General features: G+C 40.0%; 1 protein-coding gene across 1 annotated transcript; it reads right to left on the bottom strand.

Moving 5' to 3' along the window:
- Nucleotides 1–16253: 16253 nt before the first annotated feature.
- LOC111889271 (uncharacterized) lies at nt 16254–39893 on the bottom strand. The gene is made up of 35 exons (XM_023885407.3): nt 39526–39893; nt 38373–38469; nt 37118–37215; nt 36422–36870; nt 36137–36335; nt 35382–35693; nt 35121–35274; nt 34405–34542; nt 33928–34009; nt 33420–33685; nt 32703–32816; nt 32211–32455; nt 31242–31478; nt 30736–30900; nt 30170–30304; nt 29618–29866; nt 28528–28655; nt 28154–28298; nt 27488–27649; nt 26013–26160; nt 25192–25292; nt 24592–24753; nt 23788–23835; nt 23056–23163; nt 21796–21870; nt 21642–21692; nt 21268–21405; nt 21004–21131; nt 20563–20650; nt 20418–20477; nt 19958–20192; nt 18939–19090; nt 18470–18540; nt 17760–17916; nt 16254–16612 (listed from the first exon to the last, which is right to left on the bottom strand). The coding sequence occupies exons 1-35, from the start codon at nt 39676–39678 to the stop codon at nt 16433–16435; spliced, it is 5430 nt and encodes a 1809-aa protein (XP_023741175.1). The 5' UTR covers nt 39679–39893; the 3' UTR covers nt 16254–16432.
- Between the last annotated feature and the right edge of the window lie 32196 nt (nt 39894–72089).

The following is a 72089-nucleotide window of genomic DNA, read 5'->3' as shown; positions in this document are numbered from 1 at the left end:
ATACTTCATATTTATGTGTTAGAAGAAAGTAATCACACACTCTCCCAGACATGTACTTAATACATTCAAACAATACTTGTATTATACCCGTGTTTATGAAAGGGACTATACACCCACACATATAAACAACTTTATGTTATACACATAGCATGTATTTTATAGCAAATACTTAATATTTATGTGTTAGAAGAAAGTAACTACACACTCACACGTATAAACAGCAAAACGATGCAAAACGGGAAAGATATCGGGGCTTCGGGGTACTTCTGGCACGCAAAACGATGCAAAATGGGAGAGAGAATAGAGAAAAAGAGCAATTGAGTCGGCTGCCCTCGCATCCTATTTATAGGAGGCTGGAGCCTCGGAGTACGCGGGGCGTACGGCCTTACGCGGGGCGTACTGCCTCGGTCGTCATGGCTTACGTATCCGAAGTCACTTGAGTGCGAGGCGATGCATGCATCGGGGTACGCTGGGCGTACATGAGTACGCTGGGCATACCTCGGATCAGATCGGTGACTCCTCTTTGGATAATGTCGGCTTTTATAATTAAATTTAAATATTAATTATTTAATAAACTTCGGAAATTCATATCTTCTTCATACGAACTCCGTTTTCGACGTTCTTTATATCCACGCGTATGTGAGACTACGCTCTACAACTTTCATTTAGACTTCGTCGGCTAATTTTGACTTTATTTTTATTATTTAGTTTTAGTAGGCCCGGACAGGAAAACTTCGTTATAAATTCATAACTTCTTCGTTTGATGTCCGTTCTCGCCTAACTTTTCATCGCTTCGATACCAACAACGAGATCTTCGATTCTCGTTTAGATTTTTTCGGCTAAAAACCGCTCGATCTCAAATCGAGTATTTCAGGTTGCATACCGCTAAGTCGAAACTTCGAAAAATCATAACTTCCTCATACGAAGTCAGATTTGGGCGTTCTTTTTATGCACGCTCATGGTTTAACGTATTATACGACTTTCATTTAGATTGATAAGGCTAAATATCACTCTAACGTAAATTCACTTTTTACGTCGCGTTGTGTCGTGCCGGTTCTGTCACGAAACTTTGACAGGTCATAACTTCTTCGTTATAACTCGGATTTCGGCGTTCTTTATATGTACGGAATCCTTGTAACATATACTAAAACTTAGTTAAGATTATTCATTCTAAATAATCTTTCATCAAAAATTCACTTTTTGACGCCTATCGTCTCTAAATTGACTAGCCCTGATCTACGGGCGTTACAATTATCTCCCCCTTAGGATGATTACGTCCCGGAATCATCAACGAAAATAGAACTTGTACAATGATTCCATACGCTATCTATTCATCCTAGGTAATAACCTTAAATTTTATGTTTCCTCGAAGGAGTATTTAACTCTATGGCTTTCTTGACCGCAGACGATGCCCAATCTTGCATCTGCTTATCGTACTATGTTGTACTTTCAATCGTAACCCTCGAGTTACCAAATAAGTCGTTATTATGGACTCCTTCTTCTTCTCATGATAAATACTTTCCTTTATTTATTGTAACAAACTGATGGGTCGTGCTCTACTGACCTCTCATCGAATGATGCAATGCTTAGACTCAGGTCTCTTAGAGTTAAATTCCAAAATGGGATATACCTTCCTTCATATTCTAATGTGATATAATCACATTTCAGCATGTAGCATTTCTACCTACAAACTTCTTTTAACAACGAGCGCGACACTATCAATCGCATTAACTTCAACCTTCTGACTTAAGTCAGATGTTACATCTAACTTGGTCCTCTAGACCACGTAACATACTCCTCGTAGTCGAACTCAAATTTAAACATGACCACTAGGGTCGGAACAAGAACCATCTTACTAGTCATTACCGAAACAATGGTAATGACATACCAGAATAAAATGGAATCAATCACTAACTTCTTGGTAACCTTGTGACTTTCCCTGATCCAAGTGCGAGTCCTGTGCTTCCAGTAGTATATGCATCTACTACCTTTCACACCTACTCATACTCATCCCAAGTATTGTCCCGTAGTCGACCAAGTCACCATACAAGAAAATCACAAAACAATTTAACACATACGAATGTGTCCACGTATTCATAAACAATTTCCCTAGACTCTACTAGGACTTCTTCATTGCTCAATCTTCAATCATCAACTCTACTTCAACTCGATTGGTGATGAAAATATCAGACGATGAGACAACTTCAAAAATTTCACCAATCATTCCATCATCCTGCCAATCGAAGGTGTACTTTAGACGTACCGTACTCCTCTAAACGTACTTTTATTTCATAAGACATACTCTAAAGGCAAGATACCACTCTTACGATATCTTCCGATAGGTGTCATTCACTATCATAAGCCTTCTTTATTTCCTCCATTTACTCAATTCTCTACAAGTCTTCACCATGACCTTTTGTACATCCAAGCAGACATTCGGTGTACCAACGAGAATTTAAGATAAGAAAGCTTCATTTACGATAAACGTATAAATCTCCTTATCCCTCCGAAACGTTTACATGCTAGTTCTAATATCGTAGTCGTACGCTTAGAATCCTAAACACATAAGGTTTCCAGATCCGGTCGGCAACAGACCATAGACCCGAACAAATAATAGCATCAATTTAGCTATCACACAAAACAATTAGCACATAAAAGCATTTTAGGCATCATTCCTAAAATAAACTAGTGTTTGTGTCAATTTAGGTGTACTACCTAACATATTTTAGACACACTCCTCACAATCATTACTTAGCATTCTAAGTTTAACTCTAGAAATTTCCTACAAATTCCTAGTTCGCTTAAACTAATGCTATGATACCAACTGTGACATCCCCAATTTCTCGGCCAGAAAAGACCGATTTGTTTATGCTTGGTTTTTAAAATCAGAGTAATCTTTTAAAGAAAACAGTTGCAGAATTTGTTCCCAAAATATGATAAAGATTTATCAAAGCATTTCTTTAAAGAAATGTATTTTTATTATATAACAAAATCTTGGGATGTCATGTTCCGATACAGACACATAAGCATAAACAGAACTTACATTATTTACACTAAAGATTTTACATCTCCTTTAATCTCTCCGTGAAATATATCTTCGTATCGATACCTGTGATACAAAGAAAACTGAGTGGGTCAGGCTTGGGAGCCTGGTGAGCATATAGGGTTTTCAACCCATAATAATATAGTTATTATATTCAACCATCAAACAATCAACTCAATTTCCCATCCTTATCATCTTTCTTAGGATTTTACCCTAGGAATTCAACTACCCGTCATTCATTCATTCCTAAGGATTGACCCAAGGAATTAGCACAAAATCTATTGCTACATAAGGCGCATCTACCAACATCATCCTTTAAGCGCCTCTGTTAGGATTACGTCATACACTATGAGGCGCGACTGCCAGGTTTATGACATTCTCTTTTAGGCGCATCTGCCGACATTATCTTATAAGCGTATCTGCCAAGATTATCCTATAAGCGCATCTGCCAAGATTATCCTATAAGCGCATCTGATATTGTTATGACAATCTCTATTTGGCGCATCTGCCAAGATCACGACATTCACTACTTGGTGCATCTACCGATATTATTCTCAAGCGCATCTGCTAGTTTTATGACATTCTTTAATTGGTGCATCTTCCAATATCATTCTTAATCATCTTTCATACCTCATCATTTTATCACATACCAACTATCTCATCTACCCATGTTCTACCCAACACATTTGTAGATATAGAATACATATATTGTTTAACTCATTTAAAAACTATATAAAACATTCATTTCATACTCATCTCAAATAAACAACAATATATAAACACATAGCACGTATTTTATAACGAATACTTCATATTTATGTGTTAGAAGAAAGTAACCACACACTCTCCCAAACATGTACTTAATACATTCAAATAATACTTGTATTATACCCGTGTTTATGAAAGGGACTATACACCCACACATATAAACAACTTTATATTATACACATAGCAAGTATTTTATAGCAAATACTTAATATTTATGTGTTAGAAGAAAGTAACTACACACTCACACGTATAAACAGCAATATACTTAATACACTCAAACCATACTTGTATTATTATCGTGTTTGTGAAAGGTAGTATACACTCACTTGATCAGAAGATGATCGGACAGCACTACGGCTTGTAGAAGTAGTATTCTTCGGCAGATCTGGAAGATCTTCACAAAAACCGGACTCCTCGCGGGCAGAGCTTCGGCTCGGGAATCTTACTTCTCGGGATCTTCGGGACCTCGAGACTTGCTTCGGGGCTCGGGAAAGATACCGGGGCTTCGGGGTACTTCTGGCATGCAAAACGATGCAAAACGGAAGAGGGAAGAGAGAAAAAGAGCAATTGAGTCGGCTGCCCTCGCATCCTATTTATAGGAGGCTGGAGCCTCAGAGTACGCGGGGCGTACTGCCTCGGTCGTCATGGCTTACGTATCCGAAGTCACTTGAGTGCGAGGCGGTGCATGCATCGGGGTACGCTGGGCATACACGAGTACGCGGGGCGTACCTCGGATCAGATCGGTGACTCCTCTTCGGATAATGCCGGCTTTTATAATTAAATTTAAATATTAATTATTTAATAAACTTTGGAAATTCATATCTTCTTCATACGAACTCCGTTTTCGACGTTCTTTATATCCACGTGTAGGTGAGACTACGCTCTACAACTTTCATTCAGACTTCGTCGGCTAATTTTGACTGTATTTTTATTATTTATTTTTAGTAGGCCCGGACAGGAAAACTTCGTTATAAATTCATAACTTCTTCGTTTGACGTCCGTTCTCGCCTAACTTTTCATCGCTTCGATACCAACAACGAGATCTTCGATTCTCGGTTAGATTGTTTTGGCTAAAAACCGCTCGATCTCAAATCGAGTATTTCAGGCTGCATACCGCTAAGTCAAAACTTCGAAAAATCATAACTTCCTCATACGAAGTCAGATTTGGGCGTTCTTTTTATGCACGCTCATGGTTTAACGTATTATACGACTTTCATTTAGATTGCTAAGGCTAAATATCACTCTAACGTAAATTCACTTTTTACGTCGCGCTATGTCGTGTCGATTCTGTCACGAAACTTCGACAGGTCATAACTTCTTCGTTATAACTCGGATTTCGGCATTCTTTATATGTACGGAATCCTTGTAACATATACTACAACTTAGTTAAGATTATTCATTCTAAATAATCTTTCATCAAAAATTCACTTTTTGACGCCTATCGTCTCTAAATTGACTAGCCCTGATCTACGGGCGTTACACTCTGTCAGGAGATGCAGTGTGCTAACTGCAACAGGAAAGGGCACACTACCCGTTTCTATAAGGCATCGGCAAGACTAATCACCCAGGTCCCTGGTATGGGAGTAGGCCAGGCCTGCTACGGGTGCAGTGAAGTTGGGCAATACAAACGGAATTGTCCAAAGGTGGGGAATACTGGTGGAGTTGGGAGAGTTTTGGTGATAGGCGATGAGGAAGTTGTGGCAGACCCTACTGTGGTCACGGGTACGTTTCTCCTCAATAAATCATATGCATGTATACTGTTTGATAGTGGAGCGGAGAGGAGTTTCGTGAATTAAAAATTTAAACACTTAATTAAACAACAACCACAAGCACTAAAAGAAACGTTCACCGTAGAAATGGATAACGGGAAGACTGAGAGCACTAACGATATATACATAGGATGCACCCTAACTCTAGATAACTATTCATTTTAAATCGACCTCATGCATGTCTCAATAAAATTTTAGACATCATTATCGGCACGGATTGGTTGAGTCTTCATCGTGCTGACATCATGTGTTTTGAGAAAGTCGTTCATCGTAATCTACTGAATAGCGAAACCCTAGTTACTTATGGCGATAAACCAGGCACGAACCTTTGAATCATCTCGAGTATTCAAGCCCGAAAGTACTTACGAAAGGAGTATCATGCGTGCCTTGCTCACGTCGTTGATGTGAGCCAAAAGGTGAAAGACATAAAGAACATCCCAGAAGTCCTCGACTTTCCCGACATCTTTCCCAAAGCTCTTCTATGATTACCACCACAACGTCAAGTCGAGTTCAGAATCGACTTAATTCCAGGAGCTACCCGTGTAGCCAAATCTCCTTATCGACTAGCACCAACTGAGATGCAGGAACTATCCAGTCAACTAAACGAACTGCTAAGCAAGGGATTCATTAGACCAAGCTTCTCACCAGGGGAGCACCGGTCTTATTCGTGAAGAAGAAGGATGGACCGTTCCGTATGTGCATCGATATCACGAGCTAAACAAACTTACTGTTAAGAACCGATACCCTCTACCACAGATAGACGACTTGTTCGACCTACTTCAAGGAGCAAGTTACTTTTCAAAGATTGACTTAAGATCTGAGTATCACCAATTACGAGTTTTAGAGGAAGATGTTCCCAAAACAGCCTTCCGAACTCGTTATGGTCACTACGAGTTTGTAGTGATGCCTTTCGGATTAACCAATGCATCTGCGGTGTTCATGGACTTAATGACATATTTATCTACTCACGTAGTAAGGAAGAACATAGTCAACACTTACGACAGATCTTAGAAACACTACGAGCAGAGAAGCTTAATGTGAAGTTCTCTAAAAGCGAATTTTGGATTATAAGAGTCGAACTCTTGGGTCACGTCATTAGCAAAGAAGGAATACACGCAGACCCTTCTAAAATCAAGGCCATCGAGAACTAGTCGGCACCAAAGACGCCTACGGAAATTCATCAGAACCAATACTCTTTTGTTGGTTTGTTTGTGATGGGGACGTAGTTGTGTGTTTGTGTAACAGCCCGGAATTTCAGATATTGATATAATTATGTTTTTAGGGGTGATTTAAGAGGGGACTCGGCGAGTTGGAGCCTAGACTCGCCGAGTAGGATCGCAGACTTGGTCGCGGGTTCGCGACTGGACTCGACGAGTCCATATATGGACTCGGCGAGTCGACGCTGTTCAGCAGAAACCCTAACCGTTCGGTTTTGGATCGTATATAACGCCCTTAGGCCGTCATTGTCCGTCTTTTTGGTCGATTGAGAAGAACCCTAATCGTTGTGGACGTCTAGAGCAAGGGAGAAAGCTATTGGAACTTGGAAGAATTTGTTAGGCAAGAAGAAGAAGAATTTAGCCAAAGGAATATCAAGGAGGATCGAGTCCTGAGGTTTGGGGGACACAGAGAGTGCGTTTTCAGGTAACACTCGGACCGTTTCTGTTATTTTGATGTGTATACGAATCTAGGGTTTATGAAACCCACTTAGTGATTAGATGGGTTATTATGTTATTACCCAGACGTTTATACCCTAGTAATAAGATGTTTAGAAGTCCAGAAAGTCCCATTATTGTATATCTCGGGACCATACGTAATTCAGGAAGCAGTTGCTCGTCTGCATGGCAGGGACTCGCCGAGTTGTTCTTCAGACTCGGCGAGTAGCTTGAAGATTAACTGGGACTCGTCGAGTCGTTCTTCAGACTCGGCGAGTTGAGTCGGGGTGGCCCCACGATTCTTCCAGGAGGAACTCGTCGAGTAAAAAGGGGATACTCGACGTGTAGAAAGGGAATCTTAAGGAATCGGTGAGTCAAGGGCGAGTGGACTCAGAGTCGTTGAACTCGGCGAGTCTTGGGGTGACTCGGCGAGTTAGGTCGCGGGTTAAGCGAAGTTCTGAGTATGGGGACTCGGCGAGTCATAGGGTTGACTCGGCGAGTAGGGTCAGTCAGGGGTTGACTTTGACCTTGTCTTTGACCAAGGATTTGACCAGTTGTCTTCCAGGGGTATTTTGGTAATCATGGGAGTTTATTGGGTTATTGTTTGATGTTCAGTGGAGGGTTGTGTCAGAGTTCGGAGCAGCGGGATCTTATCTTTTCAGCCGTCAGTTCGAGGTGAGTTATCCTCACTATATCATCAGGGTCTAAGGCACCAAGGCCGGCCCTTTATTGTATTGAGAGTTAGTTACGTTTATCATGTTAGTGCTGGTTGTGTCTGCATCCTGGTAGTTAGGATGGTACATGCTAGGTGACCTTGTAAAGGTCAGTTCTCGATATGCTGAGTAATGCTATGCTAGTGATCGAATAGGGCGGTAGCCGGTTATAGTAATGATATGCTATGTGATCTGTTTACTCGGTTTGTTGAATATGACTGTTATATGACTGTATGTTTTGTGCACATGGTTGTTTGGACTAGAGATGGGTTGAGGCGGGTCCTGCTTCGTGCTGTAGGCCAAGATACCCAGGGCGGACCGGTTGTTCCGAAGGCCCAGCGAGCGGTCCGGATAGGCTGTAGGCCCCACGAGGGCGGACCAGACGTGCCGAGGCTCGGAGAGTGGACCAGGATGACTGAAGGCCCGATGCGGGCGGACCAGTCACACTGTAGACTCGGAGAGTGGACCAGGTGGGTTGAAGGCCCAATGCGGGCGGACCAATCCCACTGTAGACTCGGAGGACATGACTAGACCCGGAGGATGGATCCGACGGACTGAAGGCCTGATAAGGCGGACCAGTCACGATAGACCCGATATGCATGATTGTTCTATGATCCGTTTTGTTATGTATGATTTATATGTTTTGGACCGGAAGGTCACGGCCTGGAAAGGCGTATGCGTGGTTGGTATTTTGGGGGTATCTCACTAAGCTTTCGGGCTTACAGTTATGGTTTAATGTTTTTCAGGTTCTTCAGGAGACTGTGGCAAGGCGAAGGCGCGATCGTACCGTTCCTCATGATTTTGTAACAACGTGATTCTGGGAATACTTAAATGAATTATATTGAAAACCTTTTTGTGAACATTTTAATGAAAATAGGGTTGCTTTGAAAATTTTAAATTGGTTGTGTTTTTCGGATGTTACAAGTTGGTATCAGAGCCTTGGTTTGAGTGAATTGGAGGAACACTTGTGTGACTCCAGTCTCAAATCGAGGAGAGTTTTCAAAAAGAGAAATTAAAATGGTTTTCAAAACAAGTAAAGGAGGACGCGGAGGTACGATCAGCCGGAGCCAGTAAGTAACCCCAAAATATCATACATGGCAATTGTTTTATTGAGCTTTGATAGAACAGCATGCTAGAGTTAGGCTAGGGATCTCCAGGATTTATTGATGAGTGGCCTGATTTATGATGCCTGCTAGCCTAGAGTTCCTTGCGAGAGATTTCTAGTGTTCCTCTAGTGGTGAGGATAGAGCGTTGTTATATGTGTCGCTAGGGTGTTGTGGGAGTACTTCATACAAATATGGGTTGGTGCGGAAGGTAGTATGGGCCCGTACTACTGAAAGCACGGACTCATACGCGTATCAGGGAAATCATGACCTCTAGGGTTGGGATGAGAGCTGGTTCCCGATTAGTGGAATATGTCTGAGATTGGTGTTTTATTTTTCAGTATGGAGATTCCAGGGCACGCTGGGGGTGGATCCGGGCCAGGATCAGGAGCAGGAGAGGGAGCTCCAAATGGGTCTGCACAACCAGAGGTTGTCAGTCAGATGAGTACGCACGAGTTGGATGCGAGGATTCGCGAGATTCTGCATGATGAGGTTGCCGCATTGATTCGGGCTGAGCTGCCAGAGTTGTTTGGGTCGATCAAGACCGCCATGGTGGAGTATTTTGATGAGCGTTATGCGGCTCTCACGGAGACGGCTGCCGCGGCGGCTACCGCAGCAGTAGCGGCGGCAGGAGGAGGAGCCAGTAGAGGTTTTCAGTATCGGGACTTCGATAATACGAAGCCTCCCACTTTTGATGGAATTCAGGATCCGATCGTTGCTATGAGGTGGTTATCAGATGTGGAAGGATGTTTCTTCACTTGTTCATGCCCTGCTGATCAGAGGGTGAGGTGTGCTTTGAACCTGTTGAGGCTCGGAGCAAAGGATTGGTGGAGATTGACCACGGGATCGTATTCGGATGCACAGAGGGCTGCGATTTCATGGGATCGGTTCAGGGAGATGTTCAGTACTCGCTATGTTCCACAGGTCGAGAGGGAGAGGTTGGCTCAGGAGTTCTTGGAGCTAAAGCAGGATTCGGAATCGGTGACGGAAATCACCAGGATGTTTACTGAGAGGGCGATGTTTTGTCCTGAGTTCGCTTCGGAGCAGGCTCAGATGTCCCGATATCTGAGTATGCTAAAGAGGGATATCAGACAGTTTGTGTCTGTGCAGAGGTGCGGGACTTTGCTGGAGTTGCAGGAGGCCGCCAGGCGGCGTGAGTTAGAGATTGAGTTACAGATGCGTGAGCTGAGGCAAGCTCCGGTTCAGTCGCAGCCGGCGACGAAACGGTCTAAGACCGTTGATTTCAGGATGGGAGATCAGGGTGGCCACGTCTGTGGTAAGTGTGGAAGGGGTCATGCCGGGGTTTGTCAGTCCGGTGGAGCATGCTGCAAGTGCGGGAAGGAGGGACACTATGCGAGGGATTGTCGGCAGTCGGTGCCGGTTCGGGATTTGAGGATATGCTATCATTGTCATCAGGTTGGACATTTGAAGGTCAACTGTCCACAGATTGCTGCAGGATCGGTGCAGGCTCCAGCACCGGCTACGCTGAGGATCACAGGTGGAGGTCAGGGTGGAGCGGAGCCCCCAAGGGCTTAGGGTCGTGTTTTTCAGCTTGCTGTTGCGGGTATGTTTCTTTCTGATGTTTTAATTATTTATGCTTGTTGTGGAGTATTGTATCTGCTAGTTTCGTTGGTTGGCTATGGAAATTGCGTTTCGGGTTTCTTGTGGTATTCGTGGTCCCTTGAGGGATCGTTATGGTTTTGGGATTGTACTTCAAGCCATCATTGATTATCTTTGAGAAGATTGGTGGCGGATGCGGTGTTAGTTTGGAGGCTAGTTGGATTCTGCAATCTGAGGAATGGAAAGATGAAGATTGAGTCGCTTTCGAGCGGGTTGTACGGCGTAGGAGCATGATTTGTATGAAAGTTGTCGGTACTGGTGAAACGCACTTGGAGTGCATGTGCTGATTCCTACGAGGTGCTTTGGGAGATCGGTGATGGCGACCGGTGATTTTCTGTCAGCGTCTTAAGTGGGGGAGAATTGGAAATTTCCTGGATGGTCGTTGGGCATGGGAGGTTGTTTAGCCGCTTGGGAATTCAGCGGTATTTCTATCAGATGAGAGCAGGCTCGGATGGGGGAGCAGTAGGCGTGCGGGGCGAAATACAGACCTAGAGCAGTTGATTGAGGAAGGCATGGGTGCAGGCCGGGATCGAGTATGTATGATGGAGGTAGAGTTCGGAACCCCTAGAGGGCTAGAACGGTATGCACGGGAGGATTTCCCGAAGAGATAATTGGAATGATGAGTGATTGTGGAGCGGTCCGGATAGACTGAAGGCCGGTAGGCGTACCAGTCAGGCCGAAGGCTCGGAGGACGGTCCAGTCAGATTGGCTGAAGGTTCTGAGAGTGGTCCAGATTGGCTGAAGGCCCGGGGGAGGCGGTCCAGTCATGCTGAAGACTCTGCGGGTAATATCGAATCGGTTAGAGGCTATGGGTTGCGTATGTCGCGATGGGATTACATTGGGAGGTCTGGCCCCGGCTAGCGATCTTGAGCAGTGAAGGTAGTGCATGGGCTTGAGAGTCCTTGTGCTAAGAGCCAGAGTAGCGGTAATGCATGGGTATTGGGTACGCCCTAAAGTGGTAATGTGGCGTAGGATGAGCACCATGGTGCCTGTCATGGGGGCTGGGCAGACAAGTGGGGTTTCACGGAGGTGAAAGCGGCAGTGCAGAGTTGCGATCGCAGTGGTCCGTCGAGGATCTTGAGTAGTGTGTTGCGGCGGCGGAATATGAGTTATTCGACTCGATATGTTGCTTTGGGCGCAGAGGGAATATCGCGACGTGGAGTCAGGGAGAGGAGTTAGGAAGGGATGCAGAGCAAGAGTTTTGGACTCTCAGTGAGATCATGATCAGTGGTTTATCCTGGAAGGATGTTGAGGATATCGTCTATATATCAGGATATCCGCACCTGAGGGTGCTAGAGCTAGAACGGCATGTAGGTGTGATTGCGATAAGAGAACTCGGGGGAGTTGCTCCGAAATGGAAGAATGCGTCCTTCGGTCGTTATGGTAAGGGTAGGGTGGAATTTGGATCAGGAATCCGAGGGTGCGTGGCTTTATAGCCATGTGAGTCAAATGGAAGATGAGAATAGGAACAGTAAGGCATCATGGGTAATTCTCGGTTGTTGAGTGTGGTTATCGGAGGGTACAGTGGGTGCCGGTTTGAGTAGGTGGTGGGAACACCGTATGGGATGAGAAAGTGAGCTTCTGGTTCTATGGTTGTACTTTGAGGGGCTTGGTTCGGTCAAGGTCAAGTGGCGCAGAGTGGGAAGTAGATTGAAGATGAGATGCCGAAGGCTTCGAGGGCGAAGCCTAATTTAAGTGGGGGAGAGTTGTAACAGCCCGGAATTTCAGATATTGATATAATTATGTTTTTAGGGGTGATTTAAGAGGGGACTCGGCGAGTTGGAGCCTAGACTCGCCGAGTAGGATCGCAGACTTGGTCGCGGGTTCGCGACTGGACTCGACGAGTCCATATATGGACTCGGCGAGTCGACGCTGTTCAGCAGAAACCCTAACCGTTCGGTTTTGGATCGTATATAACGCCCTTAGGCCGTCATTGTCCGTCTTTTTGGTCGATTGAGAAGAACCCTAATCGTTGTGGACGTCTAGAGCAAGGGAGAAAGCTATTGGAACTTGGAAGAATTTGTTAGGCAAGAAGAAGAAGAATTTAGCCAAAGGAATATCAAGGAGGATCGAGTCCTGAGGTTTGGGGGACACAGAGAGTGCGTTTTCAGGTAACACTCGGACCGTTTCTGTTATTTTGATGTGTATACGAATCTAGGGTTTATGAAACCCACTTAGTGATTAGATGGGTTATTATGTTATTACCCAGACGTTTATACCCCAGTAATAAGATGTTTAGAAGTCCAGAAAGTCCCATTATTGTATATCTCGGGACCATACGTAATTCAGGAAGCAGTTGCTCGTCTGCATGGCAGGGACTCGCCGAGTTGTTCTTCAGACTCGGCGAGTAGCTTGAAGATTAACTGGGACTCGTCGAGTCGTTCTTCAGACTCGGCGAGTTGAGTCGGGGTGGCCCCACGATTCTTCCAGGAGGAACTCGTCGAGTAAAAAGGGGATACTCGACGTGTAGAAAGGGAATCTTAAGGAATCGGTGAGTCAAGGGCGAGTGGACTCAGAGTCGTTGAACTCGGCGAGTCTTGGGGTGACTCGGCGAGTTAGGTCGCGGGTTAAGCGAAGTTCTGAGTATGGGGACTCGGCGAGTCATAGGGTTGACTCGGCGAGTAGGGTCAGTCAGGGGTTGACTTTGACCTTGTCTTTGACCAAGGATTTGACCAGTTGTCTTCCAGGGGTATTTTGGTAATCATGGGAGTTTATTGGGTTATTGTTTGATGTTCAGTGGAGGGTTGTGTCAGAGTTCGGAGCAGCGGGATCTTATCTTTTCAGCCGTCAGTTCGAGGTGAGTTATCCTCACTATATCATCAGGGTCTAAGGCACCAAGGCCGGCCCTTTATTGTATTGAGAGTTAGTTACGTTTATCATGTTAGTGCTGGTTGTGTCTGCATCCTGGTAGTTAGGATGGTACATGCTAGGTGACCTTGTAAAGGTCAGTTCTCGATATGCTGAGTAATGCTATGCTAGTGATCGAATAGGGCGGTAGCCGGTTATAGTAATGATATGCTATGTGATCTGTTTACTCGGTTTGTTGAATATGACTGTTATATGACTGTATGTTTTGTGCACATGGTTGTTTGGACTAGAGATGGGTTGAGGCGGGTCCTGCTTCGTGCTGTAGGCCAAGATACCCAGGGCGGACCGGTTGTTCCGAAGGCCCAGCGAGCGGTCCGGATAGGCTGTAGGCCCCACGAGGGCGGACCAGACGTGCCGAGGCTCGGAGAGTGGACCAGGATGACTGAAGGCCCGATGCGGGCGGACCAGTCACACTGTAGACTCGGAGAGTGGACCAGGTGGGTTGAAGGCCCAATGCGGGCGGACCAATCCCACTGTAGACTCGGAGGACATGACTAGACCCGGAGGATGGATCCGACGGACTGAAGGCCTGATAAGGCGGACCAGTCACGATAGACCCGATATGCATGATTGTTCTATGATCCGTTTTGTTATGTATGATTTATATGTTTTGGACCGGAAGGTCACGGCCTGGAAAGGCGTATGCGTGGTTGGTATTTTGGGGGTATCTCACTAAGCTTTCGGGCTTACAGTTGTGGTTTAATGTTTTTCAGGTTATTCAGGAGACTGTGGCAAGGCGAAGGCGCGATCGTACCGTTCCTCATGATTTTGTAACAACGTGATTCTGGGAATACTTAAATGAATTATATTGAAAACCTTTTTGTGAACATTTTAATGAAAATAGGGTTGCTTTGAAAATTTTAAATTGGTTGTGTTTTTCGGATGTTACAGTTTGAGCAAGTGTGTTTCTCCGATAGTTTAACCACTTAAAATGTATGAGTAGTATTATGTTTTGTTGCCCGTATCCAACAATCATAATTATCCATAAAGCAAACAGCTTCAAACCTTTCTTTTGTAGATTTTTTCACTTTATATTGGAACCCTTCACTAACACTTTTGAATCCTAAATTTAGCTTAAGTGCTTCTTTGCTTTTGAAGAGTTTGTATAACTTCAAATGGGAAGTATAGTTGTGCGTTGTGTCCCCTTTACATTTTTGTTGAGCTGATTCGAGCAATAATAAAGGTTCATGTATACCCCAATGGGTGGTTTGTGTTTCTTCGAATCGAAAAAATAAAAAAGGAAACTTTACCTCTTGTGTTTTTCGAGGTTGTAAGGGATCAGTTTCCTCCTCTCCACCTTCAGGATCATCCCCATCATATTCAATGCAACTCTGAAAATGATCAACTGGCTCTCCATCTGGAATTATATTACCATCATCAACCAACATCATTAGTTTTGCCTCATCATTCGCAAACGACATCAACAGTAGGGTCACCATAAACAACAATCACCCCCATCTATAATGCCATTATAAGAAGGAACATGGTTGGTTATCATAGGTAGGAAATTACAAATTTAGTTACTTCCAACACCTGAAGACCCATTTCCACCAGAACGATTTTCCCCGAGAAATCGATTAGTACCAATTTTCATAACATTATTAACAACAAACAATTATATTATGGTAGGAAGCATACTGCTAACAAAACTAAGAATATATGTGACATCTTATCGTCAAGAATCTACATAAATATATTTGATTCAGGACATTGAAAAGATAGACAAATTTGATTAGTGTGTAACCTGGACTTGTAAGCAACCAGCATAACTATCCCAACGAAGTTGATATCATTGTTTATATCTACACCAAAGTATGTGAAGTCTGTAGCAAGATACTACATACATCCATCGATACATTGCCTTTGTCATCCACTAGAAACTGGTACTTGAAAAAATTTCGTATACATACTCATTTTGAAAAGTATCAAACACACAAATATATTGCATATATAGAACAAAACCATACAAATACCGTAATTCTGACTCTCATGAACATCACTCTGTAATGTACGGTCATTCCGGACTGTAGTCCAGAACGTACGAGATGTCAGATTCCGGACCAAAGTTCCCACCAACCAGCACCTAACTCCGGAACATCATAAATATTCTGGAATATCGTATTCCAGATCCCAAGTCTTGAACGAAATTATACGCTTCGAAATACGATATTCTAGAGAATGTGGTCATTTCTTAAAAAAAAAAAAAAAAAAAAAAAAAAAAAAAAAAAAAAAAAAATAGGCTAGTTATTTTTATTAACAAGAACATATATAAGGGTTTTACTCAATTTCCTTATTTTTTTGACTTGCCAAATATGACAACTAAAATACCTCGAAAAATAAGCTAATTGTAGCGCACTTTGCCTAAATTGTTTTTCCAAAAGCTAGTTTATAAGTTATTTTAGGCTTACCAAAAAACAACTTAAAAAAGTTCTCAGAAAAGTAGAATTAAACTATTATGTTGCACCAAACACAACCTTACTAACATGCATAAAAAAAATTACTAGTTGAGAAGCTTATGCACTCTGCATTAGATTTTACATGGTTTTTGACTTTTGATAATCATAGTTTAGAAAAACTAATTTATCATAATCATATTTCAATTTTAGTTTATATCCATATCCCTTATCTAATTTTACATATTTTAAAAACTTCCAGCTTCCATAGAAAAAAAAAATGATATTTTATAATTTAATATCCCATATCAACAATCGGCCACGTCAACAAAGAATACATGATGGTATAAGAAACAGAAAAAGAAATGCAGTGTTTGATAAACAACAAGAGTAGAGATCCTGAAATGAAAAGATGATGACAAGAAAGTTTGGAAAATTGTCTTTTTTCCATTTTGTTTATAAATAATAAATAAGAATAATAAAATTACAGAAAATGTATGCATCTATGTATGACGGATGGATGATGTTCTTTTCTGTCTGGTATACTCCCAGAGAGCAATGGCGCCGCTGACATGAACATTGAGTGATCTTACAACTCCTAATTGAGGGATTTCAATGCAGCCATCCAGTATATGAATCAATTCCACCGGGATCCCCTCCTTTTCTCGACCAAGTACTAAAACCTGTATGATGCATCACATTTAATTTTAATTTATTTATAACAACAACAAAGTTAGCCAAACAAACAGCTGAGTTGCAAGGAAGGATAGAAAAAAATGACTAAATCAACCTTCAATTCAATAATTTTACTTACTTTTAAAGGTTGCAAAGGAATACAAATCCATCTTAATCAATGCATTAAGAGTAATTCTGAATTTTTATGTATGTTTACTCCTGCTTTATCTTTATGGTTGGGTTGGTGTTAAGTAGATAGGGAGGGGGGAGTTGTTGAACTAAACTCAAAATCCCATGGATTAGTACTCATCATTGACCAAAAATACCTTTCTTTGATTATTATTAGAAAATATGATGTGGACCAAAATTCTGACACAATCAATATAATTCTTTATTCTTGATTCCCAATCCCCTCAATTTAGCAACTAATATGGGAGTGGGACATCCACACCCATCCCAAAATGAAATTCGATATTTGGTATTTGGTATTTGGTATTCCAATCAGAGCTGTTAAGTCATAGATAGATAGATAGATAAATAGATAGATAGATAGATGGTTTACTAATTACAAAATAGACAAATTACAAATATCTGACCCAAAGAAAATATAAATAAACTATCCTCCTTCCTAATATATCTACGGCTTAACCTCTTTGTGTCGTAGCCTTGTCTTTGTGTTTAGGGTAAAATGAAAAAAAAAAAAAAAAAAAAAAAAAAAAAAAAAAAACCAACAATGTAATGTACTTCCATTATAGCAGCAAATGTGATAAAAATACTTAGTGTTATAATTTGGTAGATTTTCAAAGCTTAGCATTGTATTGTAGTTTGAAAAATGTAGCCGACCCAACTAGAGTCTAGAGCATTGAATTGAATTGAAGGGGGTAGTTTGTCATCATTGGGCATCAAATTTTTTCTTATCAAGTAGAATTGAAAGGTCAAAGCTTTGTAGGGCTATTTTCCAGGATGAGAATTGAGAAAACAACTACAAGAGATGGAAAGTGAATTGGCCCATTGACTAATATTAGTCTAATGCATGCCAAACGCATTAAAAGACCCGACAGTCTGTTGTGCCGTGTAACAAACAAACAAACAAAGAGAAGAAAAGTAGTAATGAAATGAGCAAAAGTAGACAAGTGGGGTGGGGTGGTTGTTTACCGTTTTTGTAGGGAAGAGATATTGGTCAAGAGAAAGGCTGTTGGCGGTTTGCTCTAGACCAAGGATAGAGAAGCCCTCTCCTTTCTTCTTCTCCAAGAAACCCTTAACATTGCTTACAGGTACCTCTATTATGGGAACCCACTTCTCTGCAGTCACACTGCCAACAAACAAAATAACCTTCCTTACTTTAATTCCAAACCTTGTTTTAGCTTTTTCACTTAAAATGAGGAATACATAACATAAATAACAACACATTCTCATTGCCTTGCTCATACCAATATACATGAGAAACCATGCCATGGACAACATATTTGTTTAATTTGCAAAAAACTTTCTATATCTAACAACTACAGTGCAATGGAAACCGGAAACAACTAAACTTTAACTTACTTATCAAGTCAACTTATATGAGTTATAAGATACGGTTCCATTTAAGATAATAATAGTAATAATAATTTAATGGAGACGACTGTAGTGTAGTAATAGAAAAATGTATGCAACACACCCACCCTTGTCTCATGGCCTGGGTTATGCAACACACTACTTTTTTTCTTTTTTTGGTTTGGATAAAGTACCGACTGAAAAAATTATGTTTAAAAGATATTTAGGAAAAACACAGCTTGGGGAAATTGAAGGAAGCCTCTTTTCCCTGACTTTCTCTATCAAGTTGTATTTGATTCAGAAACAACACCTAAGTTTGAATAACAAACCTGATAAGTTGAAACTGCTTGTCATGCAAAATGTTTGCATTATCAATCACTAAACTCGCTGCTTTAAAAACCTGCACATCATCACACGAATTTGTGAGAGCATGTGGATTGTATATAGAATCTGCAAACAACCTCGGTGACTGCTATTTCTGAATAAATTGGTTGTACTGCATGCACGTGTGTGTTTGTACTACACTTGTTAACTGTTCTTTTGTTTTTTTGTTTTTTTTTTTGCATCAAGGGTTAAATGCAAGAAATAACAACATACTTCCATTGATTCAGTTATTATAGGATCTTACTTTCATTTCTTCCTATTACAACAATCAACTTTGAAAAATCCAGAAACTATAGCAAACTGGTTTTAGATTTTAAAAAGTACAATGTCCTAATAGGGATTAAAAAAAATGGTAGATTTTTCAGGAAAAGTGAAAGTAGAAGGATGTTATAGAAAGAAAGAAAGTGAAAGTACCTCACAGGTGCGTGCCAATCCAGCAAGGTTAGGCACACGATCAAGTAGAGAAGCTACAAGAATGATTTGTTGTCTTCCAGCTTTAAGTTTATCCATACCAACATGTCTTGCTCTTACTGCCTCATCAACAAGCTCATCCTCCTTTTCCACATCTACATACACATACACTCAAATCAAAACTAATTTACCCAATTAAAACATCACTTTATTTTTGCATTTTCGTTTACTATATATCCTATTCTAATAAAAGAATAGTTTTATTCTTCTTTTGCCAAGTGTCACCCTATTAGCCCTCCTATTTAATGTCATGACACTTGTCCACCTATTGATTCTCAATTTCAAATTTCAAATTCTCACTCAAATTAAATTAAATTAATAACATTAAAATAAAAATTAAAATAACATTAATACATACAATATGATAATATAATTTCACGTATTTATTTATATCAACGATTATAATTTTATATAACTAGATAAATATCTCTTAATTAACAATTTATTTAAAATAATTGATTAATAATTTTCAGTTTTTACTATGAAAGTTTAATTAACTTTGTAACCGTGGTTCCCACGAGTTATAAACTAGTGTGTATATATATATATATATATATATATATATATATATATATATATATATATATATATTTCACCGGTGGTAATTTTTCTTAATAGGACATACTATTCTGGAAAATCAAACTAATTTTAGCAGTGCAAAATGATTCGTATTTATTATACTTTCATTTTTTTCCTATCACGGCATTGTACTTCGAAAAATCTACGCTATTATAGCAACGTTGTCCAAATACAAAGCAATTTTCACTGCTATAAGTGGGTAGATTTTTCCAAAGTACAATGTCCTAATATGAAAAAGATTTTTTAAGGTAGACAACAATGTTATTGTTAGGTAGAGTTTTTAAAGTACAACAATGTTTTATTAAGAAAATCTTTTATGTATAATCCTGTAAGTTGATATTCCTTGCATTTTATTTAACCCTTATGCAAATGTTAAAACATACCCAAAAGCGAATTAAAAGTGGCGTTTCTGTTTATAGAGGTGGAATGTGAATCCTGGAACTCATGTTTGGAGACAGTAACTTTTTTCTGGAAATCCAATGACACATCATTCTGCAATTTTGAAGTTGTTTCATCTATGACTTGACCAATTGACTCAGAATCTTGCACATGTATTTGCTCATTTTTCAGTTGTGTTGCATCCTTAGCCATTGAACATCTGAGGTCTTTTCTGACATCCTGCAATTGTATGGAATGATGAAGAAATAGAATGGACAGGATAATGGAATGAATTTTCTTATGGATTTTTCCATATTATATGTAGATACAACGATTAGTTCTAAATTTGAACTCTAATCCATAAATTATTTAATTAAATCTCATGAACTTTCATTTACAAAATTAACAGAAGATTATAGAAACAAACAGTTATTTTTAATTCCATCATGCGAAACAGTATCTTACATTTAGAAAGTCGATGACGCGCTCTAAGAGGGATACATGAGCACATTCAAATTGGATGTCCTGTAAATGAGAGAAATAATTCAAAATGAAGAGAAATTGGTGGTAATCAACAGTCGTTGCTAATTTGTACAAGTGTCTTTCTTACGTCAACTCGATTACTGAAAATTCCAGCTGGCATTATGGATTTGTTTGGATCAAAAGCATCAAGATGAACTTCCATCGATACTCTCAACCTGCCACACAGGTCAAGCCAAACTACCATTAAAGAAAGCACTTTTAGAAGATGCAGTAAGTGAAGCCAATGTCTAGGGGTAAAAAAGAAATGCAATATGCATGCATATTGGGGTATCTGAGCATGGGAATGAAATGAGTCATTACATTCCACTATCATGTTTGGTTGGCTTGTAAGAATAGAATGAATTTTCAATGTTGTATGTAGATATAGTATACTCTAATTTCTATACATTATATAGTTGAAAATACAACAGCAGCAACAAACACCCAGAATCCCATTAGATTCCTTTTCATATTCCAACAAACGAAATGATAAAATAGCATAATAAAGGTAAAAACATGTGATACATACCGTGCACAGTCAGAGTTATCCTCCAAATAAGATTTTAATTCCATGAAGCACCTTTTCTCCAAGGCGGGCATTTCATCATCAAGTGCAGCCGCAGGCAACAATTTGGAAAGAACTTGGTATACTAATAACTGCATAACAACAAATCCATATTCAGACTTGAATGGGTTCTATTCCCTCCTCCTTGTCCTAGAAAGTTTGTCAAGTCCTGTCCAATCCCGTTTTGAAAAAGGAAATATTGCACCAGTTATAGAGAAATACCAATACCTGGGTAAAACCACGTAAACTGTGGTGATGTGACGTGAGCAGAGGAACAATGGGAGGAAGCAATTCATCTAAATGTCTAGTTGATTCAGGAGCATGAAGAATCACATTTGCTGCTATGAATACATATGATGACAGAGCCTGCACATACATCACCACAAATATGATTAATCAATCGCAACTTACTATCATAAAGGTCTCGTACTGTGTTTTTTTTTATCCAAAAGGCGTTAGTGAATGCCCTTGCCCCTCCCCTCCTCCAAGTCATTTTCCCAAATATTTTTTAAACATCATTTATCAGGATAACACTTATTGTGGAAAACACGACCTGAATCAGATTAATTAGTTTATAATATCAGGTAATGAATGATACTTGCCTGGGTTCTCATATCGTATTTCCGGACCATTGGGACTAACTGCTCACCAACCTGCAAGTCGATGCATACATACAATACAGTTATTATTGTAACAAACAAGCAAATTGTTTTTTCGGGGTTAAATAATATACAAATCAAACATTCCCTTCCTCACCAGCGATGGAAACTTCAAATATACATAGATCGCAAATGTTTCCAAGTACTGTCGAACACCAGGCATGTTGTTTCTCTACATCAACATTCAACAGTAAAAACTAAAAACATTATGATTGAATCAATGGATACTACCAAACGAATGTTCACATAACATCTTAATATCACCATACTTAATACCAACACCTCTTAATGGACTTAACAACCAACACCCTAACTTCAGTTTAAATTATTTATCATGTTGTGATTACACATATTATTATGATCAATTTATGTTATTAATAATCATGTTGTGACTAGATATAAAATTTTAGTATTTCATCTTTTTTGAGTTTGGTCAATTAAAACTTCAAGTTTTTCATCACTTTTTAGACAGGGGTAAATTGGTCATTTACTCTGGTTCAGACATCCTGACCAAAATAAACAAGAAAACATACACAACTTTCTCCGAACACACACCATTTATCCACTGAGCACCTAATGGGAAAAAAGAAGCAAACCCTAAGTCTGATGACTAAGGGCATTGAGAAGAAAGTTTGTTAAATTCTTGATTGACTACTGCCACATTCTAAGTCCATTGTTGGTCAACCATCAGATTTTTTAGACTTTAGAGTAAGATGTGTACAAAATTATAATTATTCAAATGAACTGAGTTTTGCAGATTAATGACAGTATGAGGGTTTAGAAGTTGCTCAACCTAGATCACGTACTAACCCCTGTTTCTTGGAGTTTCTAATGAGAAGATGAGTGAAGCAATGAAGAAATGCAATTATGCAAGTAACAGCATTGTACTTTCATTTACACCCTGCTTCCTTTCTTTTTCTATTACAACATTGTACTTCCATTTTTATTCTTACTAAGGCATCACCTAATATTATAACATTGTATCATCAATCGTTTTTTTTTTCTTGTTGGGCATTATACTTGAAAAAAATCTACCCAGCTATAGCAGTGAAATTGCTTTGTACTATGATGGAATTGATATAATTGGATAGACTTTTCAGAGTACAATGCTAGAACAGGAAGAAATGAAAGTAGGATGCTATATTAAGCAAATAAAGAAAAGGATGCTTCTATTTTTAATCCAAAAAGGTAATATATATATATATATATATATATATATATATATATATATATATTCTTTCCTAATCATAAGGACTTTCTTCCTAAGCATAGGTCAAATGGCTAGAACATCAAGAAATAGAATCGTCTTTTTACAAACAAGTTATTTGATGATACTAGTGAAGCATCATCTACTTACATAAAGGGCCGTATGCAAGCAATCCATTACTTGAGATACTATTTCTTCATCAACAAATCGCGATAATATACAGATCATTTGCCAGGCACGAACTTTCCGCCTATGAGTCTGCCACAGAAAGAAATCAAGACAACACAAGTTGAATTACAAGGAAAAAGACGTATTTTCAGCATCTTACTTTCCATTACAGCATTGTACTTTCAATTGTTTTTTCTTTAAGACGTATTTTCAAAAATACACTCAATTATAGAATTGTAACTTTAAAAAAAAAAAAAAAAAAAAAAAAAAAAAAAAAAAAAATCTTTCTAGGACATTTTACTTCAAAATTATATCTGTGAAATCCGTTTTGTATTCAGATGACATTGCTATAATTGGGTATATTTTTCCAAGTACAATGTTGTAACAGAAAGTAATGAAAGCAGGATGCTATAATAGATATATCAATGAATGGCTAAATGTAAGAAATAGCAACATACTTTCATTTAGGTAGCAGCATCCTAATTTTATATATTTCTATCAGAGCATGGCAATTTCTTTTTCTTTTTTTATCAAAGCATTGTATTTTTATCAAAGCATTGCAGTGAAAATTTCTTGTATTCGGATGACATTGCTATAACCGGATGGATGATTATTGAGAGTATAATGTTGTAAGAGAGAAATGAAAGCATGATGTTATGATAAATAAATCAATTGCTATAGCCTATAGTGATAAGTAAATGGCTCGAAACTAACCGCACTGTACTTCTTATATAACTCCTTGGCAAGGTCGGTGTCGCTCACCTGCATTTCAAAACATCACAAATCACAATGACACAATCAGCCAGACAACACATGAAATGATAATCGGAGGAAAGTAGTCATTCTAGTCCTTATAATATGATGTCTAAAATAAAAACTTCCTAATTTGCAGAATGTTTTGGAAGGAATTGGGATCTAACATAGGAAATGGAAATACAAAAATCTTGCAGAAATTGAATTCTACCATGTGTTTGGTTAGCAGGATCAGGAAATGAGATGGAATTATCGAGCCTTCATGAGTGAGAGTGAGAAGATAGAAAACTAAAACAAATAGAGAGGTATTTACAAACGAGGAAATACTGTTTCATCGGTCAAAAGGATTTTGTAAATTCAACTCCAATGGAAATCATCTACAACCAAATGCAAGATAGGTGGCGAACCAAATGCTCATACAAGTATTTCCAGTTTCAGACTCATCCCTCACATGTCTATAACACATTAACAGAAAAAGTCAACAGACTCATCCCTTACATGCTTCCGCTTATTTATGTATACCATAGCATCTAACTTTCATTTCTTTCTAATTCTATTACAGCATTGTACTTCCATTTTTTACTTATTAAGGAAAAATAACCTTATACTTTTAAATTGCTTTCCGTATTAGGATGTTAAACTTAGAAATTATAGTATTTTATCTTTTTGTATTTAATTTGCATCACTACAATTGGGTAATATTTTCAAAGTACAATGCTAAATGTAATACGAAAAAACTAATTCAACAGCTGTAGTGAAAATTACCACAGAATTTAAGAGCTCAAGCAAAAACAGTTTGCCAGATTGCAGGGAAGCATGGCTGCTTTCAGTTTCATCATTTGAGCCCACCGTATCCGCCAAGTCTGCTAGCTTGTTGAGCATAACAGCAACAGACACCCTTGCATAAAGCTCCGTGTTCAAGAATACCTAAATAATATCAAAACATTTTAACCACAAACTTACGCCCAGTTTGGATTTTTGTTTAGAACAGTACCGTTTCTCCTTACTTGACTAACTATTTAAGATTTCATTAGTTAGTCGTGTTGTCGTATATATACATACTTGTATAACGCTTTTTTTTTCTATTACATAGATATTGTAAAATACAACAAATATGAGTTTGTTTTTTTACTATTCATCAACCACTTTTATTGCTTTATGGAAATGAAACTGAAGCTTATGCTCAATTGTAGAAAGTACAACTCCCGTGAGACTTGTTATCAACTGGATTCGGTAGCTGAATCGCTCTAGGTATAATAAGATCAGTTTATCAAAAATCTTAATGAACCCATTTACTATTTAATGTTATAGTTTTTTTAGGTAAAAGCAAAACACATCATGCCTCATGAGATTTTAACCTCCCACCTCAGTTAACTCCAGATCGCTACTTGGTGACAAAATTGATACTTCAGTCTTTGCATCATGATTTTCAGTCACTTCAGCTTCAAAATCCTCATCGAATGCCACTGGTATTATAACATAATTATAACAGATATACCAAAGACTAAACGCAAATACAGAAACATACTTTCATTTATTTGTGTATTATAGCATCCTGCTTTTTATTTCTTTCCATTACCACATTACATGTCCTCTTTTTCCTTATCAAGGCATTATAAAGCTCTACGCAACTATAACATCCTACTTTCGATTGTTCTTTTCTTATTTGGCATTATGATTTGAAATATATATCCAGTTATGGCGTATAATTCAGTAGATTTTCAAACTGCGGTGTTGTAATAACCAAATCAATGTAGTATCATTTATTTGTGTATTATAACATCCTACTATTATTTCTTTTTTTTTACAGCACTTTGCACTATCAGTTTTTACCTATGAAGGCATTGTACTTTAAACAGTGTACCCAATGAAAATTGCTTTGTCTTTGGATTATATTGCTATATTTGATAGATTTTCTAGGTACAATGTTGTAGTAGAAAGAAATGAAAGTAGGATGCCATAATAATGGAAGTGCATTGCTATTTTATATATATATATATATATATATATATATATATATATATATATATATATATATATATGTATGTATGTATATATATATATGTATGTATGTATATATATATGTATGTATGTATATATATATATATATATGTATGTATGTATATATATATATATATGTATGTATGTATGTATATATATATATATATATGTATGTATGTATGTACCAGAACCGTAGAGAGTTAAGAGCTTCAACTCCTTCATGTAGTACTTTATGGCCGTTGGATATGATAGCCAAAGCCCTGTTAAATGTAATGCTGCAAGACGGATAGTTCGCGGACTTCTTGTTCCTTCTTCAAGAATTTTCTCGACAAACTGCAGAAAGATATGCTAAATTTATTATGCCCATATTCTCTTTAACTTGACAGAAACAAGCAGATTAGAGCTGCACTTTTTTCGCCAAGAAAGATTCTACTCCAATAACTACTTCTTTTAAAAGTGAAGTTTGCATCATTACCGGTACAAATAACCAAAACGTTTATGTAATAATACCATAAAAACTCGTATTGTGGAAAAAACACAAAAAAATGAAAGAGCAATAAAAAGATGAAAACTCAAAAAAAACAAGAGGCCATTCCCGTTGAACCCATAATCAAAATTACATAACTGAAAAAGAACCGAACGAAATTGGATCAGTTCTTTTGGGGCTAGAAACCAACTTTTTCAGTACAATTTTGGTTTTAAGCAAAAAAAAATTCATGGTTCGATATTCCGGTGTCCTAGGCGTAGTGGAACCACACCGGTCCATACCTAACTTGATGGTTAGACTCCACTATGGTGACGATATTGTAGGGGAGGTCCTATGGAAAAATAGACCGATGCCAGGATGATAAAAAAAAAACTTGACACCTCCCGTTCTACTTCTTTAGCATGAAAAAAAAAATCAAAAGGTCTTCTTATTCGAAACCCCAATCATGACATCCCCTGTGTCCCACTTCACACCTCGTTCTTGTAGAAATGAAGGCGCTTTGACATCTTAACCCGATTACCTGAAATGGTTGGGAGAGCAAAGGGTACTGCTGGGAACAGATGGAGTGGGGACTGTAGCTCATAAGATTACAACAACCAGTCCATAAGGGAACTTGGGGTAGCAAAATCATGATCGGGATAGCCGACCAAAAGCTATGGAACTTGGATGTGGGTGGGTCTTTTGTCGACATGGAATGGCCCTTTTACTTATTATTTCTATCATACATATAAGTTCTCTAGTCTTCATATTGTTATCATCATCAAACCCAAAATCCCATATGAATGGGGTAAGCGGAAGGTAGATGTTGCCAATCTAAGCTCCCTCTACCTGAGGGTAGACGACCGTTTCATGTTCTTGATTTTAGAAGACCAGGAAGAAAAACGTGTTATGGAAAAACACAATTTTGAAGAAAAAAATATGATAACCGTTAAAACCATGGGAAAAAAATGATACTCTTGAACCCAAAAACCGAACAAAATATATTTTTTTCGAGGCTAGAAACCAACTCTTTTCATTTCAGTTTTAGGCAAAAATCGAGCCAACGCTCGCCCCTATACCCACCGCAAATGCTTGGCAAATATTTATCTGTGTTGTGTATACATGTAATGTAAACATACATAATTAAGTTATATATGTATAGAAGGGGGAAGTCGGGCAGAAGTTATTACGTACCCACTTCAAAGGCCCGGGGGTGTTGTCAAATTCATGCATGTCCATATTACCAAACACTGAATCATGTAAAACGGAAGATAAAAGTGCAGCAATAGGTGCAACCCTTCGCTTGTTACAACTGACATGCAATAACCACGAAGATCGTACCAAATGCCACATCATCTGCAACACACAAGAAAGATGTAAATTTTCAGCCATCTGATTTAGAAACCTGATACTGATACATATAACAACGATCTTAAATTTAAAGTACGGCTTAGATAGCAATGTATTTCCAATGATTTGATTGGTCAACTTTCATTTCTCATTATTATAGCATTGTACTTTGAAATTTCTACCCAATTATAGCAATGTCATCTGAATACAAATCAACTTTCATTGCTACGGTTGAGTAGATCTTTTAAAATATAATGTCTTTATAAGAAGAAAAATTAAAACTACAAGGGGAGAGTTATCAAAGTAAAAAGTCTCAAGAAGAATAAAACTTGAAAGTATAATGTTGTAGACAAGACTAGGATGCTATAATTCACAAATAAAAGAAAGTACATTGCTATGAAATGAATTAATCAACTCCTTGGTTTAACCAATAGCATCGGTAAGAGTAAGACACAACACGGGTGGGGTGGGTTTATTCAACAGAAACAAACTTGAGAAGTTTGGGAGAACCTGAACATCAATGGCATCGACATGGTATGAAGAAACAGCTGAACCTTTGCATCCTCCTCCTCCTCCTCCTAAAGCAAAATGATCCAGTACCAATCTGGCAGATCTTAGCATGGGCAGAACAGAACCTTCACTAGCATTTTCAAGGCTGTCAATTAATTGCATAACTAGAAAATGTTAGGTTCCACAAAGGAAGTCATATCTGCCACAATCAGTTATGACACATCACAAAAATTATATACATATTGTTTCTTTTTTACTTCATGGACATAATAACCCGGTAAGCTAATTTCTTTTTTACTTGATGGGGAAAAAAAGAGCCACAAAGATATGCAATAGAAATGATTCATGGAGGAGTCTTCTTGTGGCTGCTTTACCTGTCAACTAGATCATTGAAGATCCTTCTGACTACACCATCTGAGATGACGTAATCACAATTTTCTATGTAAACTCCTCTTTCAAGAGCATGCTTTGATACTGACAACAGGGATTCCAAGCACATCCACTGAATCAATCACAAGCAGATCCACAGGATTAAGCATAAAATATGACAAATTAGCAATACATTCTCCATGCCCAATTAAAAAAAAAAAAAAAAAAGCATAATATATGTTATTTCGATATAATTTAGGAAGGAGAAAAAAATAAAGCGTTAATAGAATCGCAAAGGAATGGAAAGGTAATGGAAGAAGCAAGGTAGTCGAATGAATGATTACATTCCATGAATTTTCATATGAACTATAATATTATATGGTAGAACGCAAATACAAGTTATAGTTTCAACACTGTTCTAATATTATTTCAGTCTAATTAAAGAATTTATTATTTACAAAGCTATAAAATTACCAATGGACCTATGGACCAACGATATCTGGAGTTGTTGGAAAGGTGCCCCTCAACCAAAGGTTGAGAGTCAAGTCTCGTTTGGGAAGAAAGGTGTAGATTTAGGAGTAGAGTAGTGGGTACGAGTTAATAGTACAAATAAAATAAAATAAAATAAAAAGAGTAGAGTAAATAAAGGCTCATTAAAACCAAATAAGATTATATGATAGAGAATATTTACAAGTTACTTTTAGAAGATAAAATTATAATTTAATTCCATGAACTTTTAAAAAATATATCAAAAAGGATAGTGTCATAATTCATAAAATTAGGTTTCATTCCATGATTAACGGAAAAAACAACCCCTCCCTAACGAATGATTTTTTTTTAAATGGAAGCCAAAGGATCAGACAATTCCTTTCCATCAGGCAAAACAGAGAATTATTTTTTCATTCATTATAGGTGACATGACACGACACGAATACATCTCAAAAAGGGAGATGAAGCTTATTTCTCTATGTGTATTCGTGTAATGTCAAATTCGTGTCTGACACGTGAAAACGACATGAATACACGAACTGCCAAGTCCAACACTAATAAAAGATCACATGAACTGAACAAACTCTTAATACTGTAGATGCTCACCTTCCAGTCAATTAATATTGCTCTTCGCGCCCGTGCCAAATATCCAGCCTCAATGAGATTATTGATGTTCTCCAGATATATCTCAACAAAGTAATCTATATGGGGTTTGACTTTGACTTGAGCTTCCGGATCCAAAAGATTATATGATCGGGTTAATAGACCCAATGCTGAAGGGGAAGGCATAAACACTAGTGACTTGAGAATATGATGTAACGCTTCATATGCTCCGAGGTAGATTTCTGCTTTACTCTGCATACAGGACCAAATTTACTATACAACAAACTCAAACTTCATGACACCTTTAACCCCCATTTGTTCTTTCTTGTACTGTGTGTGGTGATCCTTGATGTTAATGGAACAAATATTCTTATTTTTGTCCACCCAAAAGGTGTGTTCAAGGCCCACAGCTTAGCCCTCAATCTCTCATTTTTTTTTGCAAAAGACGTGAATGCCCTTAACATTGGAAATGACCCTAGAAGTCTAGTCCTATCCCAGGTAACAAACACAGCCTTACAGAGCTAAAGTATTATAATATAAGATGAAAGTACATACCTCTGAGTTACATGTTGTGGAAGAAATTATCTTCCAAGAGAGTTGCCAGAGAACACTCAAAGTAGAATTCAAAGACTCTTCTTCAAATTGAGCACAATATGAGTAGATTGATGCAAGAGTCTTAACTGACGTTATCTGTATGCATGCGGAAAAAAAGCTCTCGTATATATTTTAAGGTCTACATGCAAGAAAAAGCAATGTGCTTTCCTTTATTTGTGTACTAATGTACTATAGCATGCTACTTTCATTTCTTTCTAGTACATCAAAAGAAAATTCATTAGTATATCTCAATAAGGCATTGTACTTTGAAAAATCTACCAAACTATGGCATTGTATTTCCGATTTTTTGTTTATATATATATATATATATATATATATATATATATATATATATATATATATATATATATATATATATATATATATATAGCCCATCATAGTATTTAAAGTATCTTTGTATGTGGATGATATTGCTATAAATGATAGAAGATGACAAGTATGGTTGCTATTTCTTGCACTTAACTCTAAGATCATGAAAGAGATATGGAGCATACTAGAAATCATACAGCTTGCAATACAGCAGTAGTGTTAGAAGATGACAAGCGCCGTTGACTAAGCCCTCCTAGCCTTCCTTTAATGGATGAAGGTAGAGTTGTGCCCCCACCATCACCCTCACCCTCCCTTGACCAGAAAACTAAACATGACTGCAGGGTATATGATTCCAGCTCCTTCTGCATGCAACTCATGTTAACAACTGCCACTAATCATTTCTATCTAATTCAATACAACATAGGGCTAAACACAGGAAATAGCATCTTTTTCTTATCAAGCGGAGCCATTTTATTTTGAAAAAAGCTAGCCAATATTTTTAATTCATTTCTTATTAGGACATAAATACTTTGAAATTCCACTTGATTATATAGCAGTGAAAATTGTTTCATATTTGGGAGACACTGCTATTACAGGGTAGAATTTTCAAAGCATGATGTTGTAACTGAAAAAAAAAAATGAAAGTAGGATGTTAGTAGGTTGCTATTTCTTGCAATTAACCCTGGAATATAACTTTCTATACCAATATGAAGGTGAAGAGTTTAGTGAACTTGTTAATAATCATGGAAGCAGCCATAGACCCTGCATCATCCACCATATCAAGCAAACCATTGGTTCTTTTTCCATGCCTATCAAGTGTTAAGGTTTTCTTTTCATGGAGTTGTTGAACAACACTCAAGATTAGAATCATATATTTTACTGGCAACCACTCCCAGTGACCATTCTTATTGCAGATATCATTGCCATGTGATTCAATAAACTGCACCAACAAGTACAAGATATGTAAGCCTACTAAAAACCTAATGAACAGGGTAAGGTACTAGTGGAAATCAATCATGTCTCCAACGAGGGGAAAATATCAAAACGACCTTAAACAGGAAATTATTGTCTTAAAAATGTGACTCTGACAACCTTGCATAGAATTAGAAACCTCTTTTCACATAACTCAAACTAATAGCACATTGGAATGGATCACTCATTTACTACTTTGAGAAACCTTGAATCAAAATTCAAATACAGTTCAGGTAAAAAGCAGAAACACATTTTGTGCTTAACCTCTTGTTTGTAGCCTTCTATACCGCAAAACAAAAAGATTATGCATTTGTACTGATTCCATGACAATTAATAATCTCACTCATCCAAAAGTAATGATTTCATGCTTGAATCAACCAATCCAAAAGAGAGCAATATAATGAGTAAGGGCCTTGAGATTTCAAGGGAAGAAGGAATCTGAACTAAACCATTTACTGCTGGAAGTATGCCCATGGTCACGCCAAACTGGGGTTGAGTGTACCATATGTCGAGTCGAACAACCCCAATTTTGCAAAGGATTTAGAAGGGTCCTCATTTTGCAAAAAAAAAAAAAAAAAAAAAAAAAAAAAAAAACCCCTCTTGTAAACTGCACAATTTATAAAAAGGTCCCCTACATCATGATTCTTTTTCTCAATCTTATGAAATATAATTTATCAACCATGAAGCCACAAAAAAATACCTGAAATAAAGAATCTAACTGATGTTCCTCCTCTAGTATAAGAAACAGTGTGTGTGCCCATCTTTTTGCTTTAAGCTCCCACATTTCCATGTCTTCATCGTCATAATTGACAATATCATTCTTTGAGTGATTATGATTTATAAAACTTGCGGGGAATTCATTAAGCTTTTTCATGAGCTTGAATGATGTAGAAGCTTGCTTTTTATAACCTCGAAGCCATTCCTGCCCTTTTTCTCTTAATGAACCTAGAAAATAATGGTGGTACAATAAGTAGTGTGATGCATACATATAAATGGTCCTGAAATAGGCCCAAAAAATCCAGTAATTCGGTCTGGTCGATGGCCTGGTCAACTTGGTCTAAATAAAGCCAATGATTTATATATATATATATATATATATATATATATATATATATATATATATATATATATATATATAAAGGTAAAGAGATTAGAAATGATAACTGTAACCATGAGTTACATGTAAGCTTACCTCCATAGTTAAGAAAGTCCTGAGGGAAAGATGAAATAAAGTGAAGAAGGGTCTCAAGAGGCACATCAGATGATGACATTACTGAGATAGTAGCATCCAGAATCTTTCTGCACACTGCCAGTATTAATCGTCAGAAGAACTTACATAATGATGCAAAACACAATACACATACTCAAAAAAAAAAAAAAAAAAAAGGTATCCAGTTCAGGGTTGTAAGCGAGCCAAGCTACCTGGGCTCATTAAAAGCTCCACTAGAGCCCGAGCTTAAGACATTGAGCTCGTTTAGGCCTGATATTTTAAATGACCTTATATATATATATATATATATATATATATATATATATATATATATATATATATATATATATATATATATATTATCAGGGCTAAATACATGAAATGGCAACATACTTTCAGTTATTTGTTTATTATTATTGCATCCTATTTTCCTTTCTTTGTATTACAGCACGGTACTTTGAAATTCTACCCAATTATATATAACTGAGAAGATTTTTCAAAGTACAATCAATGTCTTGATAAGAGAAAAGTTGAAAGTAAAAAGCTGTATATGGGTAGATTTTTCAAATTAGAAAGCATTAAATAAGAAAATAATTAGAAGTAAACTGAAAGTAAGACACTATATGAAAGTACATTACTATTTCTTGCTTATGATATACGATATATTTATATATGTATATTTAAGTAGCAATCTTGAACCTTTAAGACGATAATTAGGATTGAAATGTTGTTTGCTGGTGTCAAGGATAAATCTGAAAACATCAAGTAATGCTGCCTTATCATTGTAACTAGTATCTGTATCTGCAGCTTCCAATTCCAAATCAACTTCTTTCTTGTTGAGTCTCCTAACCCCAACCCCATCAGCAGCAGCCGCAACACATTCAGCAAGGCCCATCAATCCCGCCCGACTAAAAGACTGGTTTTTTACAAGTAATGCTACATCCATCAACAATCTCATCTGCTCCCTGAGACATTACCAAGTCAATGGATAGATAGATGGTCTACAAAGTATTTGGATGAATGATAAAATAGAAAAAATGCAAATCACAAAGCTCCTTTCCCTCCCGGCCTCTATTAGGTCCTTTTAAATGATCCATTACATCAGAAAGGACCAAACACTTGACTAAGAAGAAATTGAAAATGCACCACTGTATCTCTATTAAAAAAAAAAAAATACTTTATTTGGTTTCCGGGTAGAAAAACTTACCCTTCACTTAGACACACGGTATATTGCTGTAAAAATGTGCTAGCACCATCAATTGTCCTCGAAGAGTAGACTCCTTTTAGTCCTAGAGAAAAATTAAATAACAAATTGAGGAAATCAACAGTCAGTAAATATCAGTAGACACCTAAAATATAGGAGTATTTGTTAACCAATAAATATCGATTTTTAAATGGCTTCTAATACAGTTACCATTTCAAGAAAAATACAATGATTATATTTAATAGCCACTTCTCCGAACAAAATCAAGGTGAGAGTTTCAACTTTCAATCCCCATGTGGATTTGGGTCTTATTCCAGCCACCTCCTGGCACAATGTGGGCTACAGGTGTTGCTGGAAGAATAACCCTTTTGCAGAAACAATATATGAAAACTAGCTATGAAAAAGCAATTTATTTGGATGGTTTTGATGATATAAACCAATAAAAGACATGAATGAGAAAGAAAAAAATATGGAGCAAACCGAATTCTTTGTGGTGCACAGGATCATTCAGCCCTTGTATGAAAGAGCCAAGTACAAAATCTCTAGGCACAAATTTCGCATAATTTCCATGCTTCTTCCATTCTATCCCAAAAACCGACTGCATGATCAAACACCGGACTGCACAATAAGAAGAAACATTTTAGAAACCTTTGTGGTTGTTGCCTGCCTGGATCATTCATTGATCTCTAAAACAAATGATGGCAAACTTGGCAAAATGTAAGGAAAAGCTAAACGAGGCCCAAGTTGTAATAAGTAAAGTCTCATGTCACTGACTTCCTCTATTAAGCTGTTTTCTATGCATCAAGTCAAATTCGTTCGTTGATGCAGCAGATATAAGAAGAAACACTAAGGCCCTGTTTTTTTCTTTTCCCACTAAGTGTTGTATAGATTAAAAAATAAAAATAAATAAGTGTTTTAAATTTTGAAAAAATGACTGGTGCACTTGGATAAGTCTAAGGAAAATATAAATGAGGACAACTTTGTAAAAATTTATCACTTAATGGGGAAAGCCTCATTTACTTGACAATCTGTATTAAGTCGTTTTTTCTGCATTAAGTCAAACACCATACTACCTACATATACAAGAAAAAACCATAAGTCATGTCCCCATTAAGTCAAAAAGAAAGCACACTAATGACCCTTATAATTTACAGAAAACCAATTTTGTGATGAGTATATATGAATAGACTGCTTGCCTTGAGGATTATCATGGCAAAGCCCTCGTTCCCACAACACAGCTACCCAATCAAACATATCTTGTACTGTTTCCATAGGATCAAGTTGAAGCCTTTCACCAACAGCCTTCAAATGATTATCACAAGATTCAGATGTCTGGAGCAACAGGTTCATCTGCACAAAACTCAAAGTCTTAAGTTGAACGCTGAAAGAAAAAAGATGGAACTTTCAGTATCAGAGACGAAAAATCTACATATGTATAAACAAAAAGGTGAATGTACCTGGTAATTCCATGCAGCCTCAACAAGATGAGTACCATACTCTTCAAGCATTTCATAGAGCAAGAAAAATGCACCCCATTTCAACTCACTGCTTGAATCAGAATCAACTGAATTATTGCATAAGCTCTCTATACCAAGAGATTTCGCTTCCTTATTAGCCCAACGCTCTTTTTTTGTTAAACCATGAGAGTTTGAACTAGTCTCATTGGATATTGTCTCCAAAAGACTTGTGTGTTGCTTTCCTTTAGTCCTTGTAGCTGTACTCTTCAATATATGTAATGACTGTTTCCTCACTATGCTTTCTTTGTCAACCTAGTATTAAAAAATAAAAAAATAAAAAAAACTTTATAAATTGCAGAATGTTTTTAATAGAAATGGAGCAAGGTCAAAGGAATTGGAATCCCGACGAATTATGCTCGTGAAATTGCAGCCTGTCACTAGTTTGGTTGGCAGGAAATGAAAAAGAATTCAATGATTAAAATTGAACAATTTTTAGAAATTTAAAGTTATAACTAGATATATTCTATATGGTGGGTGTGTGTGTGTGTGATGGGGGTATGTTGATCTTTTCATAAAAAATGAAGACCGGAATTGACATATCCATCAAACATGGAATTTAAAGAATTTTGATGGAAGGGAACTCCGTCGATTTGGCAACCAACATGCGCCATGGAATGGAATCTCAATTCCAATTCCATCAGATTCCGTCAAACCAACTATGCCCCTAGTGTAAAGAAACAGATAGCGATATATACCAAGCCATTCTTCATCTCGTCCCAGAACTCCTTCTGGGCCCTCATATCAAAATCAAATGTTCCATTATCCTCACATCCATCGGTCTTGGAGAAATAAGATATATACAAAGAGAGTACAGTATATGCATCTCTTCTCTCAGAAGACCCCAGCTGAAACAAATTCTTGCAGCATTTCCAAATCTTAGCACAGAAATCCTTCCTGGAGAGTAAAAGAGACAATGTAACATCCATCATCTTGACATAGTAGCAAAAACAATACGAGGAGACTTGAATGTGTATGTGTACCTGGATAACATAAATTTCCGGGTCTGAAACACATTTGCAGATACAAATGCTTTGAAAATGTGTGGAAGGAAAACAGTGATGGCACAAGACCGATGTTCAGGGCTGTGTGAAAGCATTTGCAAAGTCATGCTACAAATATCCCAAACCAGCTTTCCCGTAAATATATCCACAATGCATCCATTTGCCAAAACTGATCCTGATCCAGACCTACTTTCTGAAACAGATTTACCTTTTACACCTAAAGTAGATGCCAACATATGGCATGCCGTCAACAATGGGAAATACTTGAAGCTGGTCAATGTGGAGTCTTCAACAGTCAACCTATATTCTTCATTTTCATGCATTCCCATGCTGAAACCAATCACTTTGATAAGATACCGAACCATAGTTTCTTCTAATACCCCCCATGCATTTCTTTCTTTCACGGCATCCAAGAAACAGCCCATGACCTAAATCAAAACCATATCAGCAAATTACCTACTTCATAAGATTCAACAAAGTAGACATTTCTTTCCAATTGTAGCACTCAAGTTTCAATCTTTTTCTTATATGTTTTGAAATTTTACCCAGGTGTGATGGCATTGCTATAATTGGTAGATTTTTCAAAAAGAAAAACGCTATAATAAATAGAAATGAAAGTGAATTGCTATTTCTTGCATTTAACCCTATTTATTACTTCCCTAACTTGGGCCTAACCTTGTCAACTATCGCACGATTATAACTCTGTGTCAACCTCATCAACGGAACTAACACCCTCCAAACAAAATTCCGTAAAGCTTCAACATTATTAAGCCCTGCAGAAAAATAACTTTTACTTTTAACTTGCAGGAACAAGAAAGTAAGAGTGTACATGGAATATTATCTTATCAAATTCGACTTCAGAAAAGGAAAAGTCTATCTACAACAATATGAACGATTTGCTTTGCTGTCAGCTAACCGTTATTTTGGGGGTTTCTCTAATGTGCTTTTTCAATAACATATTGTTAAATATATTAAACTCAGTTAAGTCTTTTTATAGCTACAACAACTTGATTGGTTTGCTTTTGGTGTGCTTATCAGTTGTTTTTGGCCATTAAGTTGTAGTATACTTCCATAACATGATTTTATATACAAATCTATTGATATATGAAATGATGCCTAAGTGGTTTGTTTAGAATATCCCTCCGTCCATGGAAGTAGACAGTTGTGTTGTTTCTGGAACTAGGTGCTCAAGTCATGTACAAAGCATGTCATCAAAAACACTTGGCAGCCAATTGATATATAGACTTTACGTATGCTGAATTAAAGGGGGGTTAGCATTTCATATCATTGTATTTGCCATTTGTGTCGTAAACGCCCAGCATACTTTCACATATGCCAAAATAAAAATAAAAAACTCAGGTTGGCAAAAATTAAAGTATATTTGTTTTTCCCACAAAAGGTTCTTTGGAGATGTTTAAGATATTTCGGAAAATGATGGCACAATTGGGTTAATGGAAGGAAAATAATGATAGCAAAACCATATAAAATAAATAAATAAAGAGTTGATGGAAAAAAGCCTCATTTCCTTGATTTTCTCTTTTAAGTCGGTTTTTTTTCTGAAATAAGTCAAAAAGAAAACCATATATAGCTTTAACTAACTAATCATGACCGCATTTAGTCCAGTAAATTAGGAAGAAAAAAATCAGCACCTTGAAGATATGCTGAGAATACCATAATAAATCACTTTTTCTGTTTTGTTTTCCAAGTGTTGGTTGTTTGAAAAAGAAGTGGATACAGTGATGTGAATCATGAAATGCTAATCACTCATGGACTTTGTATACACTCCAATCCCAGACTGAAAAGTTCACAAGACTCATTTCTAAAAACGTCACTCCAAGTCCATATAAATAAGCAACTTTGAAATGTGACCTTGCAGGAAAACCAATTCAAAAGTATAATTTGGATATTTATAGAGCAACATGTTGTTTACCTGGTTTCTTCAAAAGGTGACAGAGCGCACCCACATATGATGCAATATAATTACAACACTCATCATCCAAGCTTTCTTCATTCTCAGGTGTAACGTCCTATTACAGAAAACGAATAGCCATGATTAATATATTTGATTAAAATCATGAAAATCTTTTAAGACTAGAAATTTCACAAATTAAAAATAGATTATATTGCAAGTTGTTATTCCATTCCGATTCGAAGGATAATTAACAAAGCGTAATGAATCAAGTTCCTTCAAGAATGGTCCATTTCATTCCATCATGCAAAATCAACAGTGACTCGATCATACCAATCATATTAATCATAGAAAACACTACTTTGGTTATAGTTTTTTCAGTTTTCACTTTTACTTGATAGTTGTATGCAGTGGGCGTTAGTATAAATTGGATTGACGACAAACACTTTCAGGAATTACTTATATATTTCAAATTGAAGGGTTCGATGTTATCTGAATTCTCATGTTGACCAGACTAAAGCTTTAAGAGTTAGCATTTACTAGCCTGATATGTACCTGCTGAAGCAGTTTCAGATTACAGAATATCAATGGTTTAAAGTTCATCCACCAAAGATGGCATTCTGAAGATCGAATATCAGTTGCAGCAGCTAAAAAATACAAGAATTGTTCAAGGGCCAACTAATGAATATTTGGTCAAAAGCAGTGATCAGGATTTAACATCAGTTCAGCTGTGCACACTAAAGGACTCGTCCAAAGTGGCACACACAGTTGTTGCTGATGCTAAAGATGTGCTGTCATAGATGTATGACTCAACACTTGAAAGGTTTATAAAGACCTATCGAATCTCTGAAAAGTTGTCTAAATCTTTTGACAGCCTGTTTGTCTTATTAGTTTTGCCAAACGCATGATGTTATTTAACGGCTTCATAAACAAGGTTTGAATGAGCAAGCTTTTAACCAAGACATTATTCTTCTATTATTTTTGTAACATATTTAGCTTCAAATTTGAATCAATTTAGTAGTTGGCAGGGGTTTTAGCTGTGACTGGAGCGTTTCTGTAACGCTTACACAAACAGCTAAAATTTGAAACTTACCATTGAAAAAAAAGAAGAAGAAGAAAGAATAGGCAATTCACAATATTAGTTGCGACATCATCTCAATATAGACCAAATTACCTGTAAGAGGATTGGAAGTGCATCAAGGAGCAACGAGAAAAGCAATGGTGGAGAGGAGGTTGTTGACACTAAGATGCAATCTAACGTAGCTGGTATGGCAGACGGAGGGATACGCCGGAAACTGGACATGAGTGATGTTGCGTAATTCGTCATTATGTGTATGGCTTTGCGATTAGGTTACGACGAGGGTTTATATGAGCAATAAACTATGGAGAGAAATCCAAAAAGGGGTCTTGCCGGGTGGAAGTGAAGCAAGAGCAGGTTGATCGATAGAAACGGCTGCTAAGGGTTTAGCAGGGGCTTTACCCTGTCTCCTTTGTTTCTAGACAAAACTGTGGTATTTTTTTTTTCCGAGAAAATTGCAAAAATAGTCTCTTGACGTATATTTATTTTGTTAGGTTTAGTTCAACTTTACATTTTTTTTTGTTTCACGGTCCTTTTGAAGTATGTTTGATCGGTAAACTAAAATGGTTGTAATGCCTGGTATATTTTTTATGTTTTTTCTCTTTAACTTAAATGAAAAAAAATAATTAATTAATTTGGGATTGCATATCTATCTCTCTCTCAAACACATCCATGAGAACGAATTTTGACTAACTTGAGTCAAATAACACATACACACATGGAACTCTAATTTTTACTATTCTTAAGATTCCCGATCACCATCATCAGAATTCTTTCCAATTTTTTACTACCCATATGTGTTAATCGGAACATTAACATCGACTACCTTTATAAGCTTGAAACCATTAAGAACAAGCCACCAATTTTGACATTCAAATCGCTAATTCTTCAAACCAAAAGGATCATCAAAACAATTCCTTAGTTGTTTCCTGAACCACATCACAAGTTGGGACTTCGTCGATAAAATTGATATACGTTAGTCATAGCCACATCCTAATTTATCCAAGCATTCTCATTCCTTATTCAGCCAACAATATTAATCGTGACTATAAGAACTAGCTTCAATCCACAATCATTAGAACACCAAATTTAACCGTTTTCTTTGTTTGAGTCAACCAATTTGATAATCAAATCTACATGTCAGTCACTTTGACGAGATCATTTGTGACGTCCCAAAATTCAAGGCTAAAAATTTCTTTTAATAAAGTATCACTTAAAGTAAAATCATCATTTCAAAACATAAACAGAGTATTAGTTTTCAAACACATGTTCATTATCAGAGTAAAACATTTCCAGGCTGACTAATCTATGGTGTGTGCCATGCGATCATCCCGAGCTCCATCATCCGCTACCGGAAGTACCTGAAAACAAAACTGAAAATCGTAAGCACGAAGCTTAGTGAGTTCCCCACCTTACCACATACCATGCAAACATATAACAACCAATGTTCAGCTAGGAGTTACGGGCCTTGCCCACACTCGTGAAGATACGGGCCCTGCCCACACTTCGCTATCTGGGAGATACAGGCCTAGCCCACACTCCAACCTCGGAGAGATACGGTCCCTGCCCACACTCAACCGCTAACCCATAACATACAAGTATCACGCAGACGACAAGTATAAGCAACTCTATCATATTAACACATAGATCATACTTGACTAAACCCAGAGATACGGGCTTGGCCCACACTCTAGTACTAGCATCTCGTCTACACGGGTCGGCCTTGGTGCCTTAGACCCGTTCCTACTGGAAAGGAAACTCACCTGATACTGCCGAACTGCTGCTGCTAACCCCTTTGACCGCTACCTGACCACTGTCTCCGAACTGCTGCTCCGCTAGCTCCCCGAGCTACCAATATCAACATAACACTTAGTCCAACTGACCTTCAAAGGTCAACCAAGCCAACTCTGGTCAAAGTCAACGTCCTGGTCAAAGTCAATCTTCCAGGTCAACCCTACTCGTCGAGTCACCCTACTGACTCGCCGAGTTCATAAGTCCAGAGTCCTTCCACTCGCGACTCTACTCGCCGAGTCAGCCCCTGACTCGCCGAGTCTACTGATTCCCGATTCCTGTCCTGTCCAAGTCACTGAGTCCTGGCTCGACTCACTGACTCGAGACTTAACTCGAAGGGTTTGGGACTCCGCGACCTGACTCGCCGAGTCTAAGAACAGACTCGCCGAGCACAAGGAAATCTTCATCCAACTCGCCGAGTTGTTCATCCAACTCGTCGAGTTCATGCCCATCTTCATCCGACTCGACGAGCTGTTCATCCCACTCGTCGAGTTCCTCCTCATCTTCATGGTACTCGCCGAGTCCACTCAAAGGACTCGTCGAGTCCATTCAGATCTCCCAACATGAAGAGGGCTTTTGAGTCATGCAGGGACTCCAATCCATAGATCCATACTTCCAGAACTCCATCCCTACGTAAAGTTGCAAACTTTACGTATAACTAAAGAGATCTAGGCTCAAAACACATTAGGGTTTGGTTTAAGGACACAAGGGTTTCACCAACTACTCATCTCCTGATACTTTATGACATAATGGACTCACCCAACCATAGATCTGAAGTGGCAACAACATATCTAAGCCCCTAACCCGATTTGGGTCTCGAACAACCATAAAACCCCCAAATCTCATGACAAAATAGATCTAGATGCAAAGAAGAGAAAATGGCAGCTTAATACCTCCAAGATGAACACAAACTGAAGTAGATCTCGAGCACACACCCCTCCCTTGAAGCAACCTTCTTGATCTTCAAGTTTCCTCTCCAAAGTCTCCTTCCTCCAAAGCTATTTCTCTCAATAATTGAAGCTCCCACGAATTATAGGGTTTACAAGTCTTCTGGAGTGATATGGGGGCTGAGGGAGGGACATAACACCCTTTATATAGGATACAACTCCCGGAATTAGGGTTTTCCTCGCACAGACCAGACTCGCCGAGTCACCTTGGCCGACTCGCCGAGTCGGTCACTTACTCCTCGGCCCGGATCCCGCTCGGACTCGCCGAGTCCCTCCATGGACTCGCCGAGTCCCCCCCTTAAAATTGAGGTCTTCTTTCTTTTCTTGACTTTCCAAACTTTGGGGTGTTACATCATTACATGTGAAACATCAATTTTAACTATCCAAAAACTTCTTTGACTAATTAATATTCAATTTTGACTATCGCGTCATCACATCGTCAACTTTTACCATCGCTTCATCACTACACCATCTTCATATAACCTTCTGTCACACCCCCGAACCAGACGGCGGAAACGTCCAAGGGCTCGCGTCACTTTAACTGAATATCATCACAATGAATATACATGAATCATAACATAAATGTCACCCTGCATCAATATATTACATCTGGAATTGTTCACATCAAGTACATTGTTTTAACATTACACATTCATAACATAAATTGTTTGAGTGCTTTTAACAACATAACATCCTAACATTACTTCATATTACCCTTCCGCTTACATGTTACCTGAGAATACAAGTTATTTTGGAAAAACGTCAACATATGAAATGTTAGTGAGTTCATAAGCAATGTTGTGATAAAATGATTTGTGTAGTTTGAAAAACCCAGAAAATCCGATATTTTCTTAAAATACTTTTGTTTATCAAAGTGTACATGAAGATCCATAAGTTGATGCATGAATGTTTTCAAAACATATATACGAAGGGTAATTTTGTATTAAGTTATAAACATTTCGAGCGAGTGGTATTGAATTTCCCGGAAAACCCGATGTTTTCCGATACTGATAGGGATCCGTGATTATTGATTTTTGTATTGTCTTAACGAACGAACATTGATTACTCCACATTGTATATCGTCCTAATTTCGTCTACTTTAATTTCTCATAAGCCATAGCAAACGAAGAGAAGAGGGACACTATGTCCCACCACTATCGTAAGTACCTAAGGTTGTCGGGGATGCGAAAGACACGATGGTCCAACTCGCATTTGATTACTTTGACCTTACTAGCCTTACTAATGGGTCACTAGGGCCCATTAGTACATCAGAGCTATTGGAAGTCCTTTTACACGTAATTGGGTCATAGGAGGCCCAGTAACACATAAGCGTTATCCCTTTGGGCCCAAAGATCATTTTGATGGACTTGCAAGATCCATCAAGCATGATTTGAAACTCTCAATCCCAAAGTTTGTAGATTTACTCATCGTAGTTATCGCGTTTCTATTGAAGTGTATGATTTAACGATTGTTGTTTTGTATTGATTCAAGACCGAATCAATTCGTTTATAGCGATATTTGGTGTTGAATGTGTATTTGTTTTCCATTTTGTCAGTAGTCGTGGATTTTGTATTTTGACTTAATGAATTAATTTATTTAAAAGTAGAAGTTTGACCTTTTCACTACCTTTCTTTTTTATAAAAATAACATTTTTAGTCCTTTATATAAAAGAATTTCATTTTTAGTCCTTAAAACATTTTCTTGACACTTTTGCATCATAAACTTGTTGAAAAGACAGTTTTAACCCAAAATTTATTTTATTAATAGATTCAGCCCTTCCAGAATGGTGATTCTCGGTTAAAACCCCATTTTTCGCAACTTTTACAGTTTTGGCCCAAAATCTAAAAACTTTACATTTTTGGTCTTTTTTGATAGTGAAAAGCATTTTTGACCCTTAAAATAGTTTTATTATGCTATTTATCCCCTATTTTACAGAAAGTTTCATTTCAGCCCCTTAAATTGTCATTTTTCGCAATTTGAGGCTTATTGGGCCAAAAAGCCCAAAATTAACCCATTAAGCTAAAAATTTACATTTTAAGTCCTTTGAAAATTTTATTATTCAAAAAAACAATTATGGAAACTGTTTTGACTCTTTTGGCCCTTAAGAAACCATGAGTTGGCCATTTTTAACCCTAGTTTTGTATATTTGACATTTTAAGCCCAAAAATGGATTTTTATGTTGAAACATGTTTGTCATAATCTTAGAAATTATTATTCTTGACTTGTTTAGTGTAGAATAACTTAGATTATGTTTGTTTCTATTCTCATGCCATAGATCTCGAGGTTTATCTCTTTTTAGTTACATATTTATCACAAAAACACATAAATATACACATACATGTATAAAATCACACATAGCACACATATACATATAGATATACACATTTTCTTGTATTCTCCCCCATAAAACACATGAAAACCAAAAAGAGAGGGGTATGAAGCTCACCTTGAGTTGTAGTTTCGGTTTTGAAGAGAGAAAATGAAGAAGTTTCGATCCTAGCAAGTCCTCTTGGTAAATCTCGAACTTAGATGATTTCTAAGAGAGTGATCATGATTTTGCATGAGATAAGGAAGATTGTTGGTAAAATGAAGAAGATATGTTATGAATCAAAGAAATAACTTACCAAAGATGTGAACTACTTGATGAAAATCATTAGATTTCAAGCCAAAATTTCGAGATCTTCAAAGGAAAATAAGATGATCTTGAGAGTGGTTTAGAGAGAATTTTTGTGAGGTGTGTGTGTGTGTGTTTGTGTTGTGTTCGGCCGAGAGAAGGAAAGAGAGGAGAGAAGAGAGAGTGAGTGAGGTGATGGTTGTATAGAAGCATGAGATTTTGCATGGAAACCCAACAAATAATAGTGAGGTGGCCATGAGAAGTCAACTCTCTCTTTCCTTTGTGGTTTGGGCCGAGAATGGAGAGGGGAAAATGAAAGAATTGGGCCTTGTATGCTTAAGCCCATTATATGGTTATGTTAGATGATTTTTGGCCCAATAAAAATCAAAGAATGATTTTTATGACCTATTAGGGCTAATTTAAATTTGCTGGGACCCAATAAGGCCCATTAAAGATAACCTAGTTCATTTTAGGCTTATAAGGCCCAAAATATTAGGTTTCATGTATATGGGTCCAATTAGGGCCCATTTGAGAGTTCTAGGTTCAAGATAGTTAAATTGGAAGCTCATTGGTCCATTAGGTCCAATAAGGAATTCCTAGTCCAAAATGGACTTAAACCGGAATTTCAAAGGTTTCCAATTTTGTGTTGACTATTTGTAGTGCTTGAATGAAGTATTTGATGAAGTTTTGTTGTTATTGAATAAGCATCATACATGCTTTCATATTGTTGGTTCATAATTGATATAAGTGTTGTAGTTACAAGGCCTCAAAATTCTTAGTTGTGACACCTTCCCATTACTTTCGCAAAAGAGAGAGAGAGAGAGAGAGAGAGAGAGAGAGAGAGACTAATATTGTCGGGTATTTAGTGTTGCGTCTTTATGGGCTTTTTGTATAGTCTATTTTGTATCCGGGTTGGGCTTGTGCACCTGTCATTTACTTTTAGGGTTTTATTATTTAAGATGCATGCATGCATCGTGTATGAGCTAATCGTGCCATTGTAAACCCTACATAGCCTCTACAGTAGCAGTTCTTTATTGAGCTCTTCTAAGGTTGTGACTTTTAATCATTCGACACATTCTTGATTCATCTGTTTGAATCTATTTGGTTTTAAGAGCTTTAATCACAACAATTGGTATCAAAGCAAGAGACTGTGTAATCTATTTGCATCTCTTATGTTAAAATAGTTTTTAGGATTTCAGCTATTATTGGATTTGGTTTGGTCGTCATCATTGTTATTAACGCTGATCTTTGATCTTTATATTACCCTAAAACTATTTTAGTTTGCACATATGATTCATACATGTTTTAGTCAATCTTTAAACATGTCAGACGATTTTCAAGTTAACTCCATAAATCTTTCAAGCAATATTGGATCTACAACCAGAATCCCTATTCTTTTCCCCAATGATTATGAAGTGTGGGCGTTGCACTTTGAAGATTACGTCCTAGGGCTTGAAGACAATGGCTATCTTATATGGGAAGCCATTACTGTCAAGACGTTTGCTCATACAGGAACAAGATAAATTAAAACTCAATCCGACTACAACAAGCTTCTTCTTGATGTAAAAGACATACCACAAGATGAAAAGAATAAGGTGAAAAGCAACGTTAAAGCGATGAGAATCATAGGTTTGCTTTGCCACCAGACACTTTTCATTTGGTAAGTTCATGCGACACAGCAAAAACCATATGGGATAGGATCAAGGAACTATTGTAACAACCCGAAATCCAGGTAAGCTTTATGACCCTTCTATTTTGGAGAGTTGGCAAATTAGTCCCTTAAAGTTGTATGTTGGATTGGTGAGTACGCTGGGCGTACTGAGGTGTACGCTGCGCGTACTCACGCGCTTAAATTGAACGCAGACTCGCCCGGGTACACTGGGCGTACCCAGGGGTTACACTGGGCGTAGTGAGCCCAGATGCAAACCCTAATTTCTGGCTTGTGCACTATAAAAGGAACATGTAGTCCTTTGCCCTAGCCACCATATCCCCTTTAGTGAGTCCTTAGAGAGCTGAGATTCGTGCTTTAGCTTGTGTGTGTGTTTTTGAGCTTGAAGTTATCTTTTCAAGGTGAAGAAGGAGAATAAGGAGCCATTGTTGGAGCTAGAAGTTGAAGAACAAGTGTAGATCCAAGTTCTACAGTGGTTGGAGATCCCTTCTGAGGTAAAAAGCTCAAAGCTTTCCTTGTTCTTCATAAGTTTTGCTTTTTGGAACATTTTTAGGATTTTTGGTTCAAAGTTGGAGACTTTGTGTGCAAAGAGTCTCCATGAGCTTAGATCTGACCTTTTCCAGTGTATATTGTGTTGAGGATTCATAAAAATCCAGTCTTGGACGTGGATCTTGTGCCATGCATGAGTTATAGTCTCATTATGGAAATAGGAAAGGTGTTTTGAGAACAAAGTGACCTTTACAGCCAGAAAGGCCACACTTGTGGAAAGTGCGGCAAGGGTCATGAGGGGCCTGTCGATCGGGTGCTTGCTACAAATGTGGCAAGGAGGGGCAAATCGCCAGGGATTGCCCCAAGGGATTTATGGTTTGCTTCCATTGCAACCAGACCGGCCATCAGAAGGCCGAGTGCCCTCATCTGCACCAGGGATCGACGTAGGGATCTGCGCCTGCTGCTAGGGTCGCCGAGGTTCGACCGGTGAAGGCCGAGGCTCCAAAGGCTCGTGGGAGAGCTTTTCAGTTGACTGTAGAGGAAGTTCGCGCGGTACCCGATGTTGTGGCTGGTATGTATTATGTACTTTATCTTTTGCTTATGATGTTGTGCTTATATGATGATATGCGTAGGTACTTTTCTTGTGAGTTATGTACCTGATTTGGTGTTATTTGACTCGGGTGCGAGTCATCTGTTTCCTTGGCATTTAGTCAGCACATTAGTATCCGTTGGGATATCATCAGGTGAGGGTGCAGGAGGAGGACGTCCCGAAGACAGCATTCCGAACTCGTTATGGGCATTACGAGTTCGTGGTGATGCCTTTTGGACTCACCAACGCACCGGCGGTGTTCATGGATCTCATGAACAGGGTGTGCAGACCGATTTTGGATCGCTCGGTGATCGTGTTCATCGACGACATATTGGTGTATTCGAGATCTAGAGAGCAGCATGAGGAGCATTTGAGAGAGATCCTTGGAGTCCTGAGATAGGAGAGGCTATATGCCAAATTCTCCAAATGTGAGTTCTGGTTGCCGGAGGTTCAGTTCTTGGGACACCTCGTCAACCAGAATGGGATATTGGTCGATCCGGCCAAGATTAAGGCAGTCATGAGGTGGGAGGTGCCAAGGTCACCCACCGAGACCAAGAGCTTTTTGGGATTGGCCGGCTATTATCGTAGATTTATTAAGGATTTCTCCAAGATCGCTGTGCCACTCACCAAGATGACCTGGAAGGGTGTTGCATTTTCATGGGGTCCGGAGCAGCAGACTTCATTTGAGATACTTCGCCAGAAGTTATGCGAGGCCCCAGTATTAGCTCTTCCGGATGGGATGGAGGATTTTGTGGTATATTGTGATGCATCGATATCCGGATTGGGAGTGGTGCTTATGCAGAGGGGGCATGTGATAACGTATGCATCTAGGCAGTTTAAGCCTTATGAGTCGAGATATCCCACTCGTGACTTTGAGCTGGGAGCGGTAGTGTTCGCTCTCAAGATCTGGCGACATTATCTGTACGGGGTTCGGTGTACGATATACACGGACCACAAGAGCTTGAAGTATTTGATGGATCAGCCCAACCTGAATATGCGTCAGAGAAGGTGGTTGGACGTGGTCAAGGATTATGATTGTGAGATCCTGTACCACCCGGGCAAGGCTAATGTGGTAGCTGATGCATTGAGCCTTAAGCGGAGGGTGCCCCAATTCGGGATATTTGCTTGAGATTGACAGTGATGACCCCGGTGTTGGATGCTATCCGTGGGGCCCAGGATGAGGCTGTGAGGTCAGAAAACTAGAGGAGAGAGCGAGTTGTCGGGCTAATATCGGAATTCGTTGCTGATAGCCGGGGGCTTATGACCTTTCAGGGTCGGATATGGGTACCGTCCGTGGTCGGAACGTGTACCATCTTATTGGAAGAGGCTCATCAATCGAAGTTCTCGATCCATCACGGAGCCACTAAGATGTATTTGGACCTGAAGAAGGATTATTAGTGGCCCGGTATGAAGAGGGAGGTCGCATGGTTTGTAGAGAGATGCTTGACTTGCTGCAGGGTTAAGGCTGAGCACCAGCATCCACATGGTAAAATGCAACCATTAGAGATTCCCGGGTGGAAATGGGAATAGATTACCATGGATTTCATCACCAAATTGCCAAGGACCGCGAGGGGTGTCGATGCAATTTGGGTGATTGTGGACAGGTTGACGAAGAGCGCTCACTTTCTTGCTATCAGTGAGAACTCTTCTGCTGAGAGGCTGGCATAATTGTATGTGAGGGAGGTGGTATCGCGGCATGGAGTTCCGATTTCGATTGTTTTAGACTGAGATGTGCGATTTACTTCCAGATTTTGGAAGAAATTTCACGAGGAGTTGGGTACGAGGCTGCATTTCAGTACCGCATACCACCCACAGACGGACAGGCAGAGTGAGCGGACGATTCAGACGCTCGAGGATATGCTTCGGGTATGTGTATTGGATTTCGGAGGGATTTGGGACACGTATTTCCCTTGGCAGAGTTTTCTTATAACAACAGTCATCATTCGAGCATTGGCATGCTGCCTTTTGAGCTGTTGTATGGGAGGAGGTGTCGAACCCCCATTTGCTGGGGAGAAGTAGGGTAGCGTGTGATAGGCAGCACCGAGATTGTGCTTCAGACGATAGAGCAGATCCAGCAGGTCAGACAGAGGTTGTTGATCGCTCAGAGTCGGCAGAAGAGTTATGCGGACAAACGCCGGTCCGAGCTCGAGTTTCAGGTCGGCGACTTCGTGCTCCTGAAGGTCTCTCCTTGGAAAGGAGTGATTCGATTTAGGAAGAGGGGTAAGTTGGGGCCCCGATATATCGGTCCTTTCAACGTGATTGCGAGGGTAGGCAGGGTAGCCTATCGTTTGGAGTTACCAGCAGATTTGGGTCAGATTCATGACACTTTCCACGTGTCGCAGCTGCGGAAGTGTATAGCCGACGAGTTGGCAGTAGTGCGATTAAAGGATATTCAGGTGGATGCGAGCCTGAATTATGCTGAGAGACCAGTGGCGATCAGGGATCGGAAGATCAAGGTTTTGAGAAACAAGGAGGTACCTCTGGTGCAGGTCCAGTGGTAGCATCGGAAAGGGTCAGAGTTGACTTGGGAGCCGGAGCGTGAGATGCGGGAGCAACATCCAGAGTTGTTTTTGGAGTGAGACTTCGAGGGCGAAGTTTGATTCTAGTGGGGGAGAATTGTAACATCCGGGTTCCCAGGTATTATTTCTTATTCATTTATTTTTGGATTTTGAGAGGTGACTCGGCGAGTTGGAGTATAAACTCGCCGAGTATGGTCGTGGATGTCCACGCGAATTCGCGTCTGGACTCAGCGAGTCCAAGGGGTTGACTCGGCGAGTCCACGCTGTTTAATGAAACCCTAATTTCTTGGGTTTGGGACCTATTTAAAGGCCCTTAGGGCCGTCATTTGCATCTATCAGTCCCATGAGAGAAACCCTAGAGCACTTGAGCGTTTTGGGAAGAGAGAGAAGGCCATTGTTAACATTTGAAACTTGTTTAACAAGGAAAATGAGGTTTTAGCCAAGAGGAAGCAAGGGAAGTGGACATCCTATGATTTTGGAGCTCAGAGCATCACTTTAGAGGTAATATCTCGGCTCCTTTTCTATTGTTATGATGATGATGTGGATTTAGAGTTTCTTGGACCCTTTATTGACTAGTTTTGAGGCCAATACGTCCCTGTGTGCGTTGAGGCATTAGATCTGGATCCATTGAGGTCCAGAGGGCTTTACTATTCAATCTTTATGAAGATCTTTGGGGGTTTTGACCATGGGTTGTGATATATGGGGATAAAACATCATATAAGAGCAAATAGAGGTTGTTTGTGCGTCAAGATCCGAACTTTACATGATTATCATGCTTTGAGAGGCTAGATCTATGATTTGATGGAACAGATCTAACCTCAGAAGTCGTCTTTAGTTTGTGCATGGCATGAACTCGCCGAGTTGTTCTTGGGACTCGGCGGGTAGTTTGAAGGTTGCCCATTAACCACTCAGTGAGTGGACTTGTCGAGTTGGGGGAATGACTCGGTGAGTCAGGGTGAGTCAGGTGTCTGAGTTCGAGTTGGAACTCGCCGAGTTGTTCTTGGGACTCGGCGAGTTGAGTCGGGGTGGCCCCGCGATTCTTGCCAGGTGGAACTCGTCGAGTTGGGGAAACACTCGACGTGCCAAGAGAGGGTTCGAGAGAGAGTCAGTTGACACGTGTAGACTCGCCGAGTCGGGTCGAAGTTGACCGTTGACCTTGTGGACTTTTAGGGTTGAGTGCAGTTGTATTTATGGGAATATTTGCTTTATGTGATTAGGCGGAGGCTAGGTCACATTTCTACCGAGGCAGAGACTTACCGAGATATCAGAGGTGAGTCTTCTCACTATACTGTACCTGGAAGGATACCTATGTGTGACCGGAAGGTCTTGTATGCTATGAGTTGCATGTTTTGTATGCGTTATGTGTATGATATGAATGCTATGTATGATATGGGCCGGAAGGCATTATGACATGGACCGGAAGGTCAACACGAGTAGGACCGGAAGGTCTACTGGGACTGGGACGGAAGTCCCCTGAAACACATGGACCGGAAGGTCGTGTGAAGTATGGCCTGGAAAGGCATATGTGTGTAAGGGTATTTTGGGGAAACTCACTAAGCTTTTATGCTTACAGTTGTTGTGTTATGTGTTTCAGGTACTAGCGAGGACCTTGGGAAGGCGCCGACGTTATGCGTCCACACTAGAGAGAGAGAGGATTGATTTTTGTGATCTTGGGATACGGTATGTTTTGATAACTATTACCGGATATTTTGTAAAACTTTTTATATGAAAATGGTTGTGTCAAAAAGAAAAATTTTGTTTTGAAACTTACGTTGTTACATCAACGATAAAAACTAAATTTTCTAAAAGTGCAGGGAGTTTTTAGACAACCAGAGCAGAGCAGTGTGTACGGTCAGCCAACGCCCAAACGGTGAATCCCCAAAATAGCCTTACATTATGTGTTATGAGATATGTTATGTTATGTTATGCATGCTAGAGTAGGCTAGGTATTCATACTAGGACTAGAGTGGCCTGATTTGTGATGCCTTAGCCTAGGAGATTACTGCTGCTATGAGATGCCTTGAGAGCGAGTAGGTAGCAGTTAGGAGCTCATGAGAGGTCTATCGGAGGGTAGCCAATGCATAGCGAGAGTAGAGTACTTGTGATCTGGGATCCAAGGAGGAGGACTTGGGGTGAATGTTGATGCGGTGTGGTCAGTAGTATAGGGCCCATACTACTGAAGACACCAGATCAGTGAGCAGTCCAAGTAAGAATCCTTTGGATATTGGAGGAAGAGTAGGGTTGCATTATTGAGTGCGAGTATGCTCGATCGAGTCTCTGATATTTATATGTTGTATTTCAGAGGCATCATGGTTGGGACACGACACACACCTGAGAGCAGTGGTGTCAGCGACGAGGAGATCCGCCGATTGATTCATGAGGAGGTGGCTGCTGCCATCCGGGCTGAGATTCCAGAGATGTTTGGGGACATCAAGACCACATTGATTGAGACCTTTGACGAGCGGTATGCAGTAGTGACCGAGGTTGTGGCTGCTGCAGCTACTGCTGTTGTTGCTGCTGTCAGACCTCAAGGAGGTGACTCGTTGTTGTTTCGGGAGTTCAGTAACACGAAGCCACCAGAGTTTGATGGAACGCAAGACCCGATTGCTGCGATGAGATGGATCTCTGACATCGAGGGATGTTTCTATACGTATTCTTGTCCAGAGCACTTGAGGGTATGGTTCGCTCTGAACCAGCTCCGCTTGGGAGCGAAGGATTAGTGGAAGTTCGTGACGGAGAACTTCACTCTGGCAGAGATTTCTGAGGTGACCTGGGAGAGATTCACCGCCATGTTCAGAGACGAGTATGTTCCCCCGGTGGAGAGGGAACGGTTGATTCAGGAGTTCTTGACCCTCAAACAGGGTACTGATTCTGTTAAAGTTATTACCAGGAAGTCTCATGAGAGGGCGATGTTTTGCCCTGGGCAGGTGTCTTCTGAGCAGGCTCGCATGAGCCGGTATCTAAGTGTTTTGAGGAGAGATATTCGGGAGTTCATGGCGAACTCGACTTACCGGAAATTTGCTAAGCTCCAAGCAAATGCTTGGAAGAGGGAGATTGAGTTGGAGACTCAGGCCAGGGAGGAGGCCGAGTCACAGAGGATGGATCGGCGCCCGACTCAGTCTCAGCCGGCAGCCAAGCAGGCCATACCCGCTGATTCGAGATCTAGGAGCGCGAAGGGCCGCACTTGTGGGAAGTGCGGCAAGAGTCACGAGGGGTCATGCCGGACAGGAGTATGCTACAAGTGTGGGAAGGAGGGGCATATCGCAAGGGATTGCCCCAAGGGATTTTCGGTTTGCTTCCATTACAACCAGACCGGCCATCGGAAGGCCGAGTTCCCTCAGCTACTTCAGGGATCTACGCCTGCTGCTAGGGCTACCGAGGTTCAGCCAGTAAAGGCCGAGGCACCAAAGGCTCGTGGGAGATCTTTCCAGTTGACTGCTTATATGATGATATGCGCAGGTACTTTTCTTGTGAGTTATGTGCCTGCTTTGGTATTATTTGACTCGGGTGCGAGTTGGTCATTTGTTTCCTTGGCATTTAGTCAGCACATTAGTATCCGTCAACAGGCGTTGAGTTGACCTCTGTGAGTTTCCATAGCTGACGAGCGAGCGGTGTTTGCTACGGATGTGATTCGAGGATGTATACTTGAGATCTTCGGTGTGGAGTTCCCGATAGATCTGGTCCCGATTGCGATGGGGGACGTGTGTGTTATAGTGGGCATGGATTAGTTGAGCCGATTTGGAGCTATCCAAGACCCTAGTGGGGGAGTACTTACAGTGTACGGCGATGGAACCCAATGTGGGTTAGCGTTTTGTTCGGCTGCCAGGGCGAGGCAGAGTTTGCAGCAGGGCTGCAGCGGAATCGTAGCCTATGTGATGGACACGCGAGTGGCCGCTGAGAGGCCAAGTTCGATTGATGAGGTTCCGATAGTGTGCGAGTTTCCAGATGTTTTTCCCGAGGAATTGCCGGGTGTGCCTCCCGAGAGGCAAGTGGAGTTCCGTATCAATTTGGTTCCGGGAGCAGCACCTATCACTAAGGCGCCTTATCGCCTCGCGCCGCCTAAGATGCAGGAGTTATCCTCGCAGCTTCAGGAGCTGCTGGGGAAGGGGTTTATTAGACCGAGTAGCTCACCTTGGGGAGCGCCGATCCTTTTTGTCAAGAAGAAGAAGGATGGTTCACACCGGATGTGTATTGATTACCGGGAGTTGAACAAGCTGACGGTCAAGAACCATTATCCGTTACCGAGGATCGACGATCTGTTCGATCAGTTGCAGGGAGCGTCTTGGTTCTCCAAGATAGAATTGAGGTCGGGATATCACCAGATGAGGGTTCGGGATGAATATATACAGAAGACAACAATCAGGTCTCGTTACGGGCATTACGAGTTCGTGGTTATGCCTTTCGGGCTCACCAATGCACCTGCAGCGTTCATGGACCTCATGAACAAGGTGTGCAGGCCGATGTTGGATCGTTCGGTGATCGTATTCATTGACGATATCTTGGTGTACTCAAGATCCAGAGAGCAGCATGAGGAGCATTTGAGGGAGATCCTTGAAGTTCTGAGATCGGAGAGGCTTTATGCCAAATTCTCAAAGTTTGATTTTTGGTTACGAGAGGTCCAGTTCCTAGGGCACCTCGTTAACCAGAAGGGGATATTGGTCAATCCGGTAAAGATCGAGGCGGTGATGAGTTGGGAGGTGTCGAGGTCATCTACCGAGATCAGGAGTTTCCTTGGGTTGGCTGGTTATTATAGGAAATTTATCAGGGATTTCTCTAAGATCGCCGTGCCACTCACCAAGTTGACCCGGAAGGGGGTTGCTTTTTCATGGGGTCCGGAGCAGCAGACCTCATTTGAGACACTTCGTCAGAGATTGTGCGAAGCTTCGGTGCTCGCACTCCCAGAAGGGATGGAGGATTTTGTAGTGTACTGTGATGCATCGATATCAGGGTTGGGAGCGGTGCTTATGCAGAGGGGGCATGTGATAGCATATGCATCGAGGCAGCTGAAACCTCATGAGTCGAGGTATCCCACCCACGATCTAGAGTTGGGGGCAGTGGTGTTAGCCCTCAAGATCTGGTGTCACTATCTGTATGGGGTTCGGTGTACTATATACACGGACCACAAGAGTTTGAAGTATTTGATGGATCAGCCCAACCTGAATATGCGCCAGAGGAGATGGCTGGATATGGTGAAGGATTACGACTATGAGATCCTGTACCACCCGGGCAAGGCTAATGTTGTAGCCGATGCCCTGAGCCGTAGGGTGGAGGGCGCCCCGATACGAGATGTTTGCATGAGATTGACAGTGATGAATCCGGTATGGGACACCATTCGAGGGGCCCAGGTGGAGGCCGTGAGACCAGAGAACCATAAGAGGGAGCGAGTGATCGGGAAGGTATCGGAGTTTGTTACCGATAGTCGAGGACTTATGACCTTTCAGGGTCGGGTTTGGGTACCGTTTGTGGGCGGAGCGCGTACCATCTTGATGGAGGAGGCGCATAGATCGAAGTTCTCGATCCATCCCGGGGACACTAAGATGTATTTGGACCTAAAAAGGGAGTATTGGTGGCCCTGTATGAAGAGGGACGTCGCATGGTTCGTAGAGAGGTGCTTGACCTGTCGCAAGGTTAAGGCCGAGCACCAGCGTCAGCATGGTAATTTGCAGCCATTAGAGATTCCTGAATGGAAGTGGGAATAGATTACCATGGATTTTATCACTAAATTTCCGAGGACGGCTAGGGGTGTCGATGCGATTTGGGTGATTGTAGACAGGTTGATGAAGAGCGCTGACTTCCTTGCCATCAGTGAGAGTTCTTCCACAGAGAGGCTGGCAGAGTTGTACGTTAGGGAGGTGGTATCGCGGCATGGAGTACCGATCTTGATCGTCTCAGATCGAGATGTGCGTTTCACTTCCAGATTCTGGAAGAAATTTCATGAGGAATTGGGTACGAGGCTGCATTTTAGTACCACATACCACCCACAAACCGACGGGAAGAGCGAGCGGACGATTCAGACGCTCGAGGACATGCTTCGAGCATGTGTACTAGATTTCGGCGGGAGTTGCGACACGTATTTGCCCTTGGCTGAGTTTTCCTATAACAACAGCCATCACTCGAGCATTGGTATGCCACCTTTTGAGCTGTTGTATGGAAGGAGGTGTCGTACCCCCATTTGCTGGGGCGAGGTAGGGCAACGTGTGATGGGTAGTACGAAGATAGTGCTTCAGACGACAGAGCAGATACGGCAGGTCAGACAGAGGTTATTGACTGATCAGAGTTGCCATAAGAGTTATGCGGATAGGCGACGATCCGAACTCGAGTTCCCAATCGGTGATTTCATGCTCCTGAAGATATCTCCTTGGAAAGGAGTGATCCGATTCAGGAAGAGGGGCAAGCTGGGACCCCAGTATATTGGGTTGTTTAGAGTGATCGTGAGGGTGGGAAAAGTAGCGTATCGCTTGGAGCTACTTGCGGAGTTGGACCAGATTCATGATACCTTCCACGTGTCGCAGTTGAGGAAGTATATTGCCGATTAGTCAGCAGTGGTACCGTTAGATGATATCCAGGTGGACGCAAGTCTGAATTATGCTGAGAAGCCAATCGCAATCTTGGATCGGAGGATCAATGTTCTGAGGAACAAGGAAGTACCCTTGGTTCAGGTCCAGTGGCAACATCGGAGAGGGTCCAAGCTGACATGGGAGCCAGAGTCGGAGATGCTGGAGCAGCATCCGGAGTTGTTCGCGGCATGAGACTTCGAGGGCGAAGTCTGGCTCTAGTGGGGGAGAATTGTAATAGCCCGAAATTTGGGTAAGCTTTATGACCCTTCTATTTTGGAGAGTTGGCAAATTAGTCCCTTAAAGTTGTATGTTGGATTGGTGAGTATGTTGGGCGTACTGAGGTGTACGCCGCGCGTACTCATGCGCTTAAATTGAACGCGGACTCGCCTGGGTACGCTGGGCATAGTGAGCCCAGATGCAAACCCTGATTTCTGGCTTGTGCACTATAAAAGGAACATGTAGTCCTTTGCCCTAGCCACCATATCCCCTTGAGTGAGTCCTTAGAGAGCTGAGATCCGTGCTTTAGCTTGTGTGTGTGTTTTTGAGCTTGAAGTTATCTTTTCAATGTGAAGAAGGAGAAGAAGGAGCCATTGTTGGAGCTCGAAGTTGAAGAACAAGTGTAGATCCGAGTTCTATAGTGGTTGGAGATCCTTTCTGAGGTAAAAAGCTCAAAGCTTTCCTTGTTCTTCATAAGTTTTGCTTTTTGGACCATTTTTAGGGTTTTTGGTTCAAAGTTGGAGACTTTGTGTGCAAAGAGTCTCCATGGGCTTAGATCTGACCTTTTCTAGTGTATATTATGTTAAGGATTCATAAAAATCCAGTCTTGGACGTGGATCTTGTGCCATGCATGAGTTATAGTCTCATTATGGAAAGAGGAAAGGTGTTTTGAGAACAAAGTGACCTTTACAGCCATGCAAAGGCTTAAAGGTTTCAACTTTATGGATTAAGTCATATTAGAGGAGTCAGATCTGAATTTTGGATGCAAGTCTTAACCGGTTAAGATCTGAATGAGATGGATAAGGAAGTTGGGTATTACGTTGGGCGTAATCCCAGTACGCGCGGCGTAAGGGGCCGCGTACCCCGATTCTATGAAGGCTCCGGGTACGCCTAGCGTACACGTTTGGTACGCGCAGCGTAACCCGGAGGGTTGACTTTTGTTGACTTTTAGGGTTTGGTCAACTTTAGTGTATTTGAGCCAAGTAAGGGGTAAAATGGTCTTTTACCTTTCCTGAGAGTGATTAGAGGGAATGGTCTAGCCTTATGTTGATGACGAGTGTTTATTTCACATGATTAGGCAGAGGCTAGGTCTTATTTCACTGAGTCCGAGATTTCCGAGTTACCGAGTTACACGAGGTGAGTCTTCTCACTATATGTTACCTAGAGTGGTATTATGTGTTGACCAGAGGGTCTTATGTGCTATGTATGAGATTATGTGCTATGTGATATGTGTATGTTGTATGGTTTTATAGACCGGAGCGGAGGGTCCAACGATACAGACTGGGCTGGAGGGTCCAACGAGCTATGATCGGACCAGAGGGTCCAACGAGCTACGGGACTGGAGGGTCCCGCTGAGACACATCGAACGAAGGGTCATGCTATAGCCTCGAGTGGCGTATGTGTTGTATGCGGTATTTTGGGGAACTCACTAAGCATTTATGCTTACAGTTGTTGTGTTATGTGTTTCAGGTATTAGCGAGGACCGTGGGAAGGCGCCGACGTGAACCGTACACACAGAGTGGATATTTGTCTATGACCTTGGGAATGTGTTTTGAGTGATAACAATTGTGAAATACTCCTTTGAGAATGATTTTAAATGTAATTTTGGTTGTTGAAAAAGGAAAATTTTGTTTTGAAAATTACGTTGTTACAACTATACTCAAGTAATGCTAATCTTAAGCATTCTACTCAAACTCTATTTCTTTAAGAGTTTGGAGCCTTTGTACAAAGGCCTGAAGAAAGTCTAGATTAAACTTTAAATCACTATAATCATCTTCTCAGTAGGATGATGAAGCACAATATTGGACGTGAACCAATTGAGCAAAAAGTCACGTTCATGAACGGGCTAAGATCTGAATGGAAGGCTGTAGTTTCTACCGTAAAAGCACATGAGCAGTTCAAGAACTACATGTTGGCGAAGCTTGTTGGAATATTGAGGTCACATGAAGATGAAGTGACGAAAGAGGGGTGGAAAAATATTAGGCCCATACATTTGAATAGACCATCAAGGCCCATTAACCATGTATCAAGAGTATTAGGCCCAACACACATGAAATCGTGTATTTTGTTTGTTCGATAAGATATTGCCTATTTTAGGTTGAACGTTTTACCAAAGTGATGAAAAAGGACACATTCATTATAAGGATATTTTTGGTCCATTAAGTCGTAACATTACGGTTTGAGCTCGTTTTTCATAAAAATTGTCACTTTAGGTCCCTTAAGACTTAAAATAGACATTTTTGGACTTATTTCAAATAAAATGACATCTTTGGCCCATTTTGGTTAAAATTGACATTTTAGCCCATTAATTCATGAGAATTTATATTTTTGATCCAAGTAGCTAATAAAATGCAAATTTGGCCCAAATATAAATATATTTATGTTTTCGGCCCATTTTTATAGAAATTTACATTTTCAGCCCTTATTTGATGAAAATGACAGTTTCTGCCCAATTTTTATAAAAATAACATTTTTGGCCCAAATTCAAAGACAGTGACATTTTCAGCCCATAAGTCCATAGATTTACATTTTAGCACAAATTTGTATTAAATGACAATTTAATCCATAAAAATCAAGATTTTACTCTTTAAGCCCAAATAAACCGTAAACGCCCAAAGCAAGGCTTATTATGCAAAAAATTACACTTTAGGCCCTTTGGAAAATATGCTCATCATAAAGACCCATTTTAAATATGACCCCTTTTTGCCCTTGTAAAACCGTAAATGTTACAAATGTCCCAACTTTTGTTTATTTGTCAAAAATGATCCTTATACACGATTTTGTTTAGTTTTTCAACGTCTTAGACATGTTTAACACTTTCATCTTTTATAGAATGTTGCTTAGAGTGTATGGCTTAGAAATCTCACCCATTTTTGTTAGAGTTTTCGAGATCCATCATATTTTATCACATAATCACAACATAAAACAAGAAAATCACACATAACATGCACAAATACATAGATCTAACACATGGTGACTTGTATTCTCCACCAAAAACAAGATAAAACCAAAAACAAGGGGGGTATGAACTCACCTTGCTTTGTTGTTCTCGGTTTGAAGAAGAAATGGAAGAAGATGATGTGATTCTCGGCCCTAACAAGCTTCTTGAGAGGTTTTTGGACTTAGATGGGTTCTAAGAAGCAAGATCACAAAATAACATGAGTTAAGAGGAGATTTTTGAAGTAATCAAGAAACTAAACCATGGATCTAAGCTAAAACTTACCAAGGATGATGATATTGGTGAAGAATCCTCTTGAAAGCACCCACAAATCTCGAAATTTTGAAGGAAGAAGGAGGAGTTATAGAGAGTGTTTTGAAGTAGATTGGAATGAGAAAAATGGAGGTGGGTGATGGGTGTCTCGACCGAGAGTAGAAGAAGAAAAGAGAAGAAGAGATTTTGCATGGAGATATGAGAATGCATTGTTACATGGTGTGTAAATAGCTTGGTTACCCTCTAAACAAAAATGAGGTGTCATGCATTAGGTTAATTATTCATTTTCTCTTCTTTTTTTATGTAGTTGGGCCGAGAGAGGCTAAGAAGAGAGGAAGGATGAGTAGGTTGGGCCTTGCATGCTTGGTCATGATCCTATATGGCCCAAATAATTAGCTCCCGACCCATTGGGCCCCGTTATGCGAGTTCACGGCCCATTAGAATAAAAAGAATGGAGTTTATGGCTCATTAGGGCTATTGGAGTTGTTATGGCCCAACAAGGCCTAATAGAGATAAAATGAATTATTTTAGGCCCATATGGTCCAAAATGCTAAAGTTCTATGAATACGGTCCATTTAGACCCCAATTAGGGTTCCTAGACCCAAAGTAGTCAAGTTGAAAGTTTATTGGTCCATTAGGTCCAATAAGAGAGTCCTATTCCATAATGAACTTGGACTGGGATTTCTAGGGTTTCCAACCCTTAGTTGAACATGTGAGATGTATTTGTGATAAGTTATAAAACAAATTTGAAGATCGATTAGATCTTTGTAACAGGTATTACGATGAACATAAAAAAATAAACAAGACAAGTATGGATCAAAATATGTCGAATGATTAGATCTAATAATCCTCAGTAGAGATCGATAAAGAACTTCCGCTGTAGAGGATTTAGGGTTACAAGAACGATAATAATAAACTTCTGAATAATCCTCTGATCGTTCTATTCTATCGTTACTATCGTTAACCTAAGATGCATGCAAGCACCTATATTTATATTAAACCCTACTAAACTCACGGATGGACAGGCCCATACCAGAGATACAAAAATGGACTAGCTAACGAGCCCAATAGACGCAACACTAAATACAAAACACGACCCAACAATCTCCCCCTTTGCGTCAAATTGGAGCGAGACTACTTCTTCTTTGGGCCAGCAGCGGGAGCCTTCTTTACAATATCAAACAGACGTGTAATAAGAGCGAGAATAGTCTGTCTAAACCGAATGTACCATTGTATCATGTCATCGAAGTACTTGACATCATCCGCTGAGTTTTGCTTGCATCTGTGGATGATCCCCAAAACATGCTCTAAGCAAGCAGTGGTGTAGAGGTGTTTGTCAGCCAAAGCGAAAAGACATTTCTGTCCTTCGTTCCTGGTGAACATGACCGTATTCCTTCTCGGGTCAATTTTACCCATCTGCATTTGGTTCAGATCACTGGCAGAGCCAACAGGAGATATTTTTGGTTTCTTCTTAAATATGCTTGCAATCTCCTGATCCATCAGTGCAACTTCCATGATGTAGCACACTAGCATCCTCTTGAGATGGTCGATGATCAGACCATATTCAGCTTCGTTGGTGAGAAGGATGTTATGCAAGATAATCCAATCATGAGGATTAAGGTTTGGAAGATCTGCAAGCGAAATAGCATGTTCGGTTTTGGCAGATACCTGAAGTACCTTGAACCGAACGTTAATGAAGTTCCCTTCACTATACGGCTTCAAGACCCGAACGTTGATAATCTTCTGAGCGCTCCAAGTCTAATACTGAGGTTGAGCAGCCTTCAGATAGAAATCAATTAAGTCCCGATCAACCTGTGGATGAGGATGAGGGAACTCTGCAACGTTGGAGAAGTCATGAAAGATGAACGCCTTTCGGGTCAGTGGCATGTCAACCTGAGAGTCAACAGTGTTGGAACAATCAAAAGAGATTACAGGTTCCAGCCACAAGATACTCAGTGTGTCAATGGCTTCTTTTATCATCCTCTCGAGAGTCCAAGCAGGAAAAAGAGTTTTCCTACTCTTAAGAAGGTCGTGGGCTTCCTTCTGTTTACGTTCGGCTTCTTCAGCCTCTCTTGCCACACGAGCACTGACATCAGCCTCATTGCGTCGACTTCTACGCTTCAACAAGTCGGCAATTGTTTCTTTGTCTTCTTCCTCAGCAATATTTTTGCCTTTGTCTTTCACACCAGAACCGGAGGCTTGGCCTACTGGAGGACGTTCGGTAGTGTGAGTTGCCTTTGAGGTAGGAGGTGGTTGGGACACAGATTCCTTCTCTCCCCTTGTTTCGGAATGGACACGAAATCAAGTAGCCCTTCGATTTTGCTGAGCAGGGCAAGGGCGGGAGCGAGCTTCTCTGCAAGGGTACGCCTCACAGAATAGTTAAGGATAGGATCATGTGCTTCAAGGTTGTTGGAGATGGCAGAGTGGACATCCGAAACACATGCCTTTATCACCTCCCTTTCGGACCGAAGAGAGTCAATCTCCTGTTGAGAGTGGGAGAGTTGAACACTCTTGACCTTCAGAGCAGTGGTCTTCTTGGAAAGAACATCCATAAGAGAGTTCTCAGCAGCCAAATCTTCTTGTAGCTTCGAGAGACGCTCGTCAATGGTTGTGCGGAAGGCTGAGTTGTCGTCTGAAAGCATTTGACGTAAAGAAGCGAAGGACTTCAACTCAGTGGAGACTGATGTTGCTAGCTGTTGAACAATTGGTTCCAACGTAGTCTTGGCAGCATTTGCACTCTCCTGTAAAGACTTTAACAGGGAAGAGGCATCAGAAAATAGTTTATCGACTTTTTCGGTCACAGCCTGACAGGCTTTTGTTGAGGCATCAATGGCGGAGGTTGCAGAAGCAATGGAATCTTGCTGAGCCTTGGAGAAAGCGTCAACAATCTTCTGAACTGCATCTTCAGAAAGGGATGACTGAGAAGTGGAAGAGGAGGCAATGAGTAAATCAACTTTGTCATGGAGCTCCTTGAGATGTCGTTTCGTGACAGGAGCGTCGTCATCGTCATCACTCTGTATTTGAAACGGACTATAGTAGACCGAGTCAAACATCATATCTTCCCCGCCAAGGAATGGTTCTTCTCCCTCTGAAGCATGACCAGGAGAATGTGGTGGTGGTGAAGCTGGTGGTGTAGTAGTATGGGTAGGTTCGGGTTGGGTTGTTTCGGGTATAGGTGTAGGTTCGGGTGCTTTTGTGGTTTCGGGTGCATCAGTATGAACCCCCGTATCAGATACGTTGGCTCTAACATCTGCAGTGGATGTTATGGTTGCTTCGGTGAATATTGGTGTTGGTATTGGGATTGAAGTGGGTGGTATTGAAGTAGTGGAAGTTATGGGGGGAATAGAAATAGGAATGGTTTTAGGTGGAGAGTTAATGGGAGAAGTAGAGACATGAACTTCTAGGGTAGGAGATCTGGGTGGAGTGTTGCCTCGTGGAGAGTCGTCAGAATCCGAACTCTCACCCTCAGACTCGCTTGAGGATGAAGCGATGATCAACTTTCGTTTCGGCTGAGTTTTTCGCCTCTTTTGTTGTGGAGACTGAGCAGCCTTGGTTGGTTTCCTCTTCTTTGGAGACAGGCCTTTAGCTCCTTTAGCCACTTGTTTCCCCTTATCAGCCTTTTTGCCTCTTGGAGCAGGCTTGTCGGTGTCATGAATAGACTTCAACATCTCCGGAGTAAGATCCCTCGGACCAGAACACTTGAACCCTTTGTTCGTCTGGATAATCCGGCTATCAGCAGGAACATCTCCATACATAGTTTCCGGAATTGAACCGTTGAATGGAAACTTTGAAGCGTCCGATACAATGATCTTCGTGGTATGGAATGTACCAATCGAAGACATTGGAGCACCAACGACAATGGGGACGTGGTACTTGTCCATCACCCATTTTGTGATCAGAGTCCAGAACCTAGCGTATGAAATTTCGGAATGTCTGGAGGTAGAGGAGAGACTCTGGATGAGTTGTTGCCATAGAACAGACCCATAATCCATGTTGATGCCATTGTAGACACCATACATTATGGACAGAAATAACCGACTGGCACCATCAGATCCAGCACTTCTTTCAGATAACCCTTTGAATAGAACAATGAACATCCCGTTCCACTATGGAGGTAGGCACGACTTCTTGAACTTCGTGACCGTAGTAAGCATCTCCATATAACCCATGTTGTAAAACATGTTGAACAAATGCCCCATTGGAATCGTTTCAGGGTTAACCCTCGAGGAATCAGGTTCAAACCCTAACAGCGAGCAAAATCTTTGCTTTGAAATTGATGCCTTGTGCTGAAAGATATCAAAGAAGATTCTGTCAACGACCTTGTCTTAGTGAGCGGTCGCAAAGATCTGTGACAAGAACTCCATTAGAACAGATTCAGCTCTTGTAAGTGCAAGAGCAATCGGAGAAAACTTCAAACACTCGATAATAGGGAACATGAAAGCGTCGTAAGCATGACGGGTTAAATCAATGATTAGGTTTTGTTGTGGGCGAATGGGCAGTATGTGGGATGTTGCGTGAACAGAAGATGAATCTGCCATTGTTTGAAGAAAGTGGAGAAGATGATGAACAGTGAAGGTTTAGGTATTGCTTGCGCTCTGGGAATTTGAATTTCAGTAAAGAGGTAAACGGTGGAGGAATTTGCCTTTTATATTGTGGTGTAAGGAGAGAGAAAGATCTTCCCAAATCTTCTATTGAAAAACGAAGGGTTTTTCCAGAGTTGACTGATGCGTGACAGTTGGGGTTGCCGATGATCACGCATGAGAGAGAATGTCAGATCCCAAATAACACGCCTTCCCATCAGACGCCGTTTGGAGACGAGACGGTTCAGATTCACACGCGCCCTTCTTGCGTCGTTTGGGAATTAAACGGTTCCGATTCGCACGCTGTCCTTTTTAGCGCCGTTTGAAATCAAATCGATTAGACTCCTGCCTGAGTCAGCATGTCTTCATCTTATCTCTTTAAATTGTAACGACATCTTTTGAAAAATTCCCCCACGTGGATTAAAATCAACCACAACCTTTAATTAACTGCCAATCCAAGTAAAATGCCTTGTAATTAATAGAACCTGAATTTAGGAAAATCAAAGATTTTCGTGCTTAGGGTGTAAAAGAAAAGAAATAAAGTAACATTTTTGGAAAAATATGTGATGTCAATTAAGACACAAAACAAATGATCTCGGGCACGAATCTCTTCCTTCAAATTCAAGAGAGACCTTAAAGTGTTTGTTTGGTTTCGCGTTGAATAACGATCAAACACTTATTAAGAAGTGTTGAAAGGCTTCTTTTAACTAGGCTTATTAGGGTGGCTTTCGTTTCGATTCAAACTTCCTAATCTTGATATAAGATAGAAAAGCGAATGAAGTACTTGTGAGACTGGTGTAGTCTATTGAACAAGTAGGTTAGAGATAATTTGATTTGGCTAGGAAATATATATATAAAATCTCAACAAAAATTTAAAATTGGATCCCAAGGGAAGAAATGTTATGGGTGTTAACAATTTCATAGGAATCACACAAAAAGAAAAATTTGAGATTTCAAGGAGGTACGTCCGTCAATGCATTAGTGAAAACTAGAGCAAATTAATTGTTCACCGTCAATTCGTATTGGGTATTGAATTTTGGGTTTCACTTAGATCGTAGTGGCACGAAACTAAGATCATTAACACAGAAATTGTGCAACCATAAACCTCAGTGGTAATTTCTGAGAGTCTCAAGGGTTACGTTTGTGAAACAAATGTGATGGAGAAATGCAATTTAGATGGCGTAAGAAATCAAAGTACCTCTGCTGTGAAAAATAGGACCAAGCAGAAAACTCTTATCTCATGTGAGAAGAGAGTTAGGTAGCTCATGATTAGAATAAATAAGAAAGCCTAATTGGGAAGACAAGGTTTGTTTATACCAAGTCAGTAAGGCCTATTATTCAGAATCAGGTGAGGCTTTGGACACATACAGCAGCATCTAGGGACACTAAGCTAATTCAATAATTTCCCCGTAAACGAACACACAAATAAAATTAAAAAAAAATAAAGAACAAAGTATTTTTGGAGTTTTTGAATTTATAAAAAAATATTTTTGGAATTTTTTGATAATACTAAAAAAAATTAAAATGAAAGAAAAAAAATAAGACAAAAAAATACTAAGAAAAAAATTTGGAACCGAACCCAAGCGTTCGGTTTATTTCGGTTGTGAAAAACTTTGGAACCGAACCCGAGCGTTCGGTCTATTTCGGGTGAGAAAATTTTTGGAACCGAACCCGAACGATCGGTATATTTCGGTTGCCAAAGAAAATAGGTTTAACTAAGAGAATAACTTTGACAATAAGATAAATGCATTTGGAACAATTTTACATAAGATCTATAACCAAGAAAACTACCTTTGATTGATGAGCGAAAAGCAAATTATTCAACCGAACCCGAGCGTTCGGTTCATTTCGGTACATTAGTACAAGACCCGAACCCGAACGTTCGGTCTATTTCGCTTCTTACTTTTGAGTTTGAGAGGTAATGTTTGGTACTGACTCCGATTCCATCATACCTAGCCCTTGTAGAATTTTGTTGAACGATGCTTCAGGAAGAGCTTTGGTGAAGATGTCGGCCAATTGATCAGTGGTTCGAACAAAATGAATTTCGACGTTCCCATCTTCCACATGATCCTTGATGAAGTGATACCTCAGTGCTATGTGTTTAGTCTTCGAGTGTTGCACTAGGTTATGACAGATCCTAATTGCACTTTCTGAGTCGCAATATAGTGGGATCTTTTTCATATTGAGTCCATAATCCCAGAGTTGACTTTGGATCCAAATCACTTGAGAAGTACAGGAGGCAGCTGCGATGTATTCTGCTTCAGCGGTAGACAGAGATACACAGGTCTGTTTCTTTGATTGCCAACTAACCAACTTCCCGTCTAGGAATTGGCAGCCTCCCGTGGTGCTTTTCCTGTCTAGTCCACAACCTCCAAGGTCTGCATCTGAGTAGGCTTGAACAAAGAAGCCTGAGTTGGATGGATACCATAGGCCTAAAGAGGTAGTTCGCTTGAGATAACGGAGTATGTTCTTCACTGCAAGCATATGAGGTTCACGTGGATTCGCCTGAAATCTAGCACAGTAACAAACAGAGAACATGATATCAGGCCTGCTAGCAGTAAGATACATCAGAGAACCGATCATCTGGCGATATAGCGTAATATCAACTGCTGGCTTATCCAATGATGGAGTAAGCTTGGTGCCGAACGCCATTGGAACTCTAACCTTTGAATCTCCCATCATGCCAAATTTTGTGAGGAGAGTCTTCGTGTAAGCTTCCTGATTAATAAAGATGCCTTCGGGTCCCTGTCTAATATTTAAACCAAGGAAAAGTTAATTGGACTCATTGAGCTCATTTCAAATTTAGTCTCCATCAGCTTTCTGAATTCAGCTGTTCAGCCAGGATTCGTTGAGCCAAAGATGATATCATCGACATAAATTTGAACAATCATAAGGTGGTTACCTTCCTTCTTATGAAAGAAGGTTGGGTCAACCGAACCTTGTTTGAATTTTGACATCTTTAAAAATTTGGTTAGCGTTTCATACCAGGCCCTTGGAGCGTGTTTCAGTCCATATACGGCTTTGTCCAAAATGTAACAGTGATTGGGGTACCTTTCATTGACGAATCCAGGAGGTTGCTCCACGTACACCGTTTCTTCAAGTTCTCCATTTAGAAATGCGCTCTTGACATCCATTTGGTAGACCTCAAAGTTTTTGTGTGCAGCATAGGCAAGAAATATTCTAACGGATTCCAGCCTAGCTACAGGAGCGAAAGTTTCTTCATAGTCGATTCCTTCCTCCTGACAGTATCCTTTCACCACCAGACGTGCTTTGTTTCGTATCACGTTGCCTTCCTTGTCCATCTTATTTCTGAAGACCCATTTGAGACCAACAACTGAGGCATCTTGAGGAGTTGGAATGAGATGCCAAACTTTATTCCTTTCGAATTCATTCAGTTCATCTTGCATAGCTTGAACCCAATCGGAGTGATCAAGAGCAGTGTTAACTGTCTTTGGTTCAACTTTTGAGACGAAGGAGTTAAACATACAAAATTCTACTTTTGAAAATAAGGAAGTTTGTTTTGCCTTTAGTTGTGATCGGGTCAGGACCTTTTCAGAGACATTACCGACAACCTGGGAAACAGGATGATCTCTGGTCCATTTGACAAGAGGAGGGTAATTTGGACCATAAGATGGATCCAATTCAGTGTTTACCATCTCTTCTAGTTCAGATTGACTATCGTAGTCGTAAGACATATCTGCATTCTCCCCCTCGACAGATAAGCTTTCAGGTGTGTCTTGAGTTTCCGAAGCTATAGGGGTTTCGGGTGGTGTCGAGCTTTCAGGTGTTGACGCACCTTCGGGTGTTGTAGCACTTTCGGGTACAGCTGGGCGTTTGGGAGCAGCTGGAGAACAGTTCTCCCCCTCAACATGTAAGCCCGCCTGTGAAGAAGAAGATGGTTCCTCCCCCTCAACTGAAGCATCGTGCTGTGGAGGGTCGTTGGAACTTGATCCTCCTTCATTCATTCGCTTGGCAGCATCTTCGATGAGTTGCTTCAGATGATCTACTTTGTTGTCTGCTGCACTAGCTTCCGAGAGAGTGGCCTTCTCTAGTTCATCGAATAACTCAACAAACTTCTCAAATAGGTTTGCAATCGAGGCTGTGACTTGGCCTGTGTGAGAAAAGATTTCTCCAACTGTGTCTTTATTGGCCTTCAGGTTTTTGACATAGCTATCATCAAAAGTCACATAATAAGTTTCTTCTATTTTCCTCGAGCGCTTGTTTAAAACCCTGTAGGCTTTAGAAGTGAGAGAATAGCCCAGAAATATCCCTTCATCGGCTTTGACATCGAACTTGTTACGATGTTCTTTAGAATTGAAGATGAAGCACCGTGAGCCGAATACATGGAAAAATTTGACATTTGGCTTCCTGTTGTTGATGATCTCATAAGGAGTGAGAGTGAATCGCTTATTGAGATAAGACCTGTTCTGCGTAAAACAAGCTGCAGCAATAGCATCAACCCAAAAATATAAAGGTAAAGAAGCAAAACTTAGCATGCTTCGGGCCGCCTCACATAAAGATCGGTTTCGTCTTTCAACAATCCTGTTTTGTTGAGGGGTGTAGGGAGCTGAGAAGTTGTGACTGGTTCCTTTGTCAGCTAAGAATTCTTCGAATTCTTTATTTTTGAACTCCAGACCATTATCGCTCCTGATGTTGCGAACGACTTTCTTCAGTTGTACTTCAATCTGCTTGATAAACATCTTCAGCTTGAGAGTCGCTTCAGATTTGTGCTTCAGAAAGAACACCCATGTAAAACGCGAGAAGTCATCAACGATGACAAGAATATACTTGCTACCGCCGATGCTTTCGATAGATGATGGACCACACAAGTCAATGTGAATTAACTCTAATGGTTCAACAACTTTAGTGTTTACAATCGATGGGTGACTTTGACGGCTCTGCTTCCCCATTTCACACGCAACACATAAATGTTCTCGATCGAATTTGAGCATTGGAAGACCTCGAACATGACCACCTGTGACAAGTTTGTTAATATCCTCGAAGTTGAGATGAGAGAGCCTTCGGTGCCATAGCCAACTTTCGTTAGATTGTGCTTTGGATAATAGACAGATAGCTGGATTCCCTTTGATGGGTTTGAGGTTCAGGGGAAACATTTCGCCTTTGCGCTCCGATTTGAGAATTACTCTTTTCGTTTTCTTTTCAATTATTTCCGAACCCTCATCATTGAATGAGACCTTGAGACCGATACCTTCAACAAGCTGAGATACACTGATGAGGTTGTGCTGTAGTCCTTCAACGTATGCAACCTTCCTAATCGTAAAATCACCATTTGTTATCATTCCATAGCCTTTTATTGTGCCGAATGAGTTGTTCCCGAACTTGACATTTCCACCGTTTGAAAGAGACCGAAATTCCCTCAGCTCTTCCTTCCTTCCTGTCATGTGACGCGAGCAGCCACTGTCAATGTACCATTCTTCGTCAAACTGCTCGTCACCGATAACCTGCAAAAATTAAGCAGATTTAGGAACCCAAAGTTTCTTGGGTCCACGTGAGCCTTTCACAGGAACAGGAATAGTAAGAGAGATGTCAACAAGGTATGTTCTTTTTATTAAAGTTGTTTCATCTTTCTTTTTAATGGTGAAAACCTTAATTTTATTGGGATTTGTTACAGTCGGTTTGGATTCAGGTTTAGGCATTGGGACATTGGAATGCTTTTGATCGGTTTTGACTGAGGAGACCTTCGATTTTCCTTTCAAATCTGTTGAAGATTTTGGATTTTGAGTATTAACAGAATTGGATTTAGAATGAGGTTGAGAGAAATTAGAAGGATTAGAAGAGGTAGAACGAGAGTATTTAGATTGGGATGTTTTCTTGACTTGAGGTTCTAAGTGACCCTTTTGTTTTTTATCATTAGTGGTACCGAACTTAGAACTTTGGTTGCTTTTGCTCTCAGAACCGAACTTATGCTTTCGGTAGCTTGTGTTTTCTGAACCGAACCTTTGCCTTCGGTTATCATAATTTTCAGAACTGAACGTGTCCTTTCGGTTGTTGTGACCCTCAGACTCGAACCTCTCCCTTCGGTTGCTATGAACCTCAGAACCGAACCTCTCCCTTTGGTTGTTATTACTTTCTTGTGATCTAACAGAACTTTTTCTCTGACTTTGAATTTCTGTCATGATAAGAGAAATGGGCGTTTTGAGATTGCCAAAACTGTTTTCGTTCTGAGAGATTCTTCTTGTATCTCATATTCCTTTGCTGCTTCTGATTCTTGACTTGCTTCGGCTGTCGATGGATATTTGCTTTTTGCTTTTCCTTTTGTTCAGCTGGTTTACTCTGAACTGATGAAGTTTCGCTTGAAGGAGTGACTTCTTTTGCAGGATCTCCTTTTTCTTCAGGAACATCTTTTGTACCACTAGTACTTGGCATGTCAAAGTTATCGATCTTGTTCAGAGGCTCTGGTACATATCTGCCTTTGGTTTTCCAAGACGTCCGTTCAGACAGACCAACAGTTTCGTCAACATTGTCGATAGGAGCGGACAAGAAGAACTCATCACAACCATCAACATTGTCTTCGTTTACAATGGCTGTGAATTCAACTGTCTGATGTTCGGTTACACCTGTGACCTTATACACTTGATTTGGAGTCGTCCTAACCTTTTGCTATACAACAACCTTTTCTTCAAGGATCGGGGACTTTTGTTGGGACAGACGAGCAAACTCCACAGAATTTTCTGAAATAAGATTTTTGTGGTTTTCGGGTTCGCTCTTGACAAACTCAGAACAGTCAACTACATCCTCTACAGAAATTTCACTCATATCATCATCCTCATTAAGCTCAGATGCATTTTCAACATCAATTTTATTTTCTGAGCTCAAGTTGGCATTCAATGAGTCAAACTTTTGTATGGTTTCGGTCCTTAGTTTCAATTTATCATTTTCATCCAAAAGGTTTTTCAGCATGTCCTTATGGTCCTTGGACTTTATGAAAGATTCGATTTTGTCTAGTCCATACATATAAGTCGGATTTACATCTTCAGACGAAACTACACTTTCGCAATTATATGCTTCAGCGTCGATTTCATCCTCCTTAAACTCAAGGAAGGGCAAAATCATGCGATGAATTTTCCGCCCTATTTCACAGTTTAAATGAAGTTGTGTGATATTAGTGTAAAGACGCTTAGCAATTAAACAAAAGACATTTCTCTGTTTTAAAAGTTTCAAATGGTCTCTTTGTAAATAAATGTTTTCGTCCTTGGATTTGATTAACTCCGACTCCTTCAGCTCGATCCACATCCTCCGTTCCTCACTTTTTGAAGACGCCCTGCTTAATTGGTTAGTTAGGTTAGAATTGGTGACTCGTGTTTGAGTTAAACTGCTGTCTAGATGTGAGATTCTTGAATTTACATTTTTTAATTCTTTTTCATATGAGCTTTGTGGTACTTTGAATGAAACAAAAATAGATTGTACCTTCTTTATTAACTCATCAAGCTCGTTAAACTGCACGCCGAGAGGTTTTG

Source organism: Lactuca sativa, chromosome 6 (genome assembly GCF_002870075.4).
Source record: "Lactuca sativa cultivar Salinas chromosome 6, Lsat_Salinas_v11, whole genome shotgun sequence".
NCBI lineage: Eukaryota > Viridiplantae > Streptophyta > Magnoliopsida > Asterales > Asteraceae > Lactuca > Lactuca sativa.
The sequence above is the reverse complement of the archived record's forward strand: the minus strand, read 5'-3'. Positions and strand labels throughout refer to the sequence as shown.

What these genes read in the sequence shown, in the direction of transcription:
- LOC111889271 (XM_023885407.3), bottom strand. Translation starts at nt 39,678, where the DNA reads ATGACGAATTACGCAACATCACTCATGTCCAGTTTCCGGCGTATCCCT. An exon ending in ACGAGATGAAGAATGGCTTG is followed by an intron (nt 35,694 to 36,136) that starts GTATATATCGCT and finishes TTTTAATACTAG; the next exon opens with GTTGACAAAGAAAGCATAGT. An exon ending in ATCTCTTCCCTACAAAAACG is followed by an intron (nt 16,613 to 17,759) that starts GTAAACAACCAC and finishes TGCATCATACAG; the next exon opens with GTTTTAGTACTTGGTCGAGA.